At 37.9% G+C, this 72,089-nt stretch overlaps 3 protein-coding genes across 12 annotated transcripts in view; 1 reads left to right on the plus strand and 2 right to left on the minus strand.

The window, feature by feature from the left end:
* The window catches only part of LOC111017494 (U2 small nuclear ribonucleoprotein auxiliary factor-like protein), a 9,806-nt gene extending 1,990 nt beyond the window's left edge, over positions 1–7,816 (minus strand). For 5 of the 10 annotated variants that reach the window (XR_015789375.1, XR_002602288.2, XR_002602289.2 and 2 more), the window contains exons 1-4: positions 7,353–7,816; positions 7,001–7,112; positions 6,397–6,570; positions 5,398–5,444 (exon numbers count right to left, since the gene is read on the minus strand). Coding sequence is in view for 7 of the 10 variants with exons in the window: in XM_088121014.1 (XP_087977140.1) it covers positions 5,398–5,444; positions 6,397–6,570; positions 7,001–7,112; positions 7,353–7,544 (525 nt within the window). In the remaining 3 variants the exon portion in view is untranslated. Of the gene's footprint in view, positions 1–5,397; positions 5,445–6,396; positions 6,571–7,000; positions 7,113–7,330 lie in introns of all 10 variants that reach the window. The other 5 variants (XM_088121015.1, XM_022293259.2, XM_088121012.1 and 2 more) reach the window with 5 other exon arrangements.
* Positions 7,817–20,253: 12,437 nt separating this feature from the next.
* LOC111017469 (S-protein homolog 1-like) lies at positions 20,254–27,419 on the minus strand. Its single transcript, XM_088120940.1, has 2 exons — positions 27,375–27,419; positions 20,254–21,085 (listed from the first exon to the last, which is right to left on the minus strand). Exons 1-2 carry the CDS (start codon positions 27,417–27,419, stop codon positions 20,543–20,545), a joined length of 588 nt encoding a protein of 195 aa, XP_087977066.1. The 3' UTR covers positions 20,254–20,542.
* A 2,543-nt stretch (positions 27,420–29,962) lies between these two features.
* On the plus strand, positions 29,963–31,208 carry LOC148212824 (uncharacterized). The gene is made up of 2 exons (XM_088120941.1): positions 29,963–30,126; positions 30,680–31,208. Exons 1-2 carry the CDS (start codon positions 29,963–29,965, stop codon positions 31,206–31,208), a joined length of 693 nt encoding a protein of 230 aa, XP_087977067.1.
* Positions 31,209–72,089: the final 40,881 nt, after the last annotated feature.

Consider the following 72,089-nt stretch of genomic DNA (forward strand, 5'->3'; position numbering starts at 1 on the left):
AAAAATGTCAAAAGGGCTGATTCTATCCTCGAAGACCCGAGAGTTCCGTTCTATCCAAAGATGCCATAAAAGGTCTCTTGAAGCACACTTCCAAATAAAGTTAGCCTTCTTAGGAATCATCCACCCATGGAGAATTTCCACCAACCAATCATCTATATGTTTTGGGAAGCATGTCGCCACCCAAAAATGTTCAAAAGGAAATGCCATCCTCTTGCCGCGAAGTGACAGTGAGAAAAAATATGATCAATGGTTTCGCTGCTTTCATTGCAAAGACTGCAAACTGAAGGGGAGATCACCCAATTTCTGCACTTTGGAGTAAGTCATGTGTGTTGAGACTTCTGTGGGCTAAGGACCAAAGAAAAACTTTAATCTTCTTTGGAGCTTTGAAATTCCAAACCGCCGAGATGAGAGATCTTAAGGAGGGTTGCACTCCACCATTTTTATCCTAGCAGTACGAGTAGAAAAAAGCCCATCTTTTCCTAGAGACCAAACAACATGGTACTCTCCTTCCCCAAGCCTCACCACATCAATAATAAGGTTGATCCAGCTTTCAACTTCCCAGTCAAGGCCTCTTCAGAAGCCCAAATCCCAGTCATTCTCACTACCATTCCAGCAGGCAGCAACCATGGCCTCTTTTTTGGTGGAAATATTAAACAGATCAGGGAACATATCCTTGAGGGGCCTTTCTTCAACCCATGCGTCCAACCAGAATTTAATACGAATCCCGTTCTGCACCTTGAACTTCAGAAATTTGAAGAAGAAGGTACTATTTTTGGCGATCTCATACCACGGTCTACCTCTAGCACTACCTTTGGGAGGGAGAGTACCCCATCCGTATTTGTCCTTACCATAAATATTGACTATCACTCTCCTCCATAAGGCGTTCTTGAGTGAATCTCCAAAGCCACTTTAGAAGGAGGCTATTATTCTGCTGTTGTAGAGCCCCTATACCCAGCCCACCACACTGCAAGGGGAGGCCTGTTTTCCCCCAATTTACCAGGTGGTTGCAAGCCCCTTTTAAAGTTCCTCCGTTCCGGAAGAAGTTTCTAGTCAACCTCTCTATCTCTTTAACAACCCCCTTTGGAGCTTTTAGGATTGAGAAAAAATAGAGAGGTAAGCAAGTAATAACCGACTGAGCTAGAGTTAGCCTCCCCCTTTCGAAAGAAGGAGATTCTTCCACTTTTCAATTCCTTTCTTCACTGTCAGTAAGAAGTTCCCAAAATGATTTCTTCTTAAAATTTCCTCCCAGGGGAATGCCCAAGTAGGAAACAGGAAGTAGGAAACAGGGAGTTTCTCCACTTTACAGCCCAAGCTATTGGCCGTATTCTGAAGGATGTCTTCCTCCACATAAATCCCAATTAGAGACGTTTTACTCAAGTTCAAAGACAAACCTGAAGCTTATCAAAATACCATTACGGACTACCGACTATGTCACAATATTGACATAAAACGCATGTTGTAAATTTCGAGTAATGCTACAGTTATAATACAGTTGCATTACAACTCTATTAAAAATGAACTACACCTCCCCACCCAACCATGGTGGAAAATGAATCGACACTAGGACTACCTTGAAAACAAAACAGCCAAGCCTAACGTGGCAGAATAAGTGAGGGTATAAAGGTCATCCATGTTCTTGATATATATATATATTTTGTCTTATTAACATTTTATTAAAATGAAATTCCAAATGCGAAGCCACAGAAATAACAAAATACATGAAAGACCAAAGTAAACTGCTTCAATAATGATTTATAAGAGAGACGATGGGAGAGAAGAGATTGTGAAATACACGATTTTTGTGTTACCATTGTGTTGAGTATTTTCCGGTCTTTATTACTGGCTTGTTTGTTTTGCATATTGTTAAGCAAAAGAGATGAACAAGGATTTAAAGTTTACAAAATATGAAACTTGAGGAATCAAATCTGATGGCACTAATCAGAACAATCCATAGTTTCAAACTTCTTTTCAAAAAATTGAACTTTCATGAGTTTTCACAAGCCTACGATAGGTCGAGCAACTTTAGCCTAGCAATATTATAGAACAACTTGAGGATAATTCAACCATTCCTCTCCCTCTCCAAAGACCACAAACATGAACTTCCCAATCTTTACTTCACTTCCCTACGCATTCCCATTCCCATAAACTAATTCCGCATTTCTGTCCCTACATTCCCTTTTCACCCCTCCTTGTTAGTCCTAGTATAAGTATATTTCAAGGGAAGCATGCCAACTTTTATATCAAGTAGAGAACCTTGACTAAACTTGACCAAACCAACGCCTACTAGTCAATGCCACCCGACCGATCATAAGAAGCCAATTATGCAAAGTGTAAAACTAACTAATTGACTGATCTTCTAACTGATTTACGAGTAAGAACAATTTCTTGTCTAACTGATTCCAAAACTTTATAGCAACGGGGCAAGTGAGGAGGAGGTGTGGCTGTGTTTCCTCATTTCTTTTACAAAGGATGCACCATTGGGGAGAGAGGGTGAGATAGGGTAACCTCCGCTGAATTTTGTCGTTTGTGTTAATGGCCTTGTGAGCAAGCTCCCAAATGAAGAATTTAAAACTGAAGTCTATTTTTATTAAAACTGAAGTCTGCCTTAAAAGGACAAAGAGAACTCCTATTTATAGATAGGAGCCTTAGTACACAAGTGATAAAAGAACTAGCCGTTGGAGGCTAACTACCTAACCTGACTAACAACAAGAAATAACAGACTTAATGAAAACAACCCTTTAATGACTACATCAGATTGCCCCCTTCTAAGAAAAAACTCGACCTCGAGTTTATGGGGCTAAAGAAAAACTGTCAGGTGCAGCATAGTGGGATAGGTCAGCAACATTAAAGATAGGGCTGATGTTGTATTCAGGTGGTAGATGTAGCTTGAATGCATTTGGTCCACGTTGTAGAATTGGAAAAGGTCCAACTTTTTTCTTGTTCAGTTTGCTGTGTTTTCCAGCGGGGAAGCGTCCTTTTCTTTAGTATTCATCACCAAATCTCTGTGAGGTATCTCCTCACAATGCTTTTGGAATTCAGCAAAAGAGCCCGCAGGCAATCACAAGCAACACCCCACCAATTCGAGAGGGTGGGTAACTCTCCCTACCGCTACCTTGAGCTAATAATCTCCACAATACCTCCTCCCCTCCCTCGCAAGTCTATTTCTACCCTGCTCTAACCAACCACCCACCCTGGCCCACAGTCTCTCTCTCCAGGCCGTTATTCTCTTTCGCTCCCTTGATTATTCTTGTCTTCCTAGTACAATTCCCTTTCTATCCCTTCTAGAATATGTTTTAGTTACTGGGGGTCTAACAATCTCCTTCCTTGATGGTGCGTGTGTTGTCGACGCTTTGTGTCTGCAGCCGTCTTGTACTATTTGTTAGCAGCCTCAAATGGTCACGGACTTCCTGATGCAACTGCACAATTCGATCTGCCATGTGTTCTGCCTCTAGGCTAACATCAACATAAGATGGTATGTTAGTAAGATCAACCGTTCACGGGGTAGCTTAGTGTAAACTATCTCAAATGGGGACTTCCCTGTGGTTCTATTGCACATATAATTGAAAGCGAATTCTGCTTGTGCTAGGGTTAGATCCCATTGTTTTGGTCGATCACATGAAAGGCATCTAATTAGGTTGCCTAATGTGCGATTGGTTACCTCTGTTTGTCCGTCCGTTTGAGGGTGGCTAGTGGTGCTGTATTTGAACGATGTGTCAAATTTACGCCACAATGTTTTCCAGAAGTGGCTAAGAAATTTGACATCACGATAAGATACTATTGTCTTTGGGATTCCATGGAGCCGGACTATTTCTCTAAAAAAAAGGTTAGCAATGTAAACAGCATCAAAACTCATTTTGCAAGCTAAAAAACGGGCCATCTTGCTAAAGCGGTCACCAATTGAGAGAGATTTTTATTAAAACTGAAGTCTGCCTTGAAGGACAAAGAGAACTCCTTATAGATAGGAGCCTTAGTACACAAGTGATAAAAGAACTAGCCATTGGAGGCTAACTACCTAACCTGACTAACAACAAGAAATAACAGACTTAATGAAAATAACCCTTTAGTGACTACATCAAGAGCCACCACCGGCGTTATACCACAAAACTCCAGCTTGGCCAAAAACGTCCCATACAAAAGTTGGAGCAAGCCGTCTGGAATTGAAGCAGGGAAGGCCCATGACAAGTTGAAAATACTGAAAAGTCTGCTCTAGCACTAGGGGCAAAAGGGCACAAGAAGAAAAGGTGCTTGCCATCTTCCCCATCCTTTTTGCACATCACACACCAACTAGAAGACTAAGCTCAATTGAGAGATCTCTTTTGAATTCTGTTGTGCGTACTAACTACTAAGCTTGCCAAGAGTAAATTAAATAGCCGCGAGAAGACTTTTACCTTTTTTGGAATTTTGGCTTGCCAAATAATGTTCACAAATAAACTACTGATGCCATCACTTCTTCCACAATACTTTTGATTCATTGATTTAACAGAAAAGATGCCATCCTTTTCAAGAGACCACCTCCTCATGTCATCACAATATCTAAAATTAAAGCCAGAAAGCAAGTTTATCAAGGACGCCCATTTGCTGATCTCCTGATCAGTTAGGTTTCTTCTAAATGTGAGATCCCACCTCTTGGAAGATACATTCCAGCAGTGGGCTGGCAACGAGGGAATCCTTGGTATTTGCCAACATATGAAGTTTTGGATAGGTTGTTATCAAGGGAGAATTCGCAAGCCATTGATCTGCCCAGAATAAAGCTTTATCTCCTCTTCAAATCTCAAACTGTACCATTTATTAGCTTGAAGACAACATTTGGATATCTAGACCAAGGCCCTTAACTTTGTTGTATGCTTTTGGGCAAGGAGACTCTCTTCCTGTTGCAACGTATTTTCTAGCCATGATGTCCCTCCAAAGAGCATTCCTCTCATTCATATATCTCCATTCCCATTTTGCCAAGAGTGCCTCATTCATATGATATATCTGGCTTTCAACCGTCAGATGGTAATGAGTGAGTTTCTTTAATGAAGAAAATTTTTGTTCCATTCACTAGCCCCAAACCCCACTATCGGTCTATAACCAACCCCCCAACTGACCTTCACCCCTAGTTCCAAGGGAATTTCACTAAAACCATAACAATCCTAATCTCAGCCGTTTCATGCATAAAATGCAAGCAACAAAAGTTTACATAAGGAAAATCTGGAGTAAACCCTTCTAATAACAATAAAATACTATGCAGCTAAAACGCACTCCACAAACTTACCTAACTTACACAATAATAATGCATGTTTTAGATTAGGGACTTACACAATAATCAATGCATGTTTTAGACTAGGGCAAGGTATTTGAACACACTAGAAATGTATGATTAAAAGCGACATCGTTCAAAATGTAAGACGGACGTACCTTTTCTGATGATATCATGTTTGTCAACTGAAGGGAGTGCTCTTGCTCTGAAAGTACAACGGGAAAGAAACATCAATTTTAATGATGATAAATTTAATGCTCATGTGTGAAAAATAAAATTTTCCAAGAAAAACCATATTCCAAACATAGATTACAGATGAAAGTTGCATCAAACTATGCCCACCAAAGTTATCAGGACACAAGGAAGAGATAAAGATTCAAAACAAGAAAAGAAAGTAAAGAAAAAATACAATATGCACATAATATAGCTTGCTCTATAATTTGAAAATCAAAATGTAATTTACAAGTAAAAAGTCTTACAAAATCCAAGTAGTTCACTCTCGTGGTAGAATTTGAGCCAGTTAAATATCATCAATGAGGGACCAAAAAGAAATAGCTTGCCTAAGATAGTTTTGACTGAGACTACCGTGTTTATGCCCGCCCCTACTCTGGTCCCAATCAACTTAACTAAATTAGGCACTGTTTGAAATTAAATTAAGAACTTGATTTGGATGTGCACACATGCAAACCATCAACATATGAATCATTAGCCTTTAATGTTAATCAAACGCACCCAAGAGCCAACATATTTCCAATATACATGATTCGAATAAGGGACTATCTGATGTAATCTTTTCATCATCTATAAGAATAGAAAATATAACATGATCAAATTCAAATGAAGTTATTTGAAACCAAGGCAAGCAAATAACAAAACCTTAATAGAACAAACAAATAAATGAAATAAAGAAGATGCCTATCCTCCCATCTTGTTCTTTCCCTTTACCAAATGGTGAGGGTTATAAAAACACGTGATTTGATACAATTCTAGCTCCATAGACAAAACTATCACAAGGTTACAATTGAAGACGAGAAATGTTTCATAAAATCGCCAACATTTTCCCACAATCGACACATTAAAGATATATATTGTTATAACTAAAGAGTAATTAAATATGTGATTATAGTATAAAATATAATAGTGTAAGTAACAACAACCTTTTATAAGTGAACATTCCATGTCTTTCAATGAGTTAAAGAGCCCAAAGGACAGACTTGCCACAGCTTCAGAAGCAGCTGAGTCCACGAGTTTTGTGAGAGGAATAGAAAAAACAGGCATTCCTTTTGATTTCTGGGAACTTAATTTGGCATGTGTTGCAACTGTAGAAGCATCTATATTAGCAAAGATAACCAAAACAAAACAAAATAAGAAAAGGCTTCAAAACATATCTGAAAAGAGAACTTGAATGAATCATAATGTAAAAGATTTATGTTAAATTACCAATTTGATCCTAGGTTCGGGTCTAGTTTTAATTTGATTTCTATGGTTAAAAGTTTTTAAGTTTGATTGGTTAATCTCATAATAAACCGTTTTCAGCTCACCCAGCAAACCCAATATAACCTTTTATTTTTTTACTCAACCATAAACCTTAATAGAGCCAACCAAATACTCATTGCCACGTGCCACAAATTCTATATTGTAAATTGGTAATAGCTTGTAACGACAAAGACAAATTTTCAGATTTCACTAAACCAGAGGAATCAAATTGAAATGAAGCCCAAATCATGGTACTAAATTGGTAATTTTAAAAAAAAAGATTACCTTCCTTCCCCCAGTGTCCTTCAAGACGAAGCTTTACATCTCCAAGTTTCAGGGAAGTAATGAGATAGTTAAGAAACTCGGACATATCCCCTCCAATTCCAATGTCATCCCTCTGTACAGAAAAGTGCATACAGTATAGCTTGAGAACTAAACATTTCTAAGAAACCACAATTACAATTTTCTCATTTTCCTCACTTGCTCTTGAACAAAAATAAACATTAAGAGCAATAAATTACTAGAAATCAAAGAATAATATAATAAAGAGATATAGAACTTTAAGTTGTGTAACTATAACTATCCGAAGCTGATGAATATGAAGAAAGCACGTACAGGGAGAATAAAACATGCCCACCATGTCCTGAAGCTGCGGAACCGATCTGATGGCTTCCCAAGTGTTGGAATGGAAATCGGTAACACAAAATCTGAGGTGCGAAGGATTGGGATTGTGAACATAGAACACAAATCGGCGCACAGGAAGCGAACCGCTGTTTAACCACTCCAATTTGGGTTCTCCAAAAATGGGTGGGAAATCTTGAAGCTCCATTTCAATTTCAACTATCCCAAATGTTTCTGTTCTCTACTCAATCAGATATATTCAGCGATTGTGGAAAACGATCGGTTGGATCAGGTTGGGTTAAAGAGATCTTTTGGACCAATCTGAAACGGTTCTGATACCAGAGAGAACCCGACCCTTAGATTTTCGACGTAGGAATTTTCTTAAATGTTTTATAAACAAACCCTACCGGCGGAGACAGCAGTGGCGAAGAAGGCTGGCTATGGAGGGAGAGTAGGTTGGACATTTTAAATAATACTAGTCTTAGTGAATATCTTCAATTTATTTACAAAATTAATGACGAACTTATTCATTTATATTTTAGAAATTTATATATTTTGATTGTGGAAAGCAGAAATTTATATTTAATAGATGTTGAAAATTTCGGTGGCCCCCTTGGACCCTTGGCACGACCTTCACTCCTCGGCGGATACCTACGAGGAGGAACCAGATATTTGTTTAAAGAATACTTTTTATTAAACTTATTTTTAAATTAATGTTGTTTTAATTAAAAACAAAGAGAAAAAATGCATATTTACAAACTTATTCTAGAAATAATGCTGGAATAAGTTTGGTGGGGCTTGGTCGTCTCTCGAAGATGTATACAGTGGTCAGAGGAGATGTATCCAATGAAGGGGAGCGGCCTAGCAAAACACGTCTCAGTTGAACTCCCGGCGACCAATGTTTTTAGTGTTCAAAATGTAAGCAAATTGAAAGAGAATTGAGAGGGATTCACATCAGAGCAGAAACTCGCATTTGTAAAGAAGTACGGTGTTCAGGTTGATGTGAATGTCTTAGCAACCACACTCTCTTTCTGGGATCCAGCTTACAAATGTTTCAAGTTCAACTCCCTCGACTTGACTCTCACGATCGAAGAGTATCAAGAGTTGCTCTGAATGCCTGTTGTGTCTGAAACTAAGACATATTTCTATGATAAAAGATTGACAGGCAAAAGGGCTCCGACAAAACTCGCTAGAAATGTAACTGCTAGTGAAATAGAGCATCGAATCAAGAGCAAGGGCGACAATGACGGAATATCATTGGATTACCTCATAACCCTCGTTCAACAGCATAGGGGTAAGGAGCTAGGCTTGGAGCTATTTTCATTGTGCATGTTTGGGACCATCCTGTTTCCAAATCTTCGTGGATACATAGATATGAATGTTGTCAAGCTGTTCCTCTAGATTCAGCATGGAATTAATCCGGTTTTATCCATTCTCACTGAAACCATACGTTCATTGGATTTTTGCAAAACGCATGGAAAGGGAAGATTTATAGCTTGCACTCCTCTACTATATGTATGGTTGATGAGTAATCTAAAGTGCCTACTAGAATTTGGTCAGCCACACGTAAAATTCTCAAGACAGTGGAATATTGAGAGAAATCCAATTGCTGAATTTGGGATGTCTGAGCGCAAAGTAGATGCACAGAGCAGAGACATATGGGTATCCTTCCTGAAAGAGTTAAAATCTGAAGAGGTAATATGGAGAGCATTATGGATGCCATTAAAGCCAATCACTTACAGGTGTGGAAAACTTCAGAATGTACCATTGTTGGGTCCTTGGGGCAGTAGGCGCATATTCTAGTTATACACCAAATGTTGATAGCGCAGTTCGTTCCTGTGGTACAAGGTTTAGGAACTTTGACTTTGATTACAATTTGAAAGACTCGGGGAAGAAGATCTTGCAAGTGATCTTGGCGAGATGTGAGAAAGAAAAAAAATCAAAAAGCACAATGACTCCACCACACTAGAGTACAAGTCCTGGTATGAAGCTAATCAAATAGTGCATACAGTTAAGAAAAGGAAAAGGGATGAAGAAGAGAAAATGGCCTCCATCCAATGGTAGGTGTCAAATGAAAGCACCAACCTAAAGGAAGAAAGCTTGTTACTCCGTCAGAGGAATGAAGAGTCGCTGCAATAAGTGAATTAGTGGAAACAACAGACCGTAGAGGCAGAGAGGGACTTGGTGGAAACCAGGAAATTGCTGCATAACCAAATTAAGCTTGAAATGGAGAATTGAGAATTAGACCTTGAAAACAAACACCTCGATAAAAAAGTCAGAGCCATGAAAGTAAGGTTAGAAGCTGTACAAAAAGAAAAGGACGCGCGAATTATAAGCTTGGAGAATAGCATTGCATTTTTTCGACAGCTTATTTCTGAATTGAATACAACAATCGAGGCTCGTACTCAACAAGTGGTTGAATCTGAAAGAAATAACAATGCATTGCATATGACTATTGAAACTTGGAATTTCGGATTCAAAGATGTCAAGACTCTACAACATGAATATTATCAGAACACAGAGAATTGGTGGGGAAGTATGAGGTGCTTCTAAGTAATGAAGTTAATTAAGTGATTCTGCAACAAGAAAACCAAGATTTAACTCAGAGCTGCGAAGACATGAGGGCTCAGATAGGTGGCGCAGTGGAGAGAATAAGGCCAATGGCTAGAAGAGCTGAGATGTTTGTAAAGTGGGCAACTGAGCTAAGAAAGGAGATTTCGCCACTACAGTCAAATTGAGAGGAGTTAGAAGACTTTTTAGTCGTCTTATGTAGCGAACTTTCCCTTTTTACTCATTTCTTTTAGAACATTTATTCCAAATATTTAGATTCAATCTTGTATTTTGATTATTTATCTAATTTAATAAAGTTAAAGTCTTTCATTTTTCAACTTTGCACAACAATTTGAGCCAATAAAGTTTTTATTATGATTGCATGTCTCATTAAAGTTAATTTTAAATAAGTTTGTTATAAAGCAAAAAAATTTCTTTACAGTTTTTCATAAAAAAATAGGGAGGTTAACGAACAATTTGACAAAATAGCCAAACTACCTCAAAATCGACATCCTTATCGAACAAGAGGGCAATCAAGGATCATGGCTGAACAAGATAATGAGCGAAACCTAGAATATGGGCAAGATGTTGAACATTTGAAAGAGCAAATGACAAAGATTTTGGACCTGCTCACGGCACAGATAGGAAAATCAATGGTAGAAGGACCAGCAACGTCGTCGGAGGACTAGAGGATGCCCAACTTTATCCTCCTGGTTTTACCCCACAGGTACCTCCGCATAAGGGCATGACTGTTGTACCTGGTCAACCAATTTTTTACACTCATATGCCCCCAATGGTTTCGTTTGGGGAATGGGCAACTCAAAATCAATCATTCATGGTGCCTGATCAAGTTCACCCTTTGGTGCAACAAAGAAAAGATATGAATGATTCCATTCATGTTCATGAATCTTGCAACTCGGGGAAGGTTACAAAAAAGTTGAAGATACTACATCGAAAGGAAAGTTAGATTTTCTAAAAGAACGGTTGTGGGTTATAGAAGGCGCGGACGCATTTGGAAGCATAGATGCAACACAATTATGCTTAGTGACTGATATTGTTATCCCTCCAAAGTTTAAGGTAGCCGAGTTTGAGAAGTATGATGGGATGTCTTGTCCAAGGAACCATTTAATCATGTATTGCAGAAAAATGGCAGCACATGTCCATAAAGAAAATCTTTTGATACATTTCTTTCAAGATAGCTTGTCTGGTTCCGCGTCCCGCTGGTATATGCAACTAGATGGAGCTCATGTGCATAAATGGAAAGACCTGGCAGATCTTTTTATCAAGCAATACAAGCATAACTTGGATATGGCACCAAATCGTCTGGATCTCCAACGACTAGAAAAGAAAAGCACAGAGAACTTTAAAGAGTAAGCACAAAGATGGACAGATATGGCAGCACAGATTCAACCTCCATTAATGGACAAAGAATTGACGACCATGTTCATAAACACTCTTCGATCTCCTTACTATAACCGAATGATCAGAAAAGCTTCCACAAATTTCTTAGATATCATTACTATTGGAGAAAGAATCGAGTATGGAGTGAAATATGGAAGGATGATGGATACAACATCGGACGCCAACACAAAAAAGAATTTTATCCCAAAAAAGAAAGAGGGAGAAATCCAAGAGATTAGTTATGGTAAAAGACCACTTGCTGGAAATCTAAAGGCTATACATTATCCGGTGGGCGATAAACCCAAAGTTCTTACAGTAAGTCGTTAGATGCTTGTGCTAATACGTGAAATTCTAACTTGTATGATGTTCAAAGAAGTTACTGAAATAATTCAAGGAGCTATGATCCAATCCCCTTAACATATACAGAGTTGCTACCACAATTGATTCAGAATCGAAAAATTGTTCCAATAACTATGGAACCTATGCAGCCACCATACCCAAAATGGTACGGTCATAATGCGTGATGCGATTACCACTCAAGAGTAGTGGGTCATTCAACAGAAAGTTGTTACACACTCAAAGGGAAGGTGCAGATTTGATTAAGGCAGGATGACTTAAGTTTCAAAAGGCAAAAAAGGTGCTAGATGTTACTCACAATCCACTTCCTAATCTTGGCAACCCGACAGTTAATGCCATACATGCTCATTAGTAGGGGAAGAGGTTACTGGCTTCGTATATCAACATTTAACGGGATGATTGTCTGAATTCCAGTGAAGCAACATGTTTAACATAGGGAAATGATGTAGAAGCCCACTTTGTCAATATAGTCACAGAAGAAGAGGCGTCATCAAAATATTCATTCAAGCTAGAACCATTGGTGGTTCTTTTTAAAGAACAACCTGCATCGTTCCAGCCAACTCATTCATTGCAGCCTTTAACTATTCAAGTTCCTAGCCCCTAATGATAATAAAGCAGTACCATCACATTATGGTTGTTGTACTCTCGACGAAGAAGTCTCCATCGTGACTAACATTTTTGGAGTTAATGGAATGACCAGAAGTGGAAGATGCTACAAGCCTGAAGCCTTAAAAGCGTCACAAGTCGATGAGCAGCATAAAATTCGGACTGAAAAAGGGAAAGAGAAAGACTGCCTTGATTTAGAGGAGATTTTGGGTGAAGAACCTGTTATGGTTAAGGTAAGTTAATTTAAGAAAATATTATCTAATGAAGAGACTTCTGAGTTTTTGAAGTTGACCAAGCACAGTGAATATAAAGTGATCGAACAGTTGCATCGCGACCGGCTCGCTATCGCTATTCATTAATTCTAAGCCACATCGCAAGGCTTTAATGGATGTTTTGAATCAAGCACATTTGAACCATGACATCACAGTTGAAAAGTTGGGCGGAATCGTGGGAAATATTATTTCTTTCAATACTATTACTTTCACGGATGGAGAAATTTCACCAGAAGGTAGTGGGCATATTAAAGCACTACATAAAGTGGTAAAATGCAAAGATCACGCGATTGCAAAAGTTCTTGTCGATAATGGATCATCTTTAAATTTGATGCCAATGTCTACGCTACTAAAGTTACTGGTAGATTCAACTCACATTAAACACAGTAGCATGGTTGTGAGAGCTTTTGATGGAACCCGTAGAGGAGTTGTAGGTGATATTGAACTACGTATCAAAATTGGACCTCGTACTTTCAATATGACCTTTCAAGTGATGGACATAAGTCCGACTTATAGTTGTTTGTTAGGTAGGTTGTGGATTCATTCCGCAGAAGAAGCTCGTCACTAAATCTACCGATACCCCCTATGTAGAGGCAGCAGAAGAAGCTCTGGAATGTTCTTTTCGTTCCTTTGAAATTGCAAATGCCACAATCTTCACTCATGCAAAAGATCAGAGTTTTGAACAGTCATTATCAAAAGCTTCAATGATGGTTGAAAAACTATGATAAGAGAAGGATTCAAGCCTGGTAAAGACTTGGGAAAATATAATCAGGGAAGGAGCCAACCATTATTATTACCCAAAGCTGTCGAGAGATTTGGTTTAGGTTATAACCCAACGGCTGCAGGCTGAAAGGATGTCTAAAAAGGAAAGAAAAGACAAAGAAGCGCTAGATTGACAAATCAGGAAATGAGTATCAAGAAGATGAATATACCTCCTCTTTATGAGACCTTCACAAAGGGTGCAGATGAAATAGATGATTTGGTACTGAAAATGTCGGATTTATCAGTTAGTGCCATAATTGCAGAATTACCATAACCTGAGATAGACTCTTTGGTGTATCAATGTCCTCCAGATTGTGAATTAAACAATTGGGAATTCGTTGAGCTGCCTATTCACTTTGAAGAAACCCAAGAGTAATTTGATGTTCTTTTTTTTGTCTTGTTTCCTATTAGTTATGCTAAAGACTATAGGATTTTTCTATTTTGCTTTGTATTAAGGGCGTCCTGTTTTTACATATTCAATAAAGCTTTATTCTTTCTTTGATCCCTTATTTATTATCTTTTCATTTCTCTATCTCTCTTCCCCATAAAATAAATCAGGTTTGGTAACAATATGTTTGAAAGCAAAATTGATAGTAATTTCGAGCTTGATTTCAATACTCCAGTCTTAAATGTCGAGGATGATGAGAGTGAAGTTACTGATGACATATCACCTAAGGTGTTCCGTTTAGTGGAAGAAGAGGAAAAAGTCACTTTACCATGCGAAGAAATAATCAAAATCATCAACTTAGGAACAAAAAGTGAGGTTAAAGAAGTTCGAATTGGAGGTACCACTAAAGATGAAAGTAGAAGTAAATTAATAGAGTTGTTACATGAATATCATGACATTTTTGCTTGGTCTTACCAAGATATGCAAGGACTAGACACGAATATAGTTGTACATTGCTTATCTTTAAAGTAGGGATGTGGACCAGTTCGTCAAGAGTTGAGGAAATTAAAGCCAGATATGTTGTTAAAAATCAAAGAAGAAGTGAAAAAGCAACTGGATGCATGTTTCCTCACTGTAGCCAAATATCCTGAGTGGGTTGCGAATATAGTACCTGTTCCCAAGAATGATGGAAATGTCAGGATGTGTGTGGACAACAAAGATTTAAACCGAGCAAGTCCTAAAGATAATTTTCCTTTGCCACAAATTGACATTCTGGATGACAATACAACTGCGTTCTCAACGTTCTCTTTTATGGATGGTTTCTATGGGTACAACCAAATCAAGATGGCACCTGAAGATCAAGAAAAGACAATTTTTATTACATTATGGGGAACATTTTGCTACAAAGTCATGCCTTTCGATTTAAAAAAAAGTTGGGATAACATATCAAAGAGTCATGGTTACGCTATTCCATGACTTGATGCATAAAGAGATCGAAGTATATGTCGATGATATGATTGCAAAGTCTCGCCTGGAAGAAGAGCACGTAGCTACGTTACGCAAGTTGTTTGAATGTTTGAGAAAGTTTCAGCTTAAGCTCAATCCATCAAAATGCATTTTTGGAGTTTCTTTGGGAAAGCTGTTAGGTTTTACTGTGAGTCAATAAGGAATTAAGGTGGACCCAGATAAAGTCAAAGCTAAAGTCAAAATGAAACCTCCTCAAACGCAAAAAGAAGTTCAGAGTTTCCTCAGAAGATTAAACTATATAGAAAGGTTCATTTCACATTTGACAGCAACATGTGAGCTGATTCTAAAACTCCTTCGCAAAAGTAATACGACCAAATGGAACAATGAATGTCAAATCGCATTCGACAAGATCAAGTCCTATCTGCAAAATTCTCCAGTGCTTGTTCCCCCAACGCTAAGTCGTCCACTCATTTTGTATCTAACAGTATTAAACGATTCAATGAGTTGTGTTTTAGGACAACATGATATTTCAGACAAGAAGGAGCGAGCTATTTATTATCTGAGTAAAAAATTTACAAGTTGTGAGGCCAATTATTCAGTACTCGAAAAGATGTGTTGTGCATTAGCTTTGACAGCCCATCGACTCAGACATTATATGATATACTACACGACACGATTCATTTCAAAAATGGACCCAATAAAGTACATATTCGAAAATCCATCGTTGTTCGGAAGGATTGGCGGATGGCAAGTTTTGCTTTCATAATATGATATAATTTATGTGATGAAGAAAGCAATTAAAGGAAGTGCTGTTGCATACTACCTAGCGGATTTGCCTTTGGAGTACTATGATCCAATGAACTTGGATTTTCCTGACAAAAATATCGTGACAATAGACAAGGAAGAAGAAATCTCAAATCCTGACGTTTGAATTATGTTGTTTGACAGAACTTCAAATGAACTGGGGCATGAAATTATAGCAGTATTAATTTCTCCAGAAAAAAAGTTTTTTCCACTGACCGTCGAATTGTACTTCGATTGTACCAATAATATTGCAGAATACGAAGCATACAGTATGGGAATTCGAGCGACTTGTGACATGAACGTCAAAAAGTTACAAGTCTATGGAGATTCGTTATTAGGATACACCAGCTTAATGACGAATGGGAAACTCGAGATCATAAGTTGATTCCATATAAAATCATATACTCGACTTATGTCAAGACTTCATAACTGTAGCTTTTGATCATATTCCACGAGAAAGCAATCAAATCGTTGATGCATTGGAAACATTGTCATCCATGTTTATTATTGGATTAAACGAGGAGGTAGGATCAATCAAGATTGAAAAACGAGAAGTTCCAACATACTGTCTCTATATCGAAGAAGAAATAGATGGGAAGCCGTGGTACTTCGACATTAAGCAATACGTTCAAAATAGGGAATATCCTGAAGGAATTTCAGAAAATGATAAATGAACTTTAAGGAGACTCGCTATGAAATTATTTTTGAATGGAGAAGTGTTGTACAAAAGGAATCATGATATGGTCCTTCTTAGACGTGTTGATGCAAAAGAAGCAAAAAGTATTATGAAAGAGGTCCATGCTGGTATTTGTGGTATCCACGCTAATGGCCACATGATATCTAGACAAATCCTTCGCATTTGATACTATTGGCTAACAATGGAGTCAGATTGTATCAAGTACGCTAGAAAATACCATAAATGTCAAATATATGTAGACAAGATTCATGCTCCAGCATTCTCTTTACATATTCTGTCAGCACCATGACCCTTTTCAATGTGGGGCATAGATATTATCGGTCCGATCGAACCCAAAGCAACCAATGGGCATCGCTTTATTCTCGTGGCTATTGACTATTTCACAAAGTGGGTTGAAGCAGCTTCATACAGAATGTCACAAGGAATGTAATCCTTAAGTTTATAAAGAAAGATTTGATTTATCGTTATCGTCTTCCAGAGATAATAATTACAGACAATGCGAGAAATTTGAACAATAAAATAATAGATGAGATGTGTAAGCAATTTCAGATCAAACATTTAAATTTGATAGCTTATCGTCCGAAGATGAGTGGTGTAATGGAGGCAGCTAATAAAAACATTAAAAAGATCATAGAAAAGATGACATTACGTACAAGGATTGGCACAAAATGCTTCCTTTCGCATTACATGGATATCGTACAGTGGTTCGCACGTCGACTAGGGCAATCCCATTTTCTTTATTATATGTCATGGAAGCTATCCTCCTATTGGAGGTGGAAATACTATCTCTAAGAGTTCCGATGGAAGCAAAGTTGGAAGAATCTGAATGGCTTCAAACAAGATATGAGCAATTGAATTTCATTGAAGAAAAGAGATTAACCTCATTATGTAGAGGACAACTCTATCAAAGGAAAATGATGAGAGCTCATCAAAAGAAAGTACGTCATCGTCATTTTCAAGAAGGAGATCTAGTATTGAAAAGAATACTCCCATTTCAAAAGGATAATCGAGGAAAATGGACTCCGAGCTACGAAGGCCTTTGTGGTGAAAAATGCCTTTTCGGGAGGAGCCTTACTGTTGACAACAATGATGGAGATGATTTGTCAGGATCGATTAACTCGGATTACGTTAAGAGATACTTTGCATGAAGCAGGAGGTTACATTATTACATTTTACTGGGCCATTGGCAAGTTTAGAAGAGCTATCTTTGTTGCTTTCAACTTTTATTATCAAATACCTGTAATCTTTTCGTGACCAATAAAATCATATCTCTATTTATTTTCTCATCTCCTTCTTTTTACCTATCGAATATATCCATTCCTTCGTCATTCTTCTCTCTTTTACATTTATCCTTTTCTTATTACACACCTTGTCTCTGTATCCCAAGTTCTCTTTAAAATATAAATAAATAAATGAATGGTAAAAGTAAAAATCTTCGTTTTGAAATTGTATATTTATGTCCCTGAACATAGTTTCTCACAAAAAATTAAAATATATATATGTGTATATGTATATATATATATGTATATGTATATATATATGTATATGTATATGTTTGTACGCATCAGACAGCTTAGCAGGGGTATATATATGTATATATGTGTGTGTATATATATATATGTATATGTTTGTACGCATCAGACAGCTTAGTAGTTACCCCTAGCTGTCTTTAAATTATGGTTTAGCATTTACCCCTAACCGCCCACATCAGGCAGTTTAGCATTTACCCCTTTCTGTCTTTAAATTATGGTTTAGCATTTACTCATGGCCGTCCCACATTCGACAGTTTAGCGTTTACCCCTGGTTATCTTTAAATTACGGTTTAGTGTTTACTCATGGTCGTCCCACATCCGATAGTTTGTCTTTAAATTACGGTTCCGACAGTTTAGCGTTTACCCCTGGTTGTCTTTAAATTACGGTTTAGCGTTTACCCCTGGCCATCCCACAGCAAGCAGTTTAGTGTTTACCCCTAGCTGTCTTTAAATTACGGTTTAACATTTACCACTAGTCATCCCACTTCCGACAATTTAGCGTTTACCCCTGGCTGTCTTTAAATTATGGTTTAGCATTTACCCCTGGCCGTCCCACATCAGGCAGTTTAGCGTTTACCCCTGATTGTCTTTAAATTACGGTTTAGTGTTTACCTCTAGTCGTCCCACATTCGACAGTTTAGCGTTTACCCCTGGTTGTCTTTAAATTACTGTTTAGCGTTTACCCATAGCTGTCTTCCGATTACGGTTTAGCATTTGCCCCTAGTTGTCTTTGAATTACGGTTTAGGGTTTACCTCTTGCCGTTTTTCTCTTCTTACTTTTAAATTTTATTCTCATCTATCATTCGATGAAATTAGAATATTGAAGAAATTGAGGTCTACGCCTTTGTCCACCTTTTAATTCTACAAGGATGAACAAAGGGGGACAAACTGTGGACCCCTAAACTTGTCTGATATTCCATTTCATCATTCTTTTTTTTACTTAATTTATAGTAATTATCTTTTTATATTCTGTGGGAAATATTTTCTTTTTTTTGTTTGTTTTATCAAAAAATAAAATAAAATAAATAAAAAGTATTTGGTTTAAATATCCTACTATTTTTTAGAATCAAATCATTTTTAATAAAAAAAGTAACAAAATAATAAAGATTTTTTTTTATTAAATATGAATTTCCATGTTTTCTCAAAATAAAATCTTTTCAATAAAAGTAAAACAAAATACTATTTATGGAAAAGTTTTAAATTTGATTTAGGGGTAAAAATCAAAATTTGTAATAAAATATTTGATTGATTGTGTAATTAGTAAAAATATTATTTCCATTTGTGAATTAGGTGACTAGGTTTAGGGGATGGCGAAACACATCACAAAGAAAGACTACTATTCTCATTTTTTGATCTCTCCTAAGGTTTAAGACTACTACTCTCATTTTTTGATCTCTCCTAAGGTTTGTCTCCTTATTCGCTCTCTACTTTTTTTCTTTTTTCTCTTCTACTCACCTAACTTCTTTTATCTTCTTTCATTCCCTTATAGTTACTTTTGTTTTATTTTCTTCATTTTTTGTCTCCTTATTCATTTTCTTTCAAAGTTTGCACTATAAACTATTTTCACCACAACTTTCTTCTTCATCATTTGACTCGCGAGACATTTGAATAAGAATGTAAAAACTAGAGTTTTGTTCTCAAGACGGTAAGTTTTCCATGTTGTTATCAAATAAAGTAGATTGATGTACTTCCTCATATAATGTTTTGCCTACCTATGTTCCAAGCGTAAGTTTAATTCTTTCGACATTATTTTGGAATATGTTTCTTCTCTTATTTTGTGATTTTATTGATCATCTTTTTAACATTTTTATTTTGATTACATGTATGATATTTGACAAATGTATATAATATTATACAATAAATGTTATTTTTCTTAATTTTATTAAATATCTTCAACTAAAATTTTGGTAAAGGAAAAACCCAGAACCTTTGAAATGTTCAGGAGGTCGATATTCTTGGATTCTTGAGGGTAAAATCAATATCTCGGGAGGTCAAGATTTGATTTTTAATATGTTTTCGAAAAAAAATGTAATTTTAATCGGTATGGTTTAAAAAATAAATAGTTTTTTATTTAAAAGAAGTTATTTTATTTTATCTTTTTTTGGCTCATATTTTTTTAGTAAATTTAAATTTACTAACATATATATAATAAAAAAACAAATATTTTCTTTTTATTACTAGATAAAAGTGACAAAATTTGAACTCAAGAGCTAATTACCGATGAATACACATTATCTTTCTTATAATTTAATTATATTTTATTTTGGACAAGCTAATATTAGTTTATGTATATATAAAATTATTATTATTTTATTTATTTTACAATAACTAATAACTTGTAACATTTGTACTGAGCAAACTAATGTCATACTTATTATATTCTGCAAAATATCATTTTTTACCCCCCTAAACTTGGGGAGTAATATCAAATCTTTTCATAAACTTTCAATTACAACATATAACTCTAAGTTTTGGTAATTGTTGCCATTTTTATCCTCTATAATTTTCACTAATTTACCCATATTAATCCAAAATAAAAATAATCTTTAAAAAATTCCAAAAAATAATTAATGTAGCGATAATCAAGCTCACAAATTTCACCAAATAAACAATATTTAATTAATTCTTCTAAAACTTACAAATTATAAAAAAAAAAAGCTTTAATGTTGTTTTTGTCTAAATGCTATTAATTTCGTATAGCACCTGATTGCAACGCTTATCAAAGTTTATGGTGATATATCTTACCCTGAAATCAAATCCTAGATCCGCCATTGACTAGTATTAGGTAAATAACCTAATTTTCATTTGTTGCCCCCTTCATAAATAATTTATCTTTGTTTATTAATACTATAATAAAGATGAGCCAAAGTTTTACTTACCCCACTTGTGAATCAATTCATCGATGTGATCGGAATTGTTTCTCAAGTAAATTCCATCATCTTTGGCTATCCAAATACAAGTTAATATGGCGCACCTATGGTGGAGCCAATTATGACGACTTTCAACCCAGAAGACATCGAACGAGGCAGTGGCACCGGGCTTCCGCAAGAAGCACCAAAATAGTGTCGTCCCCCAAACGTTCTCATCGAAGCTCCATTGGATTTCAAATCCACGAGCCAAGTTGTGTAAGCCAACGTCATTGTCTTTGGATTTGCAGTGCACAAATAAAGAGTCTTTGCTCAGCCCATTCACCACATGAATGTGCCAAGCTGTATCAGGATTCTTTACAGGTATGTTTTTCAGTGCCTGCCCTATTTGGGTTATTATTTGTTGATCAGCCACCACCAACAGACTTGCCAACACAAGCAACAGAACCATATGCCTTTCTGTGGGATGCATGGCTTGTGTCTCTTTTGCTTTTTTTTTTTTTATTTTTTGATAATTATAGAAGAAGTTTTTGGTTTTATTTGTGAGCTGTCACTGTTTTTAAATAGAGGGGGAGAGAACTAAATTTAGAAACGATATTAACGATATTAATTAATTTGAATTTTGAGAAGAACGTGCAGAACGGTTGGAAACTAGAGCCGGCTGACGCGCACTCATTTATCATCATCCCCGCAAGAACAGCCGAATTTGAGGTTTGGAATTTATTTTTGTTTTTGTTTTGAACAAATTGAAAATGAAAATAAGAAATGAGAATCTTGTTTTGCGTTGTTTCGAGGAGGATGATATTGAAAAAAACGAAAACTATAATTAGTTGTAAAATGCTTAGATTTATTAAGAAAATTGAAAACAAGAAACAAGACATATTAGAGAATTAGGGCTCGTAAACGTTGATGTTTCTGGTTTCTCATAAATTTAAGGATTTTGCAAGTGATTATGTTTTTTGTTTCTCATTTTCGAAATTTTGGAAATAATCAAAATAATTTTTTTTTTCAATGATATGTTACGAAACATAAATAAAAAAGATTTGTTTGCTTCTTTTGTTTCTTTCCTTCCCTGTTTGCTCGGTGATTTGACTCACTTTTAACTCCACTTTCTAATTTCGCGTTCAATCATTTCTGAATTCTACCCCGCGATCTCAATTTTTTTTCCTTTTTTTTTTTGGTTTGAACTTTGTCATTCGTATGATACGTCTTTGATTTGTGGTCTTGTACTGTTTGGATGCTCTGTTATGCGTCTGCGTTGAATTCTTGTGGTTCAGATTTGGAGTTGTGATTTGAAGGAAATCTGGACATGTGTGAAGAAATTATGAGTAACGCCATTCTCTTTAACTCTACTTTAATTCATGTTTTGACTTTCTTCTCACCGCCACATCTTCATTGTTTCGAACCTGTGGGATGAGTTTGAATTGTGAATTGTCTCGGCTTCTTTTGCTTTTTATAGTAATACCTTACATTAGCTTTCGTGAGACACTAACAATATGGGAAGACTAAGTGAGAGTACTTCGTGAAAGTGTCATAATTATAAAAAAAAGTCGATTTTGTTGACCAAGAAGAGGAAGCCGTTTTTATATCCTCCCACATATTTGCCACTAGTTTAGATGAAGACGCAAAGGTTGTCGCGAGCACTGCTAGTAGGAGGGATATTAATATATTCCAAAATGAGATCGGCAGCCCGTCTTGTTGCATTGCAACGTCTTTTTTTGAAACTCAAACGAAAAATTAACCCTTGCAGCGATTTCTAGCAACACATAATGATTCTCCAATGGGAGAAGAGGAGAATAATTATATAGGATAAGAATTAACTAAGGAAAGTTTAAACAAGTAAAGAATCTTAACACATATTTGTCCAGAGAAAAAGGTGGAAAAAATACTAATAAATTACTGCAGTGATTTAGCAGCCAAGGGATCCTTGCAACAGTTTCGTATTAACTGTTTCAAATTAAAGATTACCATTTTTTTAAAACGAAATATTACCATTAATAATTTGAAAATTTTTACTATATTTAAAAATTTTAAAAATAGACATATATTTTGAAATAGATTTTTGATACCCACGGCAATTTTCCAAAACGAAACTAGGGTTTCAGATATAAAGGGAGGGATAAATACATGAGTAATGGATGAAATCTGAAACAGAAGAAAATGATCTCATCCATGAGATTTTGCGGAAATTAGTTAGTTGGATAACTTAATTTTTACTCCAACTTTAATTTTCATATTAATTATTAAATGTACTGTTTTAAAAATTTAAATACTTTTTTCAAAGTTTGATTTTGCTTGCTCTCATTTTTAAGAAATAATTATCGATAACTATATTGTTCTAAATTTGAACAAGAAGCAATATTTTCAGTATGGGGTTTAACAAATATGTAATTCTCAAATGTTTTCCAACAATATAAATAATTCTCATCAATTGTTTTAATAAATAATTTAATTTCTCTCGCATCAAATCTACCTATGCATTTTTAGTTTAAATTAAACATTTTACGGATGGGCACTCTGCCAAGTGTGTTTTTCTATCTATATAACTACCCCAATTATTTAAAATCAAAGATTCTCTAATCTAAGTATTATTGTTTGTTTTTTACTTCCTTAGATATATATATTTTCTTTTTGAGTACCCTTGAAATTAATAGATACTTTTAAAAACATAAAAAAGAATACAAAATTATTGTCCACAAAGAATACAAAAATAACAAGCTAAAATTAAAAAAAAAAAGAAAACAATTTACCTATTAAGCAAATGAAAAATAGAAAACAAAGCTGATTACATCATCAGATTCTTAACATATATAAGTGAAGTGAGAATGCCTCCATAGAAAAACAAGCTGGCGCCAGTCAAGTTGGCCTTAACAATGGTAGCAATGGTGATGCCCATGAGAGCGTTAAAAACTCCGCAATCAACCTGGCATCGGTACAATCGAGATAAACAGAGGGAGGTGGAGCAAAGACTGATGAGCCATCGAACCGAGTAGACGTCGTTTTCCAAGTGATGCGAAGCCCAGTGATAGAGAGGAAGGGTAGAAAGGTGCATAATAGATTTAAGAAACGGGGCAAGATTCCACAGGGAAATCAAAAGGTCAGAATTGTTCTTGTTTTTGGTGTTTGTTGGAGGTCCACCGTGCTCATAACGTAGTAATTCATGTTTAAAGAGTAGCCACACAGATGAATGGATAACGAGGTTGAGAAGAGCCCAAATGAGACACGAATATTCAACGACATTCATATTTGTCAACAGAGAAGTTGATAAGAGAAATGCAATATTAGCTCCAATGGAAATCAAAGACGTACAAATCCAGAAAACGGTGTCGTAACAGTCGAAGCATAACCTTCCTATCTTTATTTGATTATTTGCAGGAGCAGCTGCAGCTTTCACACCTCTATCTATTCGATCGCCCATTTTTTTTTCACTGTAATTTGATTTTGTTCATCTCACAGTCTCCACTACTTATTCAGCAAATTTAACTGAGAAAATCAGAGAGAGAATCAAGGGAAAAAAAATGGGGGTTTTGTTACAAAATTTGTTGGATATTCTATTGAACCTATTTTTAGTTTTAAACATTTGTAATTAGGTCAAATATATATGTAATGATTTTTTAAACTAATTTACATTATTTTTTGTGAAATCCAAAATCCATATCCCTAAATTATTGTTTGGTTAGTTACAACGTAATTGTTTGGTTAGTTATAATATTACTTATTTAATTTAAATAACCTTTCACAAATCAACTAAATATTTATATTATTTTGAAGAAATACTTTTTTTACTAAAATATGAACGAATATTTTAAGTTTAATTCAATATTGTATAAAAAAATGGTAATTTCTCTTGGAAACGAAAATTGATACAAATATGTATTGAGTAATTTGTATTAATTTTTAAGAATGAGTGTCTATTTACAATTTTACAAGTCTATGTTATAGTTTTTTGTGTGCTTTATTACGTGAATATAAAATTTAATAATATGTTATATCAATTTTCCAAGAAAACTATTTAAATTTTATGCATACTAATTTACTAAACAATAAAGTGAAAAAATAATTTAATACAAATTATTTACCCCTCTTTTTACGATAAACAGTTTACCCCTCTTTTTACGCCACAACAGCCAAACCACTCTCCACTCAACGTGCAGTTTCCTATTTTCATGGAAAACTAACGGCGTAATTCAAAAAAGGAGCCAAGCTCCTCAACGGTCATTTGACCACTACCCATCTATAAATACCACATGGTTAAATAAAGATGGTATGCTAAAACTGATTATTGAACTTTCTAATTAATTGATTTGACACAGAGACTAATTAGATCGACAGAGTGCTTACTTGTTTTTTCAGGTTCAAATCCAAGAGTGTTCTCAGGATTCTATTGTGATTACCGGTTATTTTTTGTAAGAACAATTGGCGCCGTCTGTGGGGACGAGAGTTCTCTTTGAATCATAAATCGACAAAGCAGTCTTTGTGGTCAACTGTTAGGGTTGACTTTTTACTGTAGAAACATGTGTCGGTAGCGCTGTTTGACCACATTTTTTACCCATTTTCCATTATTATTTGCCAAAAAGACCACATATTCTTAAAGTAGAATATGCATAGATTATTTTTGCATAAAAGTCAAACTATGATACTTTAGGAAAAATATGAGATAAATGCGGTCAAAGTTGGAAGAAAATAACAGAATTCTGTTTTTGCAGAATTGTGCCCGGCGCATTTTTGGAGGGCAAATTGTCAAAATGCACGTTTTGATTAATGAAGGGCAAGGAAGACATTTCCCACATGTTCAAAACCGTGACTCCAAGTCCAAGTGAAGTGGTTAGGTGAATCTCAACCCTTTTCCACCTAAAATGGAGGGGAGTTTCAACCAACCTATAAAAGGATATCCCTCCATCAGCAAACCATCCCTTCCAAGCTTCATTTCATCTTCTTTTAGACGCTCTCTAGTTGTAGAACACGTTTTTAGGGTTGGTTTCTAAAAACTTCTCTTTACGTCTTTTTTCCATTCGGACGGTGGGAACTTGACTTATACACCAAAGCCCAACCTTGGGAAAGGTGAGTTAGGTAAAATAATAGGAAACCAATATGGGATGTGACTTAGGAATAAGCGCATAAAATATGGTCCTAGGCATAAACCCTCTGACCCATAATGCAAATGAGTTGGTAGATATTCTTTAGGATTGTAATCACACATAGGAATATGATTGAAAGTTACCCTAGCCTCTGCAGCAACAAAAAACGGTAGTAAAAGAGTAGAACTCAAATCCCAAGAAAAGCTAGGAATTGCGCCTGGTGCATTTTCCCAACATAGTGTGTTTTCCATGTTTTGCATCAAAACCAAGGTAGGAGACAAGGAGGTTTAGTCTTATTAAATTGCTTGTTAGTTAAAACCCTAAACAACAACATTTCGTCACATTTTTCTTCCTAAATCACAATTGCATATTTGAACTATTCACTTCTTACAAATAGTTTTGAAAAGCAACAAGTCCCTGAGGATTTTACCTTGGATTACTTCCGAGTATTACTTGTGACCGTGTGCGCTTGCACAAGTCTCTAATCTTTTTAAAGGTAGAGAAAGTCCCAACATCAACCAACAAAGCGATGGCAGATGAAGAAATGTCACAACGATCGTACACCAGCAGTTGCACTCAAAACACAGTGCGCACTCCGACCCGTGGGCGAGGAAGACCGCCATTGATGCGAGGCGATGGAGGAAGAAGGAACGTGGCACGACCAAGTTCCTTAAGCACGCTCGGCAGATGGGTCCGGAGTTGATAGGGCTTCGTGCAGAGCTCAACGAAGTTCGATCTGAGTTGGCCGGAGTTGTTCAGTTAAGGGTAGAGTTGCCAATTTGACTGCAGCTCTACGTCGCAGCCAAGTTCCAGAGGCAATAGCAAGAGACACGAATGCACCAGGGCCATCGGTCAGGGTCCGGGAAGTTGATGTGCAGGAAAATACTGCTGAGTCTCCGATTCCAAGGGACCCAGCGCGCGGAAAACCCCCGGTAGTGTCAGGGGAGGAAGATGCACTACCACGCGTGTCGGTCCATGAGCGACTAAAATTTAAGGGCAAGGCGAATCGCAATGATGGATCCAAGGGAAGGATTGCAGGTGCATATTACAGCGGAAGCCCTAGGCCTACATCAGACGTCAAATGAGCGTAATGTACCTCAGCAAGCTGGTCAGCAAACTCCAGCTACACCGAATTGGGGGTCTACCCCCGGAACAGGTGGGGCCAATTCGAACACAATTCAGCGGCCACCAGCCGCGGCGACTGCCACAACTTCGACATATCAGGCCACGGTTCATGTACCGAAGGTAAATGATTCCATGAAAGAGGTAATCAGTAAACTTCATAACGATTTTGAAGCTTTGAAGCAAAGCTGTAAGACTGATAATGCCAGTTGGGTAGAGCAGGGTGAATGAGAGGATCCTCCTTTCACGGCTCCCATAATGGCATATCCACTCCCACCAAAGATGAAGAAACCCGACATTAAATCGTACGATGGATCAACCGACCCGATTGATCACATCGACCTATACGAAGGCTTGATGGAGTTAAATGCTGCAGGAGACGAAATGAAATGCAGGACGTTCTCCATCACTTTGAAGGGCCAAGCTAGGTCCTGGTACAGGCAATTGAAACCTAAAACCATCGGGTCCTGGAAAATAGTTGAGGAAGATCTTTATAAGCCAATTTTCGACGCAGCATGACAAAAAAACTCCCAATACACATCTCCTCACCATTTATCAATCGGAGGACGAGTCGCTACGTGACTTCGTCGGGAGATTTATGGTAGAGAAAATTAAAGTCTCAGACTACTCGGATTATGCAGCCAGGATGACTTTCACTTCGGCAATAAATAATCCCGACATAGTGCATGTCAGTATATGCATGTAGAAGATGTACTCCGGACTTATGCCGAAGCGATCCAGCGAGCATGTCGGTATATGCATGCAGAAGATATACTCCGGACTTACGCCGAAGCGATCCAGCGAGCATGTCAGTATATGCATGCAGAAGATGTACTCCGCGCAAAACATCTCCAACATCAAACCGTAATATCTAGGCATGCAAAAGCTCAAAGGCAGAGCTCGCAGTCGAAAAAAAGTCATGCAAATCGTAATTATGAGACAAAGAGGTCTACCCACGATAATCGATCTCGACCAGAACGAATGGTATGAGTTCATGATCGTCATTTAAGGGAGTTCGACCATTACACCCCGCTCAATGTTCCCTTATCAGAGATCCTGGCCAACATCGAGAATAGCGATTTGCATACGATGTTGGAGAAGCCAGGTAAAATGAAGTCGAGTACGGATAAGCGAAGTAAGAGCAAATACTACAGGTTTCGTAGAGACCATGGACATGATACTTCGTAGTGCTTTGACTTGAGAGACCAGATAGAAAACCTAACCAGGCGAGGTCATTTGAAAAAGTATGTTGGGAAGAAAGATTCCTGTTCTTCTCAAGAGAAGAGAAAGTTCAACCGAACAGATCGTGACGATCAAGACAAATCTCCCTCACCCAAAGAAAAGAGAAGCGGCTGGAAAAAGGCCTGTAGTGATAAACACCATTTTTTGTGGTCCAAGTGGAGGACATTTAGGCAATAAGAGGAAAACCCTCATTCAAGAAACTAGTCACAAAGTCAATACATCATATGTTCTGTCAACAGTCGCAATATCTTTTTCTGCAGACGACTTGACCAGAGTTCATCTACCACATAATGACGCTTTGGTGATCTCACCTATAATTGATAATGTGCAGGTCCGACGGGTACTCATTGATGGAGGTGCATCCACCAACATACTATCACTTTCAACATATCTTGCTCTAGGATGAGAGAAATCGCAATTGAAACGATGTCCAACACCCCTAGTGGGCTTCTAAGGAGAAATGGTCGCAGTGGAAGGTTGCACTGACATCCCGGTCACTATTGGAGAAAATGACAACAAAGTTCGAAATGTTATAGTGTTCGTCGTGGTTGATGTGCGTCAGCATATAACGCAATATTGGGACGACCATATATACACGAGCTATAGGTTGTCCCCTCCACATACCATCAGGTGAGGAAGAATCCAACCTCCTGTGGCGTAGGGATCATCAGAGGCGAACAGAAGGCCTCACGAGAATGTTATGCAACGGCACTAAAAGGTACTCGGACTTGTGTCGTCGTCATTAGAACTACATCATCCGAAGTGACACTAGGCAAAAAGCTCAACAGTGAACTTGGATGGGGAACGTCGAAGCAAAAGCTCGAGAAAATAAAGTTAGGGTCTGATGAGAAGGTTGCCAGCATCGGATTGGGGATAAAAGCACCATTACGAGCAGAGTTAGTTAATTTTCTACAAAAAAATGTAGATGTATTCGCATGGTTCCATAAAGACATGCCGAGAATAAATTCCAGCGTGATAACTCATAGATTGAATGTAGACCAAAATTGTAAACCTATTAAATAGAAACGTTGACCTGTCGATGTGACTCGTACTGCTGTAATATCTGAGGAGGTTAATAAACTCCTCAAAACTGAATTCATTAAAGAAGTTTATTACCTCGCATGGCTCTCCAATGTTGTAATGGTAAAAAATACAAACGGGAAGTGGAGAATGTTCGTCGACTTCACAAATTTAAATAAGGCTTGTCTAAAAGACAGCTTCCCACTTCCCTGAATTGACCAGCTTGTCAATGCGACAGCTGGTCACGAGTTATTGACCTTCATGGATGCGTATTCAAGATACAACCAAATAAAAATGCATGTACCCGACCAAAAACATATGACCTTTGTAACAGATCAGGGCCTCTACTGTTATAAAGTAATGCCCTTTGGTTTAAAAAATGCAGGGGCGACATATCAATGGTTAGTTAACATGATGTTTAACAAGTAGATAGGTCGTAATATGGAGGTCTACGTAGACGATATGTTGGTTAAAAGCCTTATAGCCGAACAATATGTGGCCGACCTGAAAGAAGCTTTTGGCGTATTGAACCACTATCAAATGAAGTTAAATCCAACCAAATGTGTGTTTGGGATTTCTTTAGGGAAATTCCTAGGATTTATGGTCAATCGCAGAGGAATAGAAGCAAACCCAGATAAAATTAAGGCCGTGATAGAGATGGAATCTCCAAAGAACATGAAACAATTGCAATGCTTGAACGGCCGAATAACCGCATTAAATCGGTTTGTATCTCGCTCAACCGATAAGTATCTTCCATTCTTTAAAATCCTACTGACAAAAGGGAAGTTCGAATGTACACGAGAATGTGAACAAGCTTTTCTCAAACTGAAAGAATATTTAAGTTCGGCACCCTTGTTGTCAAAACTAGAGAATGAAGATTGTCTATATCTATACTTGGCAGTTTCGAATTCTGCAGTAAGTTCGGTCTTAATAAGAAATAATGGAAGAATTCCAAGCCAAAGATGAAAAAATGGCCAAAATATCTAAGGAAGGCAAAAGAAAATTTGGCTAAATTTAGAGACTTTGTGATTCGCCAAGTTCCTAGGTTCGAGAATTCCAACGCGGATGCTCTGGTGAAATTGGCGGCAGCATTTGAGACCGATCTGGCCACACGGTACCGGTTGAGGTATTGATCTCACCTTCTATCGAACAAGAAAAACATTGTGCAGTAGAAGTTCGACCTCGATGTTGGATGGATCCAATCATTGAATTTCATAAAGGAATTCAACCAGACGATCAAAGTGAACAAGAAAGTTGCGACGCCAGGCTGCTCACTATATCCTTCAAGGGGAAATGTTGTACAAGCGCGGGTATTCCTTACCCCTACTTCAGTGTCTTACGCCAGACGAAGCAGATTATGTGATCCGAGAGACACATGAAGGAATTTGTGGAGATCACGCTGGGGCTCAAACTCTAGTGTCGAAAATCATCCGGCAGGGATACTACTAGCCGAGTATGAGTAAAGATGTGAAAACCTTCGTGCGCAAATGTGATCGATCTCAAGCCCATAGCCCTTTTCCCAATGGGGAATTGACCTTATTGGACTGCTACCAACTGGCAAAGGTCAAGTGAGATTCACGATTGTTGTCGTCGATTACTTCACACTTCACTAAGTGGGTTGAAGCTGAACCTTTGGCCACTATAACAGAAGCTAAGGTGAGAAATATTGTCTGATGCAGTATAATTTGTCGGTTTGGAATTCCGAATGCTATAATGACAGATAATGAGAAACAATTCGACAACGACAAATTTAATCGCTTTTGTGAAAACCTCGGAATAAAACACTTGACTTCTTCACCAGCCCATCTGCAAGCTAATGGTCAGGTGGAAGCAGTCAATAAAATTTTCAAGGGAATGAGGTTGGAGGAATTAAAGGGTGACTGGACCGAAGAACTCCCAGGAGTATTATGGTCTTACCGAACAACACCGAGGGGCTCAACAAATCAAACTCCATATTCACTAGCTTTCGGTATGGAAGCGGTCGTTCCGGTTGAGATCGGATTATCAACGGAACGGACCGCACGGTCATTTGATGAAGACCAGAATTTTGAGGCGTTGTGTTTAAGCCTGGACCTTCTCGAGGAAAAAAGAAGAGATGCACAACTGAGAAATGCTGAGTACCAAAATAGGATGGTGAGGTATTATAACGCCAGAGTTAAGCAAAGAAGCTTTAAACCCGACGACCTTGTGTTGAAGAAAGTCCTTTAGAAAACTGGGGCTTTAGAGCCAAACTGGACTGGTCCGTAGAAGATTAAAAGTGTCGTTCGGCCCGACACATATCATTTGATAGACTTAAACGGAAGACAACTAGCACATCCATCTAATGCAGAACATCTCAAAGTATATTATTAGTGATGTCTGTAATTTAAGTCAGCGTCCTACCACCCTAACTTAAAATTAGGGGCTGTCAGGAGTGTAACATTGGTTTTATGTTTTAGATTAGTAAGATTGATCTAATGTTATATTGATGTTGTAGTACGTATAGATTCTTATCTTGATTCCATTATACGAGTGATTCGATCTACAAATAAACAGTTGTAAGTCAATGAATCTGATTCAAGTGAACTAAAAAAAAGGGAGATTCACCCATTTGCAACAAACTATTCTTGATAAACCGATATATTCGGATTACAATCAACAAAAAGGGAGGGACAAAAACAAATAGTTCAAAAATAAAAGAACGAAAAGGCGACTAGCTTCGTTTGCGCTTCTTCTCCATAGACAGCTGCCGCTCCAAGAAGGTAATACGACGTTTCATGGCGCGACTCTCCTCCTCGAGGACCAGTTTTTCTTTCTCCCAACTCTTCTTCTCCTCCATCAGGGCCTAGCATGCAAACTCGTACCTCACAGATGTGACTGTTGACTCCTGCAGTTCATTTACGAGTCGCGCAACTTCCCCTTTCAGTCAAAGGGTTTTCTCTTTGGCTCTCCGAAGTTCGAATCTCAACGGAGGAGCAACATAGCGGGGAAGGCGAGTGGACGAAGGCTCTCCTCCGTCGACCAGTGAAAGGTTATGGGCAGCCGGAGAGGTCGAAACAGAAGACAGAGAGGAGGAAGAAGATGAAGAATCTCCAGAGTGATTGGAGGAGATCTCCATAAAAGTTATGGGAGAACCGTTTACTTCTTCAGACATAGCGTGATAAGGCTTGAAAAAAAGGAATAAGGGATGAAGTCACCAAAGGAAACGAGATGAGAAGGAACTACCATCGACATGAATATATAAAGAAGAGGGAAGAAATCGAAGCGTCAGTTGAGAACTAAAACAGCGTCTAAAGGAATTAAAGGCTACCATGCAGTCAAATTAATTGAAGATCGCAGAAGAATAAATGAAAAGATATGATTTGATACATAAAACCGTGCCCGGATTCAAGGGCGGTTACGTTTAAAAAAATAATAAATATAATAATATCAGAAAAGGAAATTACGTTGCGATTTAAAATACCATTCAAGTTCGGAACGTACAATAGCCGAAATTGCCCGTCGATTCCTCTCTAATCAATAGATGGAAGATCGGGTACGGTTTTATAGTTTATTCCAATTACATTGTTAATTCCGATCTCGTTATCAGTCCTATTTAAATGTACCAGTTCGACTTCTCCTGAAGGGGCCGAAGTGCCTATGTTTGGGTCGAGGTCAGCGGCTGGTTCGGATGATCTCTTCATGGCCAGTTCCCAGTCATGGTCAAACATGGAGATGAGTTTATCAGGGTCGACTTCCTTAGAAAATCTTTTTAACCATTCGACCGCATATTCGCAGTACTCCAGATCTTTCTCGAGCTGCCTGAACTCAGGGAAGTGAGACATTACTTCATATAAAAGGTTAAAGTTGCTGAGTCTCGCCTTAGTGTTGGCAAGCCTGGATTCCGTGTCCACGGGCTTTGACACATAATGTTCAACCACTTTCTCAAACTCGTGAAATTTAGTCTCAATTGTGGCCAGATGCGACTTCGTCTGACCGAGTTTCGATTTGGTATTCACCAATTTTGCTTCGATCGATTCTCTTATGACGACCTCTGCATCCAAAGTTCGGGTGAGCTCGGTCTCGATCGTTTTCCTGTTCTTGACCTCTATTCTTAGGATGTTTCCTGTAGAGGTCTTCAGCTCGGCGAGTTCTTCTCGAAGTTGAGCGACGAGAGGTCCAACTTGATCAGCCTTGGCTTTCATCTCGGAATTTTCAACTTGTAGACGTGACACTTCTTCTTCCAATTTGACCTGATCAACCTTAAACTTCTTGTCTTCAAGGATTCATTTTTCAGAGGCAACAAGGACGTTTAGAGTCTCACACCTCAGGGTTTTAAATTCTTCCTTCTCCTTAGCTAGAAGCTCTTATTCTTTTCGAAGCTACTCCATCAGAATATTGTAGTTGGCGAGCTGAGCAGAACAGACATCGGCCCTTCTAGTGGCCTCTGTGAGCTTGATTTTATTTTTACGACCGGTTGTGTCACGATGAGAGAGTCTCATTCGAATGGAAGCCACTTCGCCGCAGGAACGAGCTAAGGCCTAAAAATTGAAGTTAAGAACAAGCCAAAAATAGCAGAGCTAATAGAAGGAAAAGAGGGAAAGACAGGGTTTACCCTTGCGATGCACGTAGTGGCCTCGTGGAAGAGTTCATGAGATGATGAAGGATTGATACTTCAGATATGCTTCTCCGATTCATCCAAAAAAAATAAGGTAAAACCTGTCTGCGAGAGATAAAGTCTCACCCACACATAGATTAGTTAAGAAAGGAGGCACTAAATCCGCGGAGACGGGTGGAGTTCCAGAAACCTCAAAAGAGCCTTCCCCAACATCGGAAGGCTCGGTGGTGAAATCCGCATTGTCAGCTAGAGGGGAGCGCGACTGAGCCTCGTTGAGCTTCTGGAGGGATATCCCAGGTCCTATTCGTGGGGCTTCAAGAGCAGAGGCGATTTCTCTCCAATCTCCGGACAAAGGGATAGTGGCCTCAGGAAGAGCAGAAGGGGGAGCCTCTACCCGAGGATCAGTTGTCTGTGTGTTGACCAGGTCGGCTAACTCTTCATCACGTCAAAACTTCTTTCTTCTCAAAGTCAAGTCTTCAGCGCCACTTTCTCGTGGAGAGGGCTCGCTGGAGGTATCGTTCACTAATACACCGATAAGAGGAGAGGCAGGCCCCTGTCCAGATGCATCACCCGGAGTCTGTGACTTGGCCGTAGGAGGTTAGGGAGGCCTGAATGGTTCCCTTCATCCGGAGTACGGCCTCCGACTTCCCCTTCATCCCTTTGCTCAGGAGTTCTTAAACCGAACTGGACTGGCTCCTGCTCAAGTGGCCCCCAATGGGTGGGGTGTCATTTTTGCTTTAGCCATTCTTTTTTGGTTGCAAGCTCGGGACGAGGATGAGGTCGAGCTGCTAAGTGTTGACCAGCTTCTTGGGTGTTTTGAGGCCAAGAGGATAGCCAAAAAACCAGGTCGGTACTATATGTGCGCAAGGAAGGGCGCGGGTGGTATAGTCAAGGGGCCGACCTCCATCAAAAGATGGGTAGGTAAGTGGTTCTTTGCCTCTGGAGAGTGGCTGGCAAAGGACGAATCAGGTCGTGCCTTTTTTGATGTTCCCACTAGGTTTGGGAACCTAGGTATGGAGTCTTTCTTACTTTCTTTTTCTTTTAGTTTCTTGATATTCACATCCAACTCGAACTTTTTGTTTACTTTGTGCAGTATCGATCAAGCCGATTCCCGAGCTCGGTCAAGCCACTTTTGACACCCTCAAATTCTACAAGGACAACTTCCCAAGGGGCCGGAAGATCGGGACCTTGGTCACCGACAAACTGCTGCTAGAATCAGGGCTATTGGACTACAATCCTTTAGTTCGCCCGATTGAAGCTTCGAGGCCAAACTCCGAGCTTGGTAAGCTGTGTTCGATCTCAACCTCAATTTTAGCTTCAAGTTTTTACTTCTAACATTTCATCTTATTCGTATTGCAGCCATGGTGTGTGGATTCATGAGCAGCGTGAAACGCAAGTCTAAAGGTCGTGCTCACGCCCTTAAGACAGTTCAGAGCTCTGATCCATCTACTCCTGCTGTGGATCAGAATGCAACTCAGGACCAGGCGGGTCCATCTTCTGCAGCTCCAACTCCGGTGATTGAGTTGGATTCTACTGGGGAGCGCTCTAGGGAGAAGCGCTCCAGGAGCGAGTCCGAAGCCTTGGACGTGTCACCTCTTCGTGAGGTGAAAGAGGGCTCTCCTCTAAAGAGGAGGAAGAAAAAGAAGAAGACCACTTCCTCCTCGGAGGTTGGACCTCGTGGCCCCCTGCCCTCAAGCCACATGACCCGGAAGCTCGGATGGGGGGGGACATCCGACGTGAAGATGCGGTTCAGAATGGAACCGTCGAGCTCCGGGGTGAAAGACCAGGTGTCACGCATCTCGGCTGCCTGCTTGGATCGCTGTCTCAGGAGAGCATCCAAGTTTGTGAGCGACCCAGGGTCCGTGCTGCAACGGACTATCGACCACGCCGTCGAGGTAAGACCTGCTCTTTAGCACTTGGTTTTACTTATTTTGTGATTTGGTCTAACATATACTCGCCTTCTATGTCTTACAGGCATTCACTGCCTCCATCCATTCAGCAGTCATGATCAAGGCCGAGCTGGATGGAAGGGAGGCCTTGGCAGCGAAGGAGAGGGAGAACTCCTCTGCTGCCTTGGAGGCTGCCACTACGCTCAAGGGCGAGCTGCTGAAGGCTCGGAGCGAGGTGAAGATACTGAGGGCCGAGGTTGAAGCCAAGGCCGAGCTGCTGAAGAGGGAGGATGAGAGGCATAAGGCCCACCTCCGAGCTGCCCACGCCATCACAGAAGGGTTGGAGAAGGAAAAGTTCCAACTTCTTAAGGAGAAGGACGACATGCTCCAGGCCCTTGAAGGGAAGGACGCTGCAATTGGGCGTCTCAATGCTGAGCTGAAGGCGGAGAAGGAGCGCCTTACCAACAGAGCTCTCCTTGAAGCAGCCTTCAGGCAACACCCAGATTTTGATGGGTTTGCCAAAGATTTCAGCGACGCAGGCTTCAAATTTTTTATGAAGGGGATTGCTGCTGATATGCCACACCTCCAGGTCGACCTCGGCGATCTGAAGAAGAGGTACGCTGAGAAATGGGCTTCTAGGCCTAACGGCACCCCAAGTCCTGCATTCCTGGTGGACAAATATGTCAGAGATCTGGACTCTGACTACTCCGACCTGGATGAAGACGAGGTCCCAAGTCAGGAACCTACTGAGGTCGGCACCACTCAAGAAGGAGTCCTTTCTCAGCAGAACGGATCTCAGGAGGTCAACCTTCTAAGCTCTCAAGGCGAGCTATCTTCTCATCTCGGGAGCGGCTGAGTCTCCTCATTAGCTTTGTTGTTGTTGTTTTTTTTTTTTTTATTCTTTTGTAAGCCTTTGGGCTGGGCTACAAGGTATACAAGCCTTGGCCCTTTTGATTAATGAAATTTCCAATTCTACATTTCCATTTGTTCTTCTGCTACTTTTCCTTTAGGCTTTTAAACTTGCTTTTGTAAATTGGAACTTACAAATGAATAAACTCATCTCGCACCTCTAACTTAAAGGATCGCACCTCTAACTTTAAGGATCGCACCTCTAACTTAACTTTGGGCTGAGCTTCAAGATAACTCTTTTCACATCGTACCTCTTACCTAAGGTTTGAATTTGAGAGTTTCTTTTATTAATCTTTAATATTTCTCCTCGAACTCGGAAGTCCGAAAGAACATTAAGCAATTGGAACTTTCTACATCGCGCCTTTAACTCGTTCGTTCAAAGGGTTGAATTTTGAGTCCCTAGTTATTATTCACATCGCACCTCGAACCCGTAGGTTTAGAGGTCCGAATTTCTTGAGCCTTCAACATCGCACCTTTAACTTTATCGTTAAAAGGATTGAATTTTGGCTCGTTATTGATTTTGACATTGCACCTCGAACCCGTAGGTTTTGAGGTTGCCGATTTTAAATCTTACGGGAGTCCGTGGCCCCCATTTAATTTCTAATCGAATTCAGAGTTATGAAATTAAATAACCCCATTTATTGAAAGTTCCGCCCCTTAAAAATTTTTACAAGCCCATTTTGGGACTATTTTGACATTTCAGGGGTAATAGCACTTCAAGTGCTCCGCGTTCCATGGATGCGCAAACACTCTTCCTTCCAGGTCAGCCAGCATATAAGTTCCAGATCGGACTATGCCTTTGACTTCGAATGGTCCCTCCCAACTTGGGTCAAGGGTGCCGACATGACTCTGAATTTTTCTTAAGACTAAATGTCCAACTTGGAAGCTTCGAGGTCAAACTCGGGCATTGTAATGTCTGGCCATTCTGTTCTGATACTCTGTTAAGCGCATCTGAGCCATTTCCCTTTTCCCTTCCAATAAGTCAAGGTTAAGGAGTAGCTCTTTCTCGTTCTTTGTTGGCTCGTACTGTTCTACCCTGTCTGTTGGTATGTCGATCTCGACTGGTACAACAGCTTCGGAGCCAAAGGCTAGCGAGAACGGAGTTTCGCCAGTTGACTCTCTTGGGGTGGTTCGATATGACCACAAAACTTCGGGTAGCTCCTCAGCTCATCTTCCCTTTCTGGAGTCCAACCTTAGTTTGAGTCCTCGCTTTATGATCTTGTTTACTGCTTCAACCTGCCCATTTGCTTTTGGATGCGCAGGGGGCGAACTGAGGTGGCTTATACTCAGTTTTCTGCAAAAGTCCTTGAACTTTGCATTGTCAAACTGTTTTCCGTTATCCGTCACAATAGCATTGGGTATGCCAAAGCGGCACACGATGTTTGTCCATATGAACGACGTGACTCTGGACTGTGTGATGTGGGATAGTGCCTCGGCTTCGGCTCACTTAGTGAAGTAGTCCACAGCGACAACGGCGAACTTTGTTTGTCCTTTGCCTAGAGGAAAATGACCTATGATGTCTACCCCTCATTGCGCAAATGGCCATGGGGCCGAGATGGGGGTGAGCAGTTCGGGAGGTTGATGGATAATGTTTGCGAAACGCTGGCAGTTGTCACAAGCTTTCACAAACTGCTTTGCATCCTGCTCGACACTAGGCCAATAGTACCCTTGTCGAACCACCTTGGCTGACAACGACCTGGCGCCATAGTGGTTTTCACACACCCCTTCATGAACATCCCTAAGAATGTAAAGGCCTTCTTCAGGAGTCACACACTTGAGCAGAGGCAAGGAGAAGCCACGTCGGCACAAACTGGTCTTCGCGCCATCTTCTTTTGCTCTTTCGGATCTTGCGGTGGGTTTCCTTTGATGAAATCCACGATTGGGTCCATCCAAGTGGGTGATGGAGTATCAACCTTCATGACATTTGGCTCCAAGATTGAAGGAGTGTCCAAGATCTCGACCGGGACCGATCTAGCCAGGTCGGTCTCATACGCTAATGCCAATTTAGCTAAGGCATCCGCATTAGAGTTTTCAGATCTTGGAACTTGACTCACCTCGTAAGTCCCGAACTGGGCGAGGTGTGATCTGACCTTGCTTAGATATTTTTCCATTCGGGGGTTCTTTGTTTGGTACTTCTCCTTAATCTGATTCACGATTAGCTGGGAGTCACTAAAGACCTTAACGTGGTTGGCCCCCAGCCCTTTGGTAACGCGCAGGCCTGCTAGGAGTGCTTCATACTCGGCCTCATTATTTGACGTCCGAAAGTTGAACCGCAGAACATATTCGAATCGCTCACCTTCTGGTGCGAGCAAGAGGATTCCTGCCCCGCACCCCCTCTCGTTAGAAGATCCATCAACGTAGATCGTCCACGGGAGGTCGGACTTGGCCAACTGAGGTGGTGGAGTGAGCTCTGGGATAAAATCTACCACTGCTTGCCCTTTGAACGCGGTTCTGGACTCGAACTGGATGTCGTACTCGCTCAACTCTAATGCCCACATCATCAGACGCCTTGATGTTTCAGGCTTAAGTAAGATATTCTTTAGGGGCTGGTTGTGAGTACTACGACCGTGTGCGTTTGGAAGTACGGCCTAAGTCTTCGGGCCGAGGTGACTAATGCGAGGGCCAGCTTCTCCATTTGGGGGTATCTGGTCTCGACTTCAGTCATGGCCTTACTGGTGTAATAAACGGGGCTTTGGCTCGCACCCTTCTGCTTGATCAGTGCCGAGCTGACGGCGCTATCAGATACTGCCAGGTACAAGTGGAGCTTTTCTCCTGGTAATGGCTTTGCGAGTAGTGGTGCCGAGCAGAGATAGTCTTTTAACTGCTCTAGCGCTTGCTCGCACTCTACTGTCCATTCGAATGGTCTCTTCTTCCTAAGAACCTTGAAGAAAGGAAGGCATTTGTCCGTTGATCTTGACACGAACCTATTCAAGGTTGCAATCTTGCCATTTAGGCATTGAAGCTGCTTTAGAGTCTTGGGTGCCTCCATCTCGAGCACGGACTTTATCTTCTCTGGGTTAGCCTCAATCCCACGGTTATTTACTATAAAACCAAGGAACTTTCCCGAGGAGACTCCAAAGGCACACTTGGTCGGATTGAGCTTCATTTGATACTTGCGTAGCACTCCAAAGGCTTCGATCAGATCGGAAAGATGCGACTTTGACTGCTTGCTCTTGACAAGCATGTCGTCCACATACACTTCCATATTTCGACCGATCTGCTTGGCGAACATTTTGTTCACCATCCTTTGGTAGGTCGCACCTGCATTCTTTAAGCCAAAAGGCATCACCTTGTAGCAGTACATACCTTGGTCTGTTATAAACGCGGTATGATCTTGGTTTGGTAAATGCATTTTAATTTGATTGTATCCGGAGTAGGCATCCATGAAGGTGAGTAGCTCGTGCCCGACTGTTGCGTCCACGAGCTGGTCGATCCTCGGAAGGGGGAAGCAATCTTTTGGGCATGCCTTATTTAAATTAGTGAAGTCCACGCACATCCTCCACTTCCCGTTGGATAATACTACATTAGAGAGCCACTCAGGATACAAAATTTCTAGTATATATTCAACTTTTAAGAGTTTATTTACTTCCTCAACAATTACATCACTCCTCTCTCTATTTACAGGTCTTCTTTTTTGCTTTACAGGTTGGAATGATGGGTCTATGTTGAGGCGATGCACCATAATCTTTGGGTCGATGCCAGGCATGTCCTCGTGAGACCATGTGAAGACGTCCGAGTTAGACCTGGGGAAGTTGATCAGTTCTTCCCTGTCAGTGGCCCCCAGCTTGGTTCCTATGCTTACTTGTTTTTCAAAGCTAAGTAAAGGAACAAGCACGAACTCTTCTGTTGGCGGGGAGAACTGCCTTTTGCCTTCCTTGGGTAGGTTTGTCTCGGACCCTTGCAGCTTGCCACGATTGGCTTGCTTTTCCAGGGCGCATACCGCTGACCCTTTAAGCGTGGATGCATAACACTCCCGCGAGGTTTTTTGCTCACCTCAGACCATGCCCACTCCATTCGGGGTTGAGTACTTCAAGACTTGATGCAATGTTGAGGGGACAGCCCGAAATTAGTGGATAATGGGTCTCCCAAAAATGGCGTTGTAGGCCAATCTGCCGTCGATTACCACGAACTCGGCCATCTGCGTTACTTGGGTAGCATCTTGCCCGATCATTACCGGCAGGTCAATGCACCCTTCTAGGGAGACCGATTCTCTAGAGAATCCAGCCAAGGGTGTTGGACTCTTCTTCAATTGTGACTTGGTCCATCCCAATGCTAGATATGTTTTGAGGGACAAGATGTTGGCAGATGCACCTCCATCAACCAATACTCTTTGGACCAGGACGTGATCAATGAGAGGGGCGATCACGAGCGCGTCATTATGGGGCAAATGGATCCCCTCCAGATCGGCATCCCCGAAAGTGATGGAGCAAGTGGGCTTTTACTCTCTGATGATGCATACCTCGCGCCTGGCCTCGCGAGCTAGCTCCTTCCTCTTGTTTCCGGACTGGCCCCCGCTCGGACCTCCGAAAATAGTGTTGATGACCGCAGGTCGATCATCTCGGCAAGGCGGTGTTCTTGAACGCTTTCTCTTTTCCTTCTTTTCAACCGAGTTAGACCTCGGTTTGCCCACGAACTTTTTAAAGTAGCCATCTTGAATGAGGCCTTCAATCTGGCGCTTCAATTCCCAGCAGCTTGTCGTATTATGGTCGTGATCGCGATGAAAACGGCAGTACTTATCTTTGTTGCGCTTCTCCGGGTCTCCTTGGAGCTTCTCAGGTCGCTTGAGGAGCTTTTCCATCCCACTTTCCTCGATATTCGTGAGTATCTCGGAGATGGGGATGGTGGTTGGAGTATACCGTTCATAAGGTCGGCTCCGGCTGGGGCCGCTCTCCAACCTACGGTACTCTGTTCTGCTGGCGGATGAGGAAGATCCCTTATCTCTATACTTGGAATCAGCCTTCTTCTTCTCTTGGCTCAACTTCTTCTGGTCGATCTGCTTCTCAGGTCGGCCAGTTTTGGTTCGGAGGAGCTCTTGCCCATCAATGACCTTCTTCGCCTTCTGCAGGACTTCGGCGAAGGTGGCTGGAGCCTCCTCTCCAAGTTTTACTGTTAAGGTCTCATCGGCCAGGCCGGTGAGGAAGTAGAACATGGCCGAATCATCGGAGCAGTGCGCGACCTTCAACTGCTCCTCCTGGAACCTCGTGACATACTCTCTCAGCGTCTCTCCCTCCTTCTGCCTGATAGTGGTGAGATGAGTCGCTGTCTTTCTGTCATAATGTCGAGAAGAGAACTGACTGATGAACTCCTTTCTTAGCTGAGAGTAGGTCGAGATCGACCTAGCCGGCAGTCTTCGATACCACAGGCGTGCTACCGGTGAGCGCGATCTGGAAGGCACGGCACTTGATTGCATCTGTTGCCGCTTGAAAGTCCATGAGGCCTTCGAAGACCTCAACATAGTCTTTAGGGTCCTTAGACCCATCATAAGGCTTCATTGTGGGAGTTTTGAACTTCGGAGGGATTGGAGCCTCCAGGATGTCCGGGGTGAATGGCGATTCTCCCAAGTCGCCATCGTCAAACGAACATTCTTTCTTCTCGCACCTGGCCTTAAGCGCCTCGACCTGCTCATCGAGCTTGTGCTTCATTAGGTCGAACTCTTCTCTAGTGATCACAGCTTCTGGCATCAGAGGCTTGTATTTTGACTGAGCCTTTAGGTTCGAGTTCGAGAACTCTCGGGAGTAGGAAGGAGAGTCTTCCGGCTTCCGAGATGCTCTCTTCTTCTTTTCAGTGAGATGCTTTCTCAGATCGTTGTCCCGCAAGCTATAATCCACTCCTTCAACGTTGGGAATGGGCTCGCGGTCGCCAGGTTGGATGGATGGGGCTCCCTTTTCACCAGGTGCGCCCGGGACCCTAGAGGGAGACGCAGTTCGGTTAGCACGCGTTGCCTCGGCGTACATTTCTTCCATTGTGCGAACTCGCGCTGGAGAGTAGACAAAGTTTCAGGGTCTGCTGCCCGGTTGGCCCTTTGGGAGGTTTTTCTCGAGGTCCCTCCTCGGCCTCTGTTGGCTTTTGAGGGTTTCGGGTGAGCAGGTGGTAGCTCTTGGTTCGCATGGCGGGCAGATCTGCATGGCAGATCTCCCTCTGGTCCTGTTCGGACCTGGTCCTCGACCATTCTTGTGTCGAGGTCTCGCTGAGTGCCATTATCAGCGTTCACACCCCTCCGTTCTGTCGTATTGGCAGAGTTTGCTGGATGCACCATTCTTGCGTATATTTTCTAGATCGGGATGACTTAAGATGTCCTCCCCACAGACGACGCCAAATGTTTATGCAGGAATTTGCACAACGGTTCTTCAGGAATCAAGCTCGAACCCGGTCTCCGGTTCCGACCTGAACACTAGACTGGACCTACACAAGAGGGTAAGCACTCCGACACTCAATTCAGTATAGATTGGACTCCTTATTTAGTTCGAGGTGAGATTCGATACCTGAGCGTGAAATGAAGCCCTCTATTTATAGGTGACAGATCCAACAGCACACACGACCGACGGTTACATGTCTTTTCTCATGTCGGACCTGTCTGGTTCCGAGCAGGTCGGTCCCCAATCAGGTCGAACCTTGGTGCCCATACTTCATCTTTTATAACGGGCAAACCCGGTCTCCTCGGCGGGGCCGAGGTGGACCTAAACAATTCTTTTTTATTTAATTTCTTCAAACACTAATAAGGGTCCTCCACGTGTCTTGGGTATGTTTACCCCCAAACAAATAAGGACCATGCGGAGGTGGATCAGCTTCTGTTCGATCTTCGTCAGTGTTGTTTGCAGTTTGGTTCTATTCAGTTTAGTTTCACTCGCCGGGAGAGCAATGGTGTGGCTCACCAACTTGCTTGTCTTGCTTTCTCGCATCATTTGGATCGCGTTTGGTTTGAAGACGTGCCTCCTGTCATTTCTAGGATAGTTCTTTCTAATTCTGCTATTTTTCTTGTTTATTTTCTATTTGTTTGTTGTCAACAAAAAAAAAAAGAAAGAGTAATTATAAAACATTAGCGTGACAAGAAATAACATGAACGCCCAAAAAATAGTATAATAAGAGTCGAAACTTAAAAAAAATTTCTTCACCCTCCATTTCCACTGCTCTTCTCCAGATTATAATGATATGATATGACCAAAACTGAAATGAATCCCATCCATCAGATTTTGTGCAAAATTAGTTGATATATATTCGACATATTCAACCTAAATTTTCATATTAATTCAAAATTTAAATACTTAGTTTCAAATTTAGGAATTTATTTGGGCACTGACTCTCGCTTTCATTAAGTAATTATGTATAAATATATTTGTTGGGACCGAATTGCCAAAAAAAAAAAAAACACTAAAATAAACAGTAATAACCGAAAGTAAACAAGTACTATATTAGTAGGTTAAATAACAGTTTTGGTCAATATAGTTGAGTAGTCTGTGAACTTTTAAAACTAAAGATTTAGTCCTTGTATTCTCAAATTGGTAATTAATTTAGTCCTTGAAATTTAGTACGTAATAATTTTGTCCTTGAAGTTTAAAATTTGTAACAATTTAGTCTTATTGCAAAATTTTTTGTTAAATTTCTTATATATGTAGCTCCATAAACCGATGAATGATCAAATTTACTCATAAGTTACAAAATTAAATCGTTATATGATAAATTGAAGCTTAATTTTGATGAGAATTTTCATGGTAGGAACTTAAATTGTTACAAATTTTAAATTAAATGGACTAAATGTTTACATATGAAAGTTAAAAACTAAATTGTTATCAATATGAAAATATAGGAACTAAATTGTTATAATTAAAAGTTCAGAGATCAAATCGTTATTTGAAAGTATTATTAGTATGAACGCCTACAACGACCAGTACATCAAAGTTGAATTGAATCTCTAATATCAATGTCAAATCTTACTTTTATTTACACTATGAGAATTAACTTTATAGGATTTTTTGTCTTAATTTTAATCTTAGTGAAAGAAATTAAAAAAATTATGTGTGTTAAAAATAAATGGCCGGATCAAATATCTAATGATTTGTTGAGCAAATTTACATTATTTTTGGGAACTCAAAAATAACTATTTATGTTTTTTTTTTGTTTTTTGTTTTTTTCTTTTACTTTTTGGTTTTTAGTTTTTGGTCTTATGTTTTTAAAAAACAAAGACTATGTAGATTTGATAACCATTTTTTCTTCGTTGCTTTTCAAAAATAGAAAACCAAACATGTTTGGTAACTATTAATTTTTAGTTTTCTGTTTTTAAAAAGTTAGAAAATTAATTGAAAATACATATTAGAGAGAGAAAATTTTTAGTCTCGTCCCACCTTCTTCTTCGATCTAAGAGATGTTCTTGAGAAAAATTATCGGTTTTATAATTGTTTTTAATTATTTTTAGAATTTAAAAAATAAAAAGTGTAATAAATATATATTAATTATTTAAAAAATGGAATCGGGGAAGGGGTCAGGACATACATTTCCTATTTTCGGGACCCAACCCTGCGGAAATTTTTATCATCACTAATGTAGAAACATGAAAATTTAGGGAGATGTAAATAAACTTTTGAAACATAAATTTTAGAAAGATAAATAAAAAGAAAAAAAAATTAGAGAAGAAAAAGTAAAGTCGAGGAAAAGATACATTAAAGAAAAAAATATTAGAAAGAAAGAGAAAAATTGTAGTAAAAAAATTTAGAGATAAAAACAAGATTCGGAAGATAGCTTTAAGAGAAAATAAATAAATACATAGATAAATAAAAGTTATAATAAAAGAAAATTGAACCAGAAAAGAAGATATAATTTTCAGAGGAAAAAATAGATTAACAAGAGGAAAAAAAACTATAAAAAACGAAATTTTAGAGAGAAAAAATTTGAAAAAATATTAAATTTTTAGAGAGAGAAACGAAAAAGATTTGTTAGAAAAAAAATTAAAAAATAAAGATAAAGAGATGCAAAGTTTGGAGAGAGACAAATACTAAAAAAATATGAAAATTTGAGAGAGAGAGAAAGATATTTTGAGGAGAAAAATCTAGAAATAAAAGAATTTTAGAGTAGAAATTTAACATTAAATTTCATTATCAAACTTATTTCTTTTAAATAATTCAAACTTGTTTACAAATACGAAATAAGAATATTATAATTTTTTTAGTTTTTTATTTATATTAAATATAATTGAAAATAAATTGAAATATTTGTTAACATTAAGTAAATTATATTTAAACAATTAATTACATAAAAAACCATAATTATTGTGAAAGGAAAAAAAATATAATTTCAAATTTCATTATCTTCTTGTATATTTTAAGAGAAAAATAAATCACATTAAACAAACTAATGTCAAATTATAAACTAATATTAATAATACATCAACTCATTCAAAATTATCCTCGTTAGAACTAAAAAAAAAAGTTAATAATAAGGTTCAATCAATGCAACACAGAAGTTAAAATAGATAAACGAGTCACCTATATCTAAGAATAGAAAAAGAGAAAGAAATAATGAATCAACCCGTTACATTAAATAAAACTCTTAAGAATAAGTAAATGTTATTTACATTAAATAAAACTCTTAACAATAAGTAAATGTTATTTTGAAACTAATTTGAGACCTAACACTACAGCAAATAAGGTTTTTCCGACGCTTCAAAATGTAGGAGTAACTTTTTCTAACCAAATATATGGGTAAAAAAAAAAGTGAACTTGTCCTCCTCTTCATCTCTATAGATTTAGAGGAGGATTGTGTGATTTGGAAAACAGTTAAAAAAGAGAGAAATAAAAGGGAAGTAAGATAGATTTTTGGTCAAAGTGAGTTTTATTTTTTAGTAGGACGTAGGGATCGAATTCACAATCTCTTGGAAATATACGTCAATTATGGTTGAGCTAGACTCGTTTTGACGGTGAAAGTGAGTTGGTTTGACGAATATATATTTTTTGACTTTTAATTAATTCATTCGACTCCTCGCACCTTGACATTTTTTAAATTGCCTATTACATTGAAAATACTTATTTTTAAATTTTGAAAATACTTACAAGTTTTAAAAGCGAGAATGATCTTGGTAAGCAATTTGTAATATCAATATTTTAGTTAGTTTTATTACTCCAAAATACAAAATAAATGGAACGTTTATTAATTTTAAAGTTAAAATACTAGTTTGATACCTACTTTCAACTTTAATTCATTTTGGTCTCTATACTCTCAAAATGTTCGTTTTGGTCCCTGTACCTTCGAAGTTGGATTATTTTAGTCTCTCTTCTTTCAAAATGTTCATTTTGGTCCCTATACTCTTAAAAAATGGTCATTTTGGTCCCTTAATTTTATTCTTAATCTCATTTTTTCTATCATAAGTTCAACACGACACTACAATCAATATATTTATTGAAATGTAAACATTATTTTATATTAAAGAGCTTCCGTTATGTGTAAAATTTTTATTAAAATTTTACAAATAGGAACTAAAATGATCACTTTTTAAAAGTAGAGGCCCCAACGAGATAGGTCATCTTGACATTAAGGATGAGCTATCATGAGAGAGATCATAAGCTCTCATCAAATAGCTTACTCAACCTCAAGGATGAGTTATTATACCTCAATGTTGAGCTCTCATCACATAGCTCTTCTCTGACCAATGGGAGGTATTATTTTTAAATAAGAAAAAATTATAGTTGGTTTTTCTTTTACTTAAATTTTGTAAGTTTCTGTAAAATTATTTAATGGTACATTTTTTACCTTAATCAAATTATCAAACTTTTTTTTAGTTCAGTCAAATTATCAAACTTAATTGTGAAGGTTGATATTTTTTTTTATTAAATTAGTGAGATTTTTATGGAGTCTTTTTCTTTCTCTTTTTTCTCCAAATTGAATAAAAACATAAAAATTATCACACTTAGATAGAATTGTGAATTTAAATTTATTATATAAACTTAATTAAACATAAAAGTTTAAATGACTTCTTTTAAATGGAAAAACATATTTTCAATAATATAGTTTTTATTTTTAAAATTTAGCTAATTCTTTTAAATAGAAAACATACTTTCAATTTTTTTTATTTATTTTTGAACGAATATATTTATAAAACTAAAATCTATCCAGGGGCACACCGCCCCCAAAATAACCCGTAAGAGTTCAAGACAGAGCGTATAAACCATTCTAATAACAATAAAATACAGCTGAGGTGTGTGCATAACATGTGTTGATCGGATTATTCCCATTGAAGTATGCTCGTTTTGACATTTATTTATTTACTTACCATTGTTATATATTATTGGTCTGAATTGTATGAAAATATGTTGCACAGGGTTAATATTTGAAGCAGTTAATACAAACTATTGCAATAAACCCTTGCTGCTAAATTATTACTGCAGTTATTTATTAGTATTTTTTCCACTTTTTTCTCTCGACAAATAGGTGACCAGATTCTTTATTTGTTTAAACTTTCCTTAGTTTATTCTTATCCTACATATTTATTTAGGAGAATCATTTTAGGAACCGATAGAAAAGGGCTACTAGATGTTGCACATTTTCGTTTCCTACTTTTTTTATTTTTTTTTATTTTGTGCAACTCTTTTTATAACACATAATTTTTTTCAGTTGGTAATACAAATTGGATTCATGGTGATTTTTTAGGGGCGTTTGTTTCATGGGAATTCGAGATTCTCATTGGATAGGCATATGAATTTTCACGTTTATTTTGCGGGGATGTAAGATATCCAAGAATCTTGATATGCTCGGGTAGCCAAAGACGCCCATATGGGATGCATCTTACAAGTTTTAGATGCTCAAACACGGATTTTCAAGATTCCCGTACTGAGGATATCAACTTTTTAAATTTTCGCCCTACACTTTTTTCTCCCTATATTTTATTTCATCAATTTTTTAAATTTTTCCTCGAAAGAGAATTATTTAAAAATTTAAAAATTTATAATTAAAATAAATTAATGTACTTATGATCTAATATATGCTATTAATGTCTCCATTTAATTTTAATATTTGGAAGGAATTATATTATTAATAATATTTATTATCATAATATATAATTTTAAAGCAACATTTTATTGACGACCAACATACCTGTGATATTTTTCCTCTTAAAAAAATATAATGTGATGATATGATAAATAATTTTCACCTAAGATAGTATAAATCATATGATTATCTTTTTGAAAAATTATTACAGTTGAAAATGAAATATATATTAAATTAATATGAATTAATTTGTTCTACAAAATGACATATAAAAAAATTTTAAAATTAAATTCATTCAAAATTATCTATTATATTAAATGAATTTATATATTATATATAAATATTCATAAGTACATTTTTGAAACATTCAGCTTTATAAATTTAACATATCCCCGAGAATCTGCAAAACAAACATGACTATTCAAATATTTCCAGATATCTTTATAAATTTACCTACAAAATAAACGTGATTATCTGAATATTTCGTACAACTAAAATTTAAAATTTCACACCTGTAGATTTTGGGCATGGCGAACAAACAAGCTTCTTAAAAATTGTGATTTGAAAAAATTTTCACTAAATGTGCCGCAATACACTCAACTGCAATGATTACTAAACTAAAAGTATTGCAAATTAAGCGTTACAATAAAGATATTTACAACAATTAATAAATACAGCAGTAGAGTATCGTTACAACTGCATATATATATATATTTTTTGCAGCAGTTTAAACACCCTTAGAAAGAAAGTGCTGCAATGCATATAAATTTTTTTTTTGTTTTTTTTTAATTACCCAGGATGCACGAGTCCGATATGCACATCATACTCAAGACCTCAAAGATATTTCTTGAGGCTCCAAGCCACACAAACTATCCCTGGAACGCTTCAATACATCTATAAATAGCATCAGTTTGGTTATGTGTTGCTAGAAATTGCTAGAATTGTATTAACCCTTGCAGCTACTGTCGATTCACTGGAAAAAAAACCATTGCAATAGATAAGTTTTCTTGTAGTACACGGGTAAGTTTGGCGCTTTAGCCCCTAACCAATGTACGTTCCATGTACGCACTAAACACAGCGAAATTGATTGATACATTCACCATTCAAACTCATCCCACAAGTCCAAAACAATTGAAAGTAGAGTTAAGAGAATCGCGTTACTCATAATTACAATAAACAACGAACATTAGTGGGTGGAAATGCGAAATCTTTGCGTGGAATGATAAATGAGTGCGTGTCAGCCGGCTTTAGTTTTCAACCGTTCTGCACATTCTTCTCAAATTTCAAATTATTATCCTTTCTAAATTTAGTTCTCTCCCCCTCTATTTAAAAGACTCAGAATTTTAGATTTTACTGAGTCCAATACACTGATAATCCCAAAAAATTAGTCTCTAATTATCTATCCAAATAAGCAACAGAGACACAAGCCATGCATCCCACAGGAAGGCACATGGTTCTGTTGCTTGTGTTGGCGACTCTGTTGGTGGTGGCTGATCAACAAATAGTTCCACAGATAGGGCAGGCCGTGAAAAACATACCTGTAAAGAATCCTGATACGGCTTGGCACATTCATGTGGTGAATGGTCTGAGCAGAGACTCTTTATTTGTGCACTGTCAGTCCAAAGACAACGACATTGGCTTACACAACTTGGCTCGGGGATTTGAAATCCAATGGAGCTTTGATGAGAACGTCTGGGGGACGACACTGTTTTGGTGCTTCTTGCGGAAGCCGGGTGCCACCGTCTCGTTTGATGTCTTTTGGGTTGAAAGTCGTCATAATTGGCTACACTATAGGTGCGCCGTATTAACTTGTATTTGGATAGCTAAAGATGATGGAATTTACTTGAGAAACAATTCGGACCATGTTGATGAATTGATTCATAAGTGGGGTCAGTGAAACTTTTATCTCGTCTTTATTGTAATATTGATAAATAAAATAAAGATGAATTGTTTATGCATGAGCAACTCTCATTCATATTATTTATCAATTTGTTGACAAATTAAAATTAACTTTGCAAATATGTTTTTCTCTCTCTCTCTCTTTACTATTTATTACTTTATACTTTTCGTCATTTAATAGAAAAATAATAGAAACAAAAAAGAACGGTTGATGCAGAAATCTGGCTGTCTAGGATCTCATCATAGCACTAAGATCAGCCACATGGGCTTCGATGCTCTTTGGGCTCCGATGCTTAAGTAGTAGTTGAATATAAATTGTAGGGTGGTGTCAGCATAACTCTAGGGTTTGGTTCACCCTCTTAATCATGATACATTTAGGAAATCTAGATATCCGGGCCCGTTTGTTTCATTATGAACTTAAGGTCGAATCTAGAGTCGGGACGGGATGGTTCGGGTCGGAATGCAAAACGGTCGGCATGAACCATCAGGGTTCTCGGCCTAGGGCCAGCTCGGGTCGCTAGGTGCCGCCGGCCCCCTTTCCTGGTTTGTGCTCATCTTTTGGCTTTCTTCCGGTCTCATGTCGCCTAGCTGGATCTCGCTTACTTCCCTATAACAGTAGCCCATACTCTCAACATAGAAGGCAATAAGCATGAACAAAATGAGAGTACTTGTCGTTTGGCCGTTCCATGAATGGTTGTTTTGCAGAATAATCCCCTTATTCTTTTGTCACTTGTTGGTTGCAATCAAGTCTCTTGGGTACTACTATACGGTTAGTTTTAACAGTTAGATTTTAGCCTTGGGATCTAACTTTTAGCTGGGCAGTGGTATCACTCTTGAGTTTCTAACCTATTTAGCTTTTGCATGTAGTTTTATACCCCAGGGTTTACTCTTGGATGTCTAACTTATTTAGCTTTTGCCGATGGTTTTATACCCTCAGTTTAACCAACACCCTAGGGTGTTTAACCTATTTTGGCTTTTGTCAAATGGTTTTATACCTAGGTTTCGTTGATTGGTTTGGTTTCCTTAATGTTTTAACCTTGTTGGGTCTGTATGCATACCTTTCAGTACCTTTGCAATTTTCTTTCCCAGTTTCACTGACTGGCTTTTAGCTTATCTGCATGCTTCTAGGTCTATCCCAGTTCGAGTTCCTTGACTAACTTACCCATGCCCCCACTTGAGGAGTTTTCATTTAGAATAAAAGATAATTTTTCAAGTAATAAGGAATTAATTAGATCGTAGATGCATGAATTTCAATTAATCATAAATAAGTGAATATTTTTTAAAACATTGAATCAAAAACAATTTGAAGCAAGACAAACGATAACAAGAAAACTTGTCCTATGCTAACATATAAGCAGTTATTAAAAATTTAAACCTCACTTATTCAATGGTTAACCATAAATAAGGAGAGAGAAACTAAATACTATCATGTAATGCACGTTTGTTGTGTTGTCTCGTGGCCTCTCAATGTAGTGTGGTAGTATTATCGCAATAATCGTTGGTCTCCTCTGACTCTTGTTCGAGTGGGACTGCCGTTGGGGTATATTTTTTTTAGAGGGTCTTGTTGATCTGATTGGTCTCGAGTTTAGTTGTGACCCCACTTTAAATGGAGTAGCTCTTTTGCACTCGTATACTTTTGAGCTCAAGTCAATGCTTCTGAAAAGGTTGTTGGAGCACTTTTTCTAAAAGAGAATGATAGTTATTTATCTCTTACGCCAGATATGAAAGCAAGTAGTGGGATTTCGTCGGTAAGATCATTGACTAGTAATCTTTCCTTGTTGAAGCGAGCTACATATTCTTTGAGGCTCTCAGCTACATATTCTTATTTTATGGTTCGGAGGTCGGTCACAGGTTGGTTCCTATTCTGCCCTGTAATGAATTGTGTGACAAATGCCCCGACCAGTTTTTTTAAGGAGAAAATTGATTTTCTTCTTAATTGTCGAAACTAGACGTGGGCAGTGCCAGTTAATGTGAAAGAGAATACTCTGCATCTGATTGCCTCTGTCATCCTGTAGAGATCCATCCTTCTTTATACGCATCCATATGGTTAATAGGATTTGTTGAGCCGTCGTACTGCTTTATAGTAGGGAGTTTGAACTTTGGAGGGATCTTTTCTCTCATTATCTCTTCCACGAATGGTGAATCTACCTGCTCTATGATCTCCTCAAGATTCTATCCTCTGTCTTTTCCTTTTTTACTACTGTTGACGGCGAATTTCGATAGAGGGAAACGTGGTGCAGGACGACCAGTCCGGCCTGAAACCCAACGGACCTGAAACCAAAATAGCCGACGTCGGTGCGACGTCCCGCATAAAACACTCCAACGATCAAGTCAGTAATCAGAATAGAAATAGGGATAAGACACCAGAGGTAATATTGTGATAGATTTTTCACTTATCTAGCGAAGATGAAGGTCCCCTTTTTTTATAGCCTCTGGAGCCAACCAGGAAGGACGACGATTAGAGGTGGTAGGGACTCCGCGCGTTGTATGTTTTGGTCAGAGGGAAACGTGCTTCACACAGGTGCAGGTGGCACTGCCACCTATGGCTCTGGGCATATTAATCGCGGCTGCGGAATGCACCTGTCGTAACCACATCATGCTTTCCCAGCTGCACTACGTACGGGCCGTAACCGCCTGTGGTCCCTCGTTCCTTCTAGGGTGGGCATGTGTCCTGCTCGGCAATGCCTGCCTTAGGAAGGTGACGGTCTGTGGTCCCCAACCTGTATAGAAGTGGACTCGTGTCCTGCTCGAGTTTCACCCATAACAACTACCTTTCTGTGATTTTTCTGTATGCTCATGTCGGCTAAATGATTTTTCTTTATTGAGCGTCGTGTTCCTGAGGCCTGGTCGGGTTTCCTGTCTGCATCTACTACTGTGTGTCACACACTTTTGTGGTCGCATGATTATTGGATCTTGATGGAAAGTATCATTTTGTGGTTTGTTGTTCCCTCCCATTACCAGTTTCCTCTGTGCCAATGGTTTGTTTGTTGATTCTTTTGCATGTCCAATCGCGGGATCTTTGCCCTTTAATGTATCTCGGACAAGTGTTGGTGGCCTCTTCTCTTATTGCTTAAGTCTCTCGACAATGTGAGATATGCTCCGGTTCATTCCTACAATCTTTTCTTTTAAAGTGACTAACTCGCTCTCATGCCGTTCAAGAATTTTTGTCTGTTGCTCTTTCTGCCCTAGAACCTGTCACCTTGTATCACACAGGGCCTGCTCGGGAAGTTGTTAAAGGGATGTGAATCCCGGAGCGGAAGCGGATTTTCGTTGCTGATTTTTGGGACACAAAATCAAAATAGAAAGAAGGAAAAAACAGGGGAAACTTAAACCTTTGAAGAACGTTTCTTCAGTGAATTCCCCTCAAACACCACCACCGGATCTTCCTCGCTATCCTCTTGGGTCTTAGGATCGTGCTTGTGGTAGCACCTTGATCGAAGAGAGGGAGAGATTGAGAGAATTTTGAGAGAAATTCTGGGAGTCTTTTTTTTTTTCTTCTGTTCTATAACACCTGTCTAATTCTCCAATACTTGGAGAAGAAGAACAAAACCTCCCACTCCCTTGTAATTTTGCAGGGGAGTTAATATTAATAATAATACTAAAATTAATATAAATATATATATATATAATATATATATATAATAATAATTAAAATACATATATAATAATATATATATAATAATTAATATATATATAATTAATTAATTAATTAAATTAATATAATTAATTATTAATCCAATTAATAATTAATAAATATATATATACATAAATAATTAACACTTAATTATTTATTATAAAATTAGAATCATATTCTAAAACATTTCTCTCGTATAACCTATAGTTTTAATGTACATCTTATGCACATTATTTTTAACCTTTAATATGAATCTTATTCATATTAATTTTATTTGAATATAATTCAAATAATATCTCTCATAATATATAGTTTTAATTTACAATTAACTATATATATTATAATGTATCAATATACATATAATCCCTTAAGTAATTTGAACAATTCAAATTCTTCCAAAAAATTTGATCCTCGTTTTACATGTTATGAGCTAGCAAAGGGACCTAATGGACCTACAGATCCGAAGCTCCAACGATGCAAGATTAATCAGTCAAACTCATTGACCGAGTTAATCTAGATTCGTTAACTACGGGTCATTCCACTAAAGACCCGCAGTTGCACTCTTCTCACTGCAGAATGTTTTCGTGTCCATGGATATACAACCATTAATGACGAGTCAATCCTTCACGAGTGTTCGAACTCAAGTTGGGTCAAATTATCGTTTTATCCCTGAGTTACATCTTACTCCTTAAACACCACTGCTCTTCTAATGAACAACTCGATTATGGTCCAACCAATAACCGGAAGTCCCTCTCGGCCAATGAGAGGGTGGGGCCCCTTGTTCAAGTCTCGGAGTCAGCATTTAAGTGAACACTCACCTACTTCCCTAAAGTCGGGGAGGAGTGAATTCCATCTTATGAAGTTATGTTCCCAGCTCCCCACTCGGTCTCGTCCCCAAAATGGTAGGAATGTTGAGTCAGCGACTCGGGCCACTCTCACCCATACAGATCAAAAGACGAGCCCTCACGAGCAGGAGTCCATAACTCTTTCAAGATTGAGAATGAGTTGCCTGGTCATCCTAAGAAATAGCAATCTATTAGTTAACGGTGTTACATCTAAAGATTGCCTATTTCGCGATCCGGTCTTATACAAACTCATTGTACAGGATACCTCCACTCGCATGTCTCCACATGAACGACTTGGATCGAGCCGTCTGTAACCTTTACAGAGTGGGCCGTATCCATAGTGTTGCCAGGATAAGGTACCCAGCCTTATCCATATACTATAGACCCTTTAGGTTATTCACGGGATATTATCCATTCATATATCAGGGGTATATCAAATATATACTCTGTATATCAAATATATACCCAGTATATATACTGTCTCGATTACATTCAAATAACCATGGATGTTTAGTTTATTGGATTTGGACAATGCAATGCTATGTTTCAACAACAAATTTATTGAATAAAACTTTATTGAATATACATTTGTTTTTACATAATACAAACTACGAGTTTAGGGCAACACACCCAACAGTTGTCGACCTGACTCACTCTCGACCGTCTTGGGTAAGGGTAACCCCCAAGTCGTACGACATTTGTCGTCGGAATATTGTGGTCTTTTTCCCGAATCCATGTCGACTTGTTTCTCTTAGAATCTGTCCTGGATTTCGTTGATTCGCTTCACCCTAGACCTCCTCGGATCCAAGCAGTTCTCGATCAGCTCGTTGTTGATCGTCTTGACTTTTAGATCTTAATCGTTGTGGTGCGCCAATTGTTGATGCAGGAATTTGGCCTCATAAAATCTCGCTAAATTTGCATCAATCTTCTAGAATAAAAGGGATCGATGAGACTTGCAAAACAAAATAGCACTAAGACCAGTGTGGTTCTTGCCACACGGGTTCTGATGCTTAAGTTAGAATCGGAGTAGTGGAGTATAAAGTGTAGGGTGTTGTGAGTATACTTCTAGGGTTTGGTTCACCCTCTTATTTATAGAAGTCAAATCTTAATCTGTTTAGGATTTACAAAAGTCGAATCCTCATGCATCTGGAAAATCTAGATATCTGGGCCCGTTCGTTTCATTGTGGGCTTAAGGTTGATTGAGAGTCGAGGCAGGATGGTTCGGGTCGGAATTCAAAACAGTTGGGATGAATCGTTAGGGTGCTCGGCTCTGAGGCCTGGTCAGTTGGGAACCAGCTCGGGTCGTCGGGTGTCGGCTCCCTTTCTTGGTTCGTGCCCATCTCTTGGCTTTCTTCCGGTCTCTTGTCGCCTACCTGGATCTCGCTTATTTCACTATAATAAGAACCAAAACATGATTCATAATTAAGTAATGTTTTATTATCATCCTTATCCCTTATTAATTTATCATACATTTTATAAGCAAGAAGCTATCAAAAAGAAAAGTTTCATTTATGTTATTGAAAGACTAGAAACGAGAGAACCAAAGAAAAAAAATATTCCCAAATTTAAGAGTATTTTAGTTATGGTTTTTCTTTTAAAGCGAGGAACAAGGAAGAAAAAAAAGTTATCAAATATGCATATATTTCCCAACAATTGAAAATATATGATGGGGAACCGAGAGAGTTATGAACATTACCAAACGAACTCTAATGTTCCTGTTTCTTATTTCTGTTTCAAGTTTTTTATGACACAAGTGTTTGAAAACTGTTTTTGTTTCCTATTTTTCTCATTTTTCAAAAACGTAAATTCTGAAAGTAACATAATCAAGTTTGATTCTAAAATATCTCAAAATAACTCCCGACATTCTATTTTAGGTATGTAGCACATACAAATAGTTATGTTCATGAATATTTGTTTGATAAACAATTTTAATAATGATTATTTTTGTAGAAAGTAGACAAATAGTGAATTATATTATTGAATAACAAAATGAAATATATTAATACCGTGGAAAGCGATGCCAATTTGTATGCAAAGTGCGGACAGTGAATTTGGAAATTTCACCTCAAGAGTACATTTATGGAGTGATTTTAGTATGATAAAATTATTTTGGAGTGATTTTAGTATGATAAAAACGCGCCCCCATCATTTATGACAGTTTTTTCTTCCTTCAAACTTTTTTACTGTTCACAACTGTCATTGAAGGCCAACTTTCTACTAGTGTAAATTCATCATAAATATATAATGATAAATATAATTTTTATTTGCGTATGTTCTTTGAACAATTTACGTCACAAAAATTTAATTGTATTTAAAAAATTTTACTAAATATTTTAAGTTTCATGATCTCTTTCTTCTAAATATATTGATAATTCAATTATATTTATTTTAAACAAGCTAATATCAAATTATGTATATATAAGTTGTCATTTTTTTATTTGTTTTACGTACTAAACAAACTAATTTCGTACATAATAATTTATTATAATTTAGCTTTCAATATTACGATATTAGAAAGAAATTGTTTTTCACCTCAAGCTTTATCACTTTTTACTCTAAATTTTCAATTGAATCAAATTGAACCCATAAACTTAGAGAAGTGTTATAATATTTATTATCTATTTACTTTTTAACAATTCACCTTTTAATTTAAAGCAAAAATTAATGTAAAAAACTCTAAGAACTCACAAATTTAATAAAAATCAAGTTTTGCACAAATTAAATTTTATTAACGCACAAACTTGACAATAAAATAACACTACCAAAAACTTACAAATTTTATTTAAAAAACAAATAGCTCTCGTGTCGTTTTCTTTGAGTCCTATCAATTTCGTGTCAAATATATGTTTTATAATTAATTTGACACATATTATAATATTTTTCGAACAAAATTTCAAATGGAAATCCACTATAGGGTAAATATTGTTACACTTTTTATAGTTTAAAGTGAAGGTTGCAACACATATCTCAGTTTAAGGTGTAATTTAATGAAATTAAAAGATGGTAAAACTTGGTACACCTTGCAAGTTAACGGTTAAATTTGATCTTATTCCCACTTTAATTATATGTATTTCTGCCCTTCGGCACAAGTTTTTGGATCTGCCATTGCACATACACCTTTTGTCTCCAAAGTCTTCTTTGTTAATTGTACACAGAAATCTAGTACATGTGTGGTACTCTGTTGAAAGCACTCTGATGCTTAAGTTAAAATTCAAGTTTGGAGCATATGGATATAAAACAAGTAGAGTAGAAGGACAAAGAGTGTCTATTGCATTCTCCGCGTAAGTTGTGTAAGGAAAGTCAACCTACCTTTATTAGGTTTTCTCTCCCCCTTAGGTATGGAGAGAGCATGGGTAGCTTAGAATGTGCGAGGTAGACACAAGGAGGCAGCACGGCATGCTTGGGGTCCATGGGGACCACTGACATCCTCCCTCCTCCCTTGTGTCGCTAATGGGGAGTGCGACGACATCCTGATTCTCTAAGGCGTATCCTATGTTAGCTTCCTGCTTGCGGGTTGTCCTTCTTATGGATCGCCCAAGTGTGCTTGGCTTGGGATTGGGCATAATATGCTTGGTCTCTAATCGATCTTCTATGACCATTGAAGAGGAAAATTTGACGCGTGAAACATAGGCAGGATGTTGAAGGACCACTCCGAGAAGGCACGCTGGAGTGGTCTCGATTGTACCACCAAGGATGGAAGAAGGCCTGAGATTGTAACCATGAGCTAACTGTGGAGAGTTGCAACCTCACAACCCAAATATCTGAGTTGGAGGAGGCTTTTGCAAAGGAGGGGGAGAGCAACCAGACCCCTTTCTCCATATTTTAGGCAGGGAGCTCAAATATTCCATAGACGAAAAAGCCAAGAAAATGGGCGGTGATAGCTCTTAAGAGAAGGAGAGGAAAAAGAGCAAAAGAAATATATTTTCTCTGTTGTTCACGCACAATTTTGCAGAGCAGACAACAACAATCACAATGAAATTTTGCTATTTTACAATTGTTATAGTTACGACCGCCGTTCACCGAGGCTTCAGTTGCTGGCTCCCTTGTCATCAGGTCACCAACTTCCTTGACCTTCCGGTACTGGGTAGGCGTTAGCCAACATACATGGTCTTACGACTTTGTGGAGAGTGTACCAACAAGACGATCAGCCCTCCAATGCAAAATCAAACCTCAAAACTATAGATAAAGGTTAGACATTTGGAGAACGATGAAGCTCAAAGTGCATATTTGAGAAGCAATTTTTGTGATGTCCACTGTAATCCCCGAAAGAGCGTGAGGCGATAGATAGGGTTTGCTACTTCTTCTCCTTGGCGGAAAAGGCTCGAGATATTAGAAAGCTGCCTCCTGACTAACTCGTAGTAAACTTATAAGATAAGGCTAAGAGGAAGTTTGGGATCGTTGAGGAGTGACATTGATGTCTTTAATATCTATAGTTCTTTGTGTTTTTTTTTCTTTTTTTGAGTACATCACGTGGGAATGGGGATCGAACTCACAATCTTTTTATGCTCACTTTAACCTCTTTGTGCTTTTTAGTTTCTTTCTAATGTGCTATATATATATATAATTTTTTTTTTTCTGAGAACTATTTTATATATTTTTCACAGCTTGTAATGGTTCTGGGTTATGAATTGATTCATAAGTGGGATGGTGAAACCAACTTAGCTCATCTTTGTTATAGTATTAAAAAATAAAGACGAATTATTTATGGATGGGCAACTAATGGAAATCAACTAATTCACGGTGTATGTTTTACTTTTCTCTATCTATTTTACTATTAATAGAAAAAAAAAAACCAAAACGTGATTGATAATTATTTTTTTATTATCATTATTACATTTTTCCTCAAGATAGAAATAAACTTTTAATTTCATTGTAATTGCACCTTGAAGTGGGATAAATACTTCAATATTCTAAACTTTAAAATGTGTTTCAATTGTCCTATAAAAAATTGTTTCAATTTTTATGTTACAGTAGATTTTACTTATAAAATTTGTTAAAAATAAATATTATCACGTGTCAAATGAATTATAAAACATATATTTGGTACAAATTTAATAGGATTCAGACAAGAAATAAAGTGAGAGATGATTTTTTTTTCATTTTTGGTTTTAATTTGTAAATTTTAGTAGAGTTATTTAATTGTTTGTTGTACATTAACTAAATTTGTAAGTTTGATTTCATTAAATTAGTGAGTTTCTTTGAGTTTTTTTATTATTTTAGTTTAAATTAATGGATAACCTAGTAAAAATGGAATAAATGGTAAAAATTGCGGCACTTATGTTTATGGTAAACACTAACCCAACTTACTAAGTTTAGGGGTAAAAATAAAATTTTCTCAAATATAATTTTAGATGCATTTATTATAATTAAATATGGATATTAAGTAATATTTAAAAATGAAACTATAATATTTTTTTCAAAAAACAAAAAGTGAAACTAGTTTGAAACAATTTTGGTCATTCAGTTCAGTTTGGTCTTCGAACTTTATAAAACGGTTCTAAATGATTCCTAACCTTATTTGATCGTTAGTTGACTAACAAAAAAAACAAGGTAGTAAAAGTGAGTTGACAAACTTTAAATGACGTGATAATATTGAATAATGACGTGATAATATTAAATAATTTTATATTATGTTTATGTTATGTGTATTTTTTTTCCTTCTTTTTTTCTTCCCATGTCCCTTCCCTTCTCTTCCCCCCTTTCCCCTTCTTCTTTTCCAATTTTCACTGTTCTATCGTTTTTTTATTTTGTATTTTCTCCCATCAACGGCAATACTATAGAATTAAAACAAATTGGAGAAGAAGAAATGCTCCGAAGAATTATGCACACGTTTCCTCACAAAAATAAAGAAAAGCTAAAATATAGGGAAAATTTGAGGAGAAAAAGGGGTGGTGGGTGGACGATGCAGAGACAGCACCTTGTTAAGAATTAGTGCCAACATGTGTTAGTTTACGTTAGTGTTTCCACATTTTAAGAATTATGCTTGGTAGTTATTTTCATATATTTGGAAGTTTATTAATTAGTGGATAAGCCGATTTGTATGTTGAGAAAATTAGTAAGTTATGGCTTAGTAGAGTTGTGGTGTTGGTTATAGAGAAATTTAAGGGTAGTGGTATGTTTGTGAGTTAGTGGTTGGTTTTCTTATTTCCATGTAAATACTTGTAAAAATTCTCAATTAATTGAATAGAAGTTCTTCCTTCGTATAGTTTCTATCTTGCTTCACTTTGTTGTTCTTTTCGTTTTCGTTATATGGTATCAGAGCGTCTTCTTTATCCTGTGTTGCGTTTAATACTCGGTGAAGATGAATAGTAGAAGCAATGTTTGTGTAGACAAGCTTACTGGTGATAATTATTGTTACTGGAGACTATGAAGGGAAGCTTTTCTACAAGGACAAGATTTGTGGGATATGGTCAAGATAGTGTAGTTTTGTAGTTTCATATGATATACTCCATAAATGTTGAGGTACAAACAAAGTGGAAGATCAAATGTGACAAATCTCTATTTGCTTTGCGAACTTCTATTGAGTATATTGAGCATGTTTGTGATGTAGATTCTCCAAAGCAAGTGTGGGATACACTTGAAAGGTTGTTCACTTAGAAGAACACGATGAGGTTGCCATTTTTAGAAAATGAACTTGCTGGAAAAGCTCAACGTAATTTATCAGTTTCAGAATATTTTCTAAAAGTTAAAACTTTATGTTATGAAATTTCAGAATTGGACAAAGAGAAGCCCATTGGTAATGCCCGTTTGCGTCGATATCATATTCGTGGACTGCGAAAGGAATTTATGCCGTTTATTTCTTCGATACAAGGTTAGGTAAATCAACCTTCCTCATTGAGTTGGAAAATTTGTTATCAAATAGGAAACCTTGGTGCAACAAATGGTTGGTGACAAGAAGCAGTCTTCTCCCGAGGTAGAAGGTATTCTTTATATAAGAGACAAAGTAGAAAAGTTATGTTTCCGAATGTTCTTTAGATGATAGTAAGCATTCCGGAAATGAAAGGTAGTCCAAAGGTAATTCGAAAGGATGTTTTAGGTGCGGAAAGCTAGAACATATCAAACATGATTGTCGGGTAAAAATGATATGTAGTCGATGTGGGAAACTAGACTACATTAAACAAAATTGTCGAGTGAAACTTAAAGAAGCATGTACAGGAAATTAACAAGCCTGAAACTCAATTGGGAACATCGTTTATCAATTGAAGTTACTGATCAAACTATATCAATTGTTGTACTAATGCTTCTTTTGATTATAGTGCATATTGGTCTATTGATTCTAGTTGTTTTCATCATACTATTGAAGATGTATATCTTCTTTCTAATGTTTATAGAAGAAGAGTCAACGCGGCGGCTGATAATTCCTTACATCCTGATGTGGAAGAAGGACATTTTAATGTCAGAAATAGTGAATCAGGTGGTGTTCCTCGTAAAGGTGGCTAACATGGTCCAAATTAAAGGGATTGAATCCCGTAGTGGAACCGCGTGAACGCTTGTGCTTCAATTTTATTTTAGAAAGAACTGTTGGGTATTTTTCACATGTGTGAAAGCCCAACAATTTTAGGCCTAAATGGGCCATTATATTTAAGGTTGTATATATATATATTATTATTATTAAGGTGCAACCGGTCAACCACATTGAGGAGAGAGAGGGAAAAGTCTATGCATTAAAATCAAGGAGAGAAAACAGAAAAGAAAAAGGGAAAAGAAATTCATTCCATAGAGTAACATTTTTGCACGATCGGATGTCCATCCATGATCCGATCGAGGTGAAATTTTGACAGCGTGTTCGTAACACGAGGGTCTTCAATCTGGAAGGTGGAGATTTCTTTTGGAGCTGCCTAGAGTCAGATACAGTGGGTAGTTGCCGATTTATTCCCTTTGTTTGCCAAGATTTATTGTCTCGAGATATTATTATTGGATACCTCTAGTTGTTGCTACGGAGAACTTGGTGTACCCATTATTGATTATATTGGAGATTTTGACTTCGATCTGTGGTTTTTTACTCAAATTATTATTTTTACTTGCTATTTCCTATTAGGTTCACACAAGAGGGGATAATTGATCCATAAATTTAAGTGTTTATCCCAACAAGAACTACAAAGAAAAACAAATAAGGAAAGATACACTATCTTTGAAGACCGTTCTTCAACAATAACACCAACACTAGCCTTTCCCGCTATTCTTTTGGTAAGGACTGGCTTATGAGACTCGTCTTTTGAAAGTGAGGAAATTTGGTTTTCATGAGAGAGCTATTTCAAAGAGAGTGTTCTGTTAGATTATATTATTAGATTATGTATATATAGCTTTCATTATATTATTTGAATTAGGTTTTCTATTTGAATTATGATTTGAGATAATTTTAGTATAAATAGGTTATTAGGTTTGGTATTTTTTTTTTAATATAATTCAATGAACCCCTCTTTGTCATTCTTTCTCTTTTTCTCTCCTCTCCTAAAAGTTAACATGGCATAAGAGACTCCAAAAGTGGATTGTAAATGGATTTTATTGCATAATTAGAGTTTTTCCGACAGAAAATTACCATCCTAAAAAGTTAGAGAGAGAACGGAAGAATGGTCTGAAAAAGGTGTATTCTGTATTGGTGAAAAACCCTAGGAGAAATGAACAGTATTTAAATGACAAAACAACAAGCTCATAGGGACGTGTCCAGTCATTACTAGAGAAACTAAAAGCATAAAAGTAGAAGGTAAATGCAGATTAATTATAAAACTTCATGGTTTAACATCCCCCCGCAAGCCCAACAGTGTAGGAACAAGTGTGAGCTTGGTACGAAGTCCTTGAAAACGACCAGTAGGTAGGCCTTTTGTCATGATATCAGCAACTTGACCTTCAGAAGTCACGTGCTTAACAATCAGCTGACGATTCAGAATTTGCTCACGAACAAAATGGTGATCAATTTCCACATGTTTAGTTCGTTGATGCATAACTGGATTCGCAGCCAAGTAAGTATCACTAATGTTATCACATAAGAGTAGTGGCGGATGGCTAAGAAGAAAATCAAGCTCCTTAAGGACATATACTACCCAAAAAATTTCAGCAGCTGCATTAGCAAGACCTCGATATTTCGATTCAGCACTAGAACGAGACACTGTTTTTTGTTTGGAGGAGGACGATGAGATTAAATTATGACCCAAATATGTACAATAGCCACTCGCCCAATCTGCATCTGTATAACAAGTTAGAGTCAAGGAGGAGAGCACGATAGACAGACCATGACTCAATGTACCCTTGAGATACCTCACAATCCTTTTGACAGCAGTCCAGTGGATAGTAGTTAGGGCATGAAGGAACTGGCAAACCTTATTAACAGCAAATGATAAATCTGGTCTAGTGATGGTACAATATTGTAGTGCTCCCACGTTACTCCGGTACTCTGTGGGATTGGGCAATAGCACACCATTAGACAAAGACAAAGACACACCCGAAGCCATAGGCATTGGCAAAGGTTTACAATCAGCCATATCCACACGATTAAGGAGATCCATAATATATTGGTGTTGTGACAAATGAAGACCAGAGACAGTAGTAGCCACTTTAATACCCAAAAATTAATACAAAGGTCCCAAATCTTTCAAAGAAAATTTCCTGTTTAAACTTTCCACGAGAGATGTCAGTAAATCATCTTGATTGCCAGCGACAATTACATCGTCAACATACACTAGAACAAGCAAAATGACAGTGGATGAACGAAAGAAAAACATGGAAGTATCTGACTTGGACACTGAAAATCCCCATTCGAGTAAACATGAACTAAGTTTTAAGAACCATGCTCGAGGACTTTGTTTGAGACCATATAAAGCCTTATTTAAACGACAGACATACCGAGGATGCTCCTTGTCGATGAACCCCGGAGGTTGATCCATAGATACCTCTTCATGTAAATCGCCATTTAAGAAGGCGTTGTGAACATCTAACTGACGAATGGACCATCGAAAATTCACAGCAAGAGAGTACAATTCGAATCGTGGCGGGCTTCACAACTGGACTAAAAAGTGTCAAAATAATCAATCCCAAAGGTCTGATTGAACCCTTTTGCCACCAAACGTGCCTTATGACGCTCGATTGCACCAGATGGTGTTAGTTTAAGTCGAAAAACCCATTTGCAGGCCACTGGTTTGCAACTGATCGGAGGAGGAACAAGACTCGAAGTATTATGATTATGTAAAGCCTTGATCTTAGATTCCATGGCAGATTTCCACTCCGTACAATCCAAAGCTTTCATATAAGAGGTGGGTTCAAAGAGACATGGATCGAGTAGAGGTGGTAAAGTAACCGACCATGCTTTGGGTTTGAAGATGTCATCTTTTGAACGAGTTATCATAGGATGCTGGTTGGGGATGATTGGAATTGGGTGAGGGATCAGAATGGGTGACGCATGGAATGATGGAGATGGAGAGGATGATGGGCAAGTGGAACGTACAGAAGAAGTAGCTAGAGAAGAAGGGGTAGATGTTGTGAGTGGCGATGGTAGGGAGTTTGAAAGCAAGGGAGAAGGGGATATGTTAGATGGTGAGGAAGAAGAGAAAGAGGTAGCCGTTGGGGAAGGGAAAGAAAGGGGAGATAAGATGGGTGTGGTTGCATTAATTGTGGAAGTGACATGACCATGTGAAAAGTCAGTAAGGCCATGTGGGGGTTGTTCTTGCATTAGGGGATGAGCAAGTGAAGGCAAAGTGAGAGAAGAGTTTAAGCATGGGGGAGACATGAAGGTATCTGGATGATGTGATTTAAGATTAGAAATGAGAGAAATATTATTAGAGAAAGGAAAGTGATTTTCATTAAATACAACGTGGCGGGAAACATATAAGCGACCAGTAGCATAATCCAAACATAAATAACCCTTATGATTAGAACTGAAGCCAAGGAAGATGCATTCAGTTGACCGAAATTGAAACTTGTGTTTATTATAAGGACGGAGAAAAGGAAAGCACGAGCACCCAAACACGCGCAAAATGCTATAATCTGGATTGGAGTTGTATAGTAAAGTATAAGGGGTTCGATCGGACAAAATTGGGGTAGGAAGACGATTAATTAGATAAACTGCAGTTTGGAATGCAAAAGGCCAAAATGAAAGAGGAAGGGATGCATGAGCTAAAATAGATAAACCAACCTCGACAACATGACGATTTTTCCTTTCAACTTTGCCATTTTGTTGGGGAGTGTATGGACAAGACACCCTATGAAGGATTCCATATTGAGCTAAAAAAGACGAAAGAGATCGAAACTCTCCACCACAATCAGTTTGAATAGTTTTGATATCATAATGAAACTGGTTTTGAATCATGGTCTTGAATTGCAAAAATAAAGGGAGAACTTGATCTTTTGTTTTAAGTAGGTAAAGCCAAGTGGATCGAGTAAAATCATCAATAAACAAAGAAAAATAACGAACACCACTGATAGCATTAATTGGGGAAGGACCCCAAAGGTCAGAATGAAAAAGTTCAAAAGGTGTTGTAGTTTGCGTATTGCTTAAAGAGAAAGGGAGCCTATGGCTCTTTGCTTTTTGACAAGAAATACAGACGCTAGACTCATTGATTTTAGAGGAATCAATGTTACATGAGGACAAAACTTGTCTAACGATTGTATGTGCCAGATGTCCTAAACAAAAATGCCAAAGGGAAGTAGTTGTGGAGGAAATAAAGGTGGCAACAGGTTGCAAAGTTGAAGGAGAGACCGTATGTGAAGATGAGTTGGGTTGAAATTTGTAAAGCCCACCATCAAGGATTCCCCGTAGTAGAATAGTTCGAGAATTGAGATCCTTCACAACAAAAAAAGTTGGATAAAATTCAACGGAGGCTTTGTTATCATAACATAATTTAGAAATGCTTATTAATTTATGAGAAATATGAGGAGTATATAAGACTTGAGAGAGATGAATGGGGAATTTAGAAGTAGAATTTAAAAGTGAATGACCAATGTGAGAAATAGGAATATGCTTACCATCACCTACGGTAACTTGCTCACCCCCAGTGTATGGCATGAGATTAAACAGAGAATTAATGTCATGAGAGATGTGGTGAGTGGCACCAGAATCCATATACCATAAGTCATCGGGTATAACAATGAGATTGGGAAAGGAAAAAGGGTTTGGTGTAGGAGGCACATTAGCTGTAGGATTGGATTGTTGGAACTGGGAACTAGAAGAATTAACATGATGAAATAAGGCATGAGGGTTTGGCTGGTTGGTGGGAAAGAATTGAGCTTATATTGAAGGTTGGCTCTATGATAACATTTGGAAGTTGTATGGCCAAGCTTAAAGCAAATCTGACATTGGACTTTGGGATTTCTCGGAGACTGTTGACTAGGAGGCCATGGAGGTTGTGAATTTTGGTTTGGTTTTCCAAGTAAGCCAGGTTGAGTTTTGAAATTAAAAGGTCGTGGACTGTGTTGGGAGGGAACTCTGTGATTACGGGTATGGCCAGATTGTCGATTCAACTGGAGATTAGCCACATTCGCTTGAACTACATTTAATTGGTCCACAGAATTTTGTTTTTCAAGTCTGTAATCATAAGCAAGTAACAAAGTACGCACATCCTCAAGAGTCGGCATATCAGAACGATTTTGTATAGAGGTAACAAAAGCATTATATTCAATCCCAAGCCCTTCTATGATATATGAGATATGATCTTTGAGGGATATAGGTTCACCAATAGATGACAACTTACCAGTAATTTCTTTAATCTTTGCTAAATATTGGGAGACAGACAGACAACGAAATTATCTCACCCATTTTCTCCTCTGTAAGGGAAGAATACAGCCACGACATCACTGTTCTATTGCATTGTTGCCAAGTGAGAAAATCAAGATTTACCTGATGGTGAATATTGTCAACAAATTCTGGTGGAGCAAGAATAGTGCGATTGATAAATCCCACAAGTCCATAAGCATAAACCAAATTTAGAAGTTGATTTTTCCACAATAAATAGTTTGAATATGTGAGCTTCACCGTGAGGGAATGAGACACATTTGGGAAAAAGGTAGGCATAAACGTAGGAACTTGAGTAGGAAATGAAGGCATAGATGGTTGTTGGAACATACCGAATTGCGGACGCGGAACACCGTTAAATGGCGGAGGAGTAGGAGGGAACATCGTCGGTAGTGGAGGCAGTCCGGTAGTAACGGGTGTCGACGGCGACCGTACATTGACATTTGTGGGTCTAGGTGATAAAGGGGTTGAGAATGAAGAATCCGCAAGAAGGTTGGGAGAGGAGGATGAAGAAGGGTATTGTGCCATTGAACCAAAAGCTCTAATACCATAAAAAGTTAGAGAGAGAAGGGAAGAATGGTCTGAAAAGGTGTATTCTGTGTTGGTGAAAAACCCTAGGAGAAATGAGCAGTATTTGAATGACAAAACAACAAGTTCATAGGGACACGTGTCCAATCATTACTAGAGAAACTAAAAGCATCAAAGTAGAAGGTAAATGCAGAAAGTAAATGCAGATTAATTATAAAACTTACACGTGAGCGTCGGCAATGTCGCTTGAAGAAATTATTAGGTATTGTTTTCTTAATTTGATTTGAGTGGATCTGTGTCGGCAACGTAGGAATTGAATTCGGATAACTAATTGGGTGAATTTTGGATTAAATTGCATTGGTTAATCGAGTGAATTTTTGGATTGAATTTCGTAGCTTTGGATTGAATTGGGTTGATTAAATTTGTGGCGGTGGATTGTGAATTTAATTTGGTTGGATTGTGAATGCAATCGTTTCACTTGGTTGGACAATTTGAATTACTAGACATTGACGTGTAATTTACTTATATCGAAAAGTTTTGACTGGATTTGGTGAATTGAGTTTGGTAAACTAAATTCGGTTTTGATTTGGAACATTTGATTTAATTTTGCTCGATTTGTGTAGTAGTTATTATCATGCTGATTCATAAAGATGATTTGTTGGTGGCCCCGTCTTTGGATTTGTACATGCTTGAGCAATTTAAGAAGATCTTTCACAGCCGCATGCTATGTCTGCCTCCTCTTCTAAAGGTTTGTCATCATTTGATACTTCAGGTATATCATCTACCTTATGGATATTAGGTTCTGGTGTCTCTCATCATATGTCTCTTAATTTGTCCTCCTTTGTTTCTCTGTCTTCCTATTCATCTGTATCGATTGTCTTCCTATTCATCTGTATCGATTGTGACTACTGATGGCTCTCCTATACCATTGGTAGGTGTTGGTTCAATTGTCACACATTCTGTGTCTCTCTCTTTGATGTTTATTATATTCCTAGTCTTACTTTAAATCTTATATCTGTTAGTCCATTATGTCAATTTGGGTACTTAGTTTTTATTTCTTCCTCCACTTGTTCCATATAGGATCCGCGAACTCAAAAAGAGATTGGGATAGGTCGTAGGCAAGGGGGACCTATGTTTTAGATCGACTCAAAGTATCAAATGTTGCGGCTTCTAGTGTGGATTGAGCGACTTGCTTAGTATTTTCAACAACTTTCAAGCTCTTGTGAAAACTCAACATTCCGTGTTCATAAAGTGTTAGTTGTGATTTGGGGGGTGAATACACTTCTAATAACTTTTCCCATTTACTTGCTTCGGATGAGACTTTACATCAAATCTCTTGTATTGACACTCCTCAACAAAATGGTGTTGATGAGAGAAAACATCGTCATCCCATTGAAATAGCTCGATCATTCTTATTGTCAGCTGATGTTCCTAGTGTGTTTTGGGGGGAAGCGATTGTTACTGCCACACATGTGATGAATAGAATTCCAACCTTGCATAATGCAGGTCTGTCTCCATTTGAAAAGTTGTACGGGTATGTGTCTGATTATTCCTCATTTCGTGTTTTTTTTATTGTACTTGTTTTGTTCTTCGGCAACACGTCGAGTGTAATAAATTGTCTTCTAGGTCAACCTTATGTCTTTTTTTGGGTTATGGTGTTGGTCAAAAAGGATATCGTTGTTTTGATCTAATTAGTCAAAAATTGTATTTCTCTCGTCATGTTGTGTTTTTAGAGCGTATTCCTTTTTTCTCAATTCCTGCTAGTTCTTATCATTTAACACATTCAGATCTGATTGAAATTGACCCTTTCAATACCAACATCGAAGAAGCTTCACCTACTGCTCCAACTGTTCCAACTACTCCTATTGATAGCTCAGCATAATCGATACCTTGGTTGTCGAGACATCTACATCTCATTCTTCGCTTTCTATGGTCGCTCAATCATCTCCCGAGGTTGCAGATGCTCCTCCGCTTCGTCAGTCCATTCGTGTTCGTAAGTCCACTAAGCTACTAGATTTTGCTTATTTTTCTTATTCTAGTTCTTTTGCTTCCTTTGTTACTTCTGTTCATTGTCTCTCTGAACCTTCGTCCTTTAGAGAGGCTGTTTGTGATCCACTTTGGTAGAATGCTATGGCTGAGGAACTTATTGCTCTACATCAAACTCACACATGAGATTTGGTACCTCTACCATCTGGAGAACATACAATTGGCTCTCGTTGGGTATATAAGATCAAAATGAATTCTTATGGATCTATTGAACAATACAAGGCTCGACTTGTTGCTAAATGCTACTCCCAAGAGTATGGCATGGATTATGAAGAAACATTTCCCACTGTTGCAAAAATGATGACTGTTCGTACTATGATTGCACTAGCTTCTGTTCACAGATGGAAAATATATCAGATGGATGTTAAGAATGAATTTTTGAATGGTGACCTTCATGAAGAAGTTTATATGACTCATCCTGGTGTCGCCCACCAACCCGATGAAGTTTGTACGCTTCGTAAAGCACTTTATGGGCTCAAACAAGCACCTCGCGCTTGGTTTGAGAAATTTTCCACAGCGGTCACTTCGCTTGGTTTTATCTCTAGCTATCATGATTCCGCATTGTTTGTAAAATGTCCAGGTGCAGGATGCATTTTGCTATCTTTGTATGTTGATGACATTAGTGATGATTTTGATGGAATAGAATCTGTAAAATTTGAGCTCTCTCATTGTCTTGCTATGAAATACTTGGGTGGCTGTGTTACTTCCTCGGCATTGAGGTTGCACATTCTGCAAAAGGTTATCTCTTATCTCAATCAAAGTATATAGCCGATCTATTTTATCGTGTGCGTCTCACTGACAATAGGATTGTTGATACTCCACTTGAACCAAATGCACAATATTCTCTGTCAGATGGTTTTCCTTTGCCAGATTATAGTTTATATCGTACTGTTGTTGGGAGCTTGGTCTATCTTATTGTGACTTGTCTAGACATTGTGCACACTGTTCATGTGGTTAGTTAGTTTGTCACCGCTCCCACTACAGTTCATTGGCTGCTGTTCTCATATTCTGAAGTATATTTGAGGCACTCAATTTAAGAGTCTGTTGTTCCCTCCACGTCCTCTTTAGACTTGCGTGCTTACTCAGATGCTGATTGGGCTGGTGATCCTACTGACTGCAAGTCAACCACTACATTTTGTATTTTCCTTGGAGATTCACTCATTTCGTGGAAGAGTAAGAAACAAGATGTTATTTCTCGGTCTTCTACAGAAGCTGAGTATCGTGCCATGGCCTCAACTACTTACGAAATTGTTTGGGTTGCATTGGCTTCTTGCGGATATGGGCGTCTATCTTCATCATCGTACTCTATTATATTGTGACAATCAAAGTGTCATTCGGATTACATACAATTTAGTTTTTCATGAGCAAACCAAGCATATTGAGATTGATTGTCATGTCACTCATTATCATTTTCAGCATGACACCATCACATTACCTTTTATTCCTTCTTCTCTACAGATTGCAGATATGTTTACCAAGTCACACTCTACTTCACGCTTCCGTTTTTTATCTGACAAACTCTCAATGCTTATAGTTGTAGCATCATGAGTTTGAGAAGGGATGTTAGATTATATTATGGGGCAGTTACAAATATGGCAAAAAAATTTAAGGAAATAACAAATTTAGCATCTACATTTTAAATTTACAAATATAGCAAAATTTTTAGAAAAACAGAGGTCCAATAATAAAATGTCAAATTTACCCTCGTAGCATTGATATAGCACTGATATATATATATATATATGATATATACTTGATATACGTCTGATTTACTACTGATATACAATTGATATATCGTTGATATAACTATGATATCTACTAATATAACTTCTTATATGATTATATTATTTACTACTTATTGATTTACCACTAATATATGTGTAATATATTATTGATATACCTTTGATATACCACTGATATAATACTGATATACCACTGATTTACTTCTTATATATCTATGATATCTACCAATATAACTTCTAATATGGTTTACCACTGATATACGTATGATATAACTATGATTTCTACTGATACAGGTTCTTATACGACTATATTATTTACCATTGATT

Source organism: Momordica charantia (genome assembly GCF_013281855.1).
Source record: "Momordica charantia cultivar OHB3-1 chromosome 2 unlocalized genomic scaffold, Mcharantia_2.0 BLBB01000002.1, whole genome shotgun sequence".
NCBI lineage: Eukaryota > Viridiplantae > Streptophyta > Magnoliopsida > Cucurbitales > Cucurbitaceae > Momordica > Momordica charantia.

Excerpts from the sequence above, each read along its gene's own strand:
- LOC111017469 (XM_088120940.1), bottom strand. The coding sequence starts at position 27,419 with ATGTCGGGATTATTTATTGCCGAAGTGAAAGTCATCCTGGCTGCA. Across the intron at positions 21,086-27,374 it reads TGAAAGTCATCCTGGCTGCA|CTCACAAATAAAACCAAAAA; the intron begins TAATCCGAGTAG and ends AAACAGTGACAG.
- LOC148212824 (XM_088120941.1), top strand. The coding sequence starts at position 29,963 with ATGAAAAAATGGCCAAAATATCTAAGGAAGGCAAAAGAAAATTTGGCT. Across the intron at positions 30,127-30,679 it reads GCCACACGGTACCGGTTGAG|TATAATTTGTCGGTTTGGAA; the intron begins GTATTGATCTCA and ends TGTCTGATGCAG.